The sequence below is a fragment of the Sciurus carolinensis genome, chromosome 15 (genome assembly GCF_902686445.1).
Source record: "Sciurus carolinensis chromosome 15, mSciCar1.2, whole genome shotgun sequence".
Taxonomy (NCBI): domain Eukaryota; kingdom Metazoa; phylum Chordata; class Mammalia; order Rodentia; family Sciuridae; genus Sciurus; species Sciurus carolinensis.
This window is the reverse complement of record NC_062227.1, coordinates 267385-339473: the sequence shown is the minus strand read 5'-3', so window position 1 is coordinate 339473 and position 72089 is coordinate 267385. Positions and strand designations below refer to the sequence as shown.

Here is a 72089-nt window from a genome sequence, read left to right as displayed (position 1 = left end):
AAATGCTCACATGTGAGACAATGCAAGAAAGTTTAGAGAAGAAATGATTGGGTTACAAGAGCTTTAACCCAATCAATGAATCAATCCTGATGGGATTAACTGAGTGGTTACTGGAGGTGGGTAAATTGTGACTGGAGGTGGGCCATTGTGGGTGTGGCTTTGAGGTATGTATGTGTATCTGGCAAATGGAGACCTCGCTCTCTCTCTGCTTCCTGACCACCACGTAAGCTGCTTTCCTCTGCCACACTCTTCTGCTTCCTGTCTCATCTCAAGCCCTGAGGAATGGAGCCTGCTGTCTATGGACTGAGACCTCTGAAACCATGAGCCCTCAAATAAACGTTTCCTCCTCTACAATTGTTCTGGTTGGGTCTTTTAATCACAGCAGTGAAAATGCTGTCCAAACCCTCTTCATTTCGTGATGAGCCATTCTTCTCTTGCCCTCGACTCTTAACTTGTGACTCCATCTCTGACTTGGACCCCTGGCATTCATTAATCTTTGGCTCACGTCCCAGGTGGGAGAAGGAAAGGGTTCCTGTCTGAGGGATGGGCTGACTGCAAAATAAAAGCTGTCACATTTATATGTAAGAAATAAAAGACAAAAGGAGAGCATATCTTACAAGGCAGCTTCCCCCGAAGCCACTGCCACAGACGCCAGAGGACTTTTCTCCAGGTGCTGCTGCTGGTGCTGGTGCTGTTGTCGTCACGGACCCCCAGGGTCTGCTCCCTTAACGCTGCCTCAGGTGCCTGGCTGCCATCTATACTGCTGCCACCAAAGCTGCTACCGCTCCCTGGAGGTCCCTGGGGGTCTCCTGGAGGTCTCCTGGAGGCCCCTGGAGGTCTCCTGGAGGTCCCCTGGAGGTTCCTGGAGGTCCTTCAAGGTCTCTTGGAGGTCTCCTGGAGGTCCCCTGGAGGTCCCTGGAGGTCTCCTGGAGGTCCTCTGGAGGTCTCCTGGAGGTCCCTGGAGGTCCTCTGGAGGTCCTCTGGAGGTCTCCTGGAGGTCCACTGGAGGTCCCCTGGAGGTCCCTGGAGGTCCCTGGAGGTCCCTGGAGGTCACCTGGAGGTCCCTGGAGGTCTCCTGGAGGTCTCCTGGAGGTCCCTGGGGGTCCCTGGGGGTCTCCTGGAGGTCTACTAGAGGTTCCTGGAGGTCTCCTAGAAGTCCCTGGAGGTCCCTGGAGGTCCCCTGGAGGTCTCCTGGAGTTCACCTGGAGGTCCCTGGAGGTCTCCTGGAGTTCACCTGGAGGTCCCTGGAGATCCCCTGGAGGTTCCTGGAGGTCCCTGGAGGTCTCTTGGAGGTCTCCTGGAGGTCCCCTGGAGGTCCCTGGAGGTCTCCTGGAGGTCCTCTGGAGGTCTCCTGGAGGTCCCTGGAGGTCCTCTGGAGGTCCTCTGGAGGTCTCCTGGAGGTCCACTGGAGGTCCCCTGGAGGTCCCTGGAGGTCCCTGGAGGTCCCTGGAGGTCACCTGGAGGTCCCTGGAGGTCCCCTGGAGGTCTCCTGGAGGTCCCTGGAGGTCCCTGGGGGTCTCCTGGAGGTCCCTGGAGGTCCCTGGAGGTCCCTGGACGTCCCTGGGGGTCCTCTGGAGGTCCCCTGGAGGTCTCCTGGTGGTCCCCTGGAGGTCTCCTGGAGGTCCCTGGAGGTTCCCTGGAGGTCCCTGGAGGTCCCTGGAGGTCCCTGGAGGTCTCCTGGAGGTCTCCTGGAGGTCCCTGGGGGTCCCTGGGGGTCTCCTGGAGGTCTACTAGAGGTTCCTGGAGGTCTCCTAGAAGTCCCTGGAGGTCCCTGGAGGTCCCCTGGAGGTCTCCTGGAGTTCACCTGGAGGTCCCTGGAGGTCTCCTGGAGTTCACCTGGAGGTCCCTGGAGATCCCCTGGAGGTTCCTGGAGGTCCCTGGAGGTCTCTTGGAGGTCTCCTGGAGGTCCCCTGGAGGTCCCTGGAGGTCTCCTGGAGGTCCTCTGGAGGTCTCCTGGAGGTCCCTGGAGGTCCTCTGGAGGTCCTCTGGAGGTCTCCTGGAGGTCCACTGGAGGTCCCCTGGAGGTCCCTGGAGGTCCCTGGAGGTCCCTGGAGGTCACCTGGAGGTCCCTGGAGGTCCCCTGGAGGTCTCCTGGAGGTCCCTGGAGGTCCCTGGGGGTCTCCTGGAGGTCCCTGGAGGTCCCTGGACGTCCCTGGGGGTCCTCTGGAGGTCCCCTGGAGGTCTCCTGGTGGTCCCCTGGAGGTCCCCTGGAGGTCTCCTGGAGTTCACCTGGAGGTCCCTGGAGGTCTCCTGGAGTTCACCTGGAGGTCCCCTGGAGGTCCCTGGAGGTCCCTGGAGGTTCCCTGGAGGTCCTCTGGAGGCCCCCTGGAGGTCCCTGGGGGTCTCCTGGAGGTCTCCGAGAGGTCCCTGGAGGTCCCTGGAGTCCCCTGGAGGTCCCCGGGAGGTTCCCTGGAGGTCCCTGGAGGTCCCCTGGAGGTTCCCTGGAGGTCTCCTGGAGGTCCCTGGAGTCACCTGGAGGTCCCCTGGAGGTCCTCTGGAGGTCCCCTGGAGGTCCCTGGGGGTCTCCTGGAGGTCTACTAGAGGTCCCTAGAGGTCTCCTAGAGGTCCCTGGAGGTCCCTGGAGTCCCCTGGAGGTCTCCTAGAGGTCCTCTGGAGGTCCCCTGGAGGTCCCTGGAGGTCCCTGGAGGTTCCCTGAAGGTCTCCTGGAGGTCCCTGAAGTCCCCTGGAGGTCTCCTGGAGGTCCCTGGAGGTCCCCTGGAGGTCTCCTAGAGGTCCTCTGGAGGTCCCTGGAGGTCCCTGGAGGTTCCCTGGAGGTCCCTGGAGGTCCCTGGTGGTCCCCTGAAGGTCTCCTAGAGGTCCTCTGGAGGTCCCTGGAGGTCCCTGGAGGTCCCTGGAGTCCCCTGGAGGTCCCCTGGAGGTCCCTGGAGGTCCCCTGGAGGTCTCCCTAGGTCCTCTGGAGGTCCCCTGGGGGTCTCCTACAGGTCCTATGGTGGTCCCTGGAGTCCCCTGGAGGTCCCCTGGAGGTCCCTGGAGGTCCCTGGAGGTTCCCTGGAGGTCTCCTAGAGGTCCTCTGGAGGTCCCCTGGAGGTCTCCTAGAGGCCCTCTGGAGGTCCCTGGAGTCCCCTGGAGGTCCCCTGGAGGTCCCTGGAGGTCCCCTAGAGGTCTCCCTAGGTCCTCTGGAGGTCCCCTGGAGGTCTCCTACAGGTCCTCTGGAGGTCCCTGGAGTCCCCTGGAGGTCCCTTGGAGGTCCCTGGAGGTCCCTGGAGGTCCCCTGGAGGTCCCTTGGAGGTCCCTGGAGGTCCCCTGGAGGTCTCCCTAGGTCCTCTGGAGGTCCCCTGGAGGTCTCCTACAGGTCCTCTGGAGGTCCCTGGAGTCCCCTGGAGGTCCCCTGGAGGTCCCTGGAGGTCCCTGGAGGTTCCCTGGAGGTCTCCTAGAGGTCCTCTGGAGGTCCCCTGGAGGTCTCCTAGAGGTCCTCTGGAGGTCCCGGAGTCCCCTGGAGGTCCCCTGGAGGTCCCTGGAGGTCCCTGGAGGTCCCCTGGAGGTCTCCTAGAGGTCCTCTGGAGGTCCCCTGGAGGTCTCCTAGAGGTCCTCTGGAGGTCCCTGGAGTCCCCTGGAGGTCCCCTGGAGGTCCCCTGGAGGTCCCTGGAGGTCCCTGGTGGTCCTCTGAAGGTCTCCTAGAGGTCCTCTGGAGGTCCCTGGAGGTCCCTGGAGGTCCCTGGAGTCCCCTGGAGTCCCCTGGAGGTCCCTGGAGGTCCCTGGAGGTCCCCTGGAGGTCTCCCTAGGTCCTCTGGAGGTCCCCTGGAGGTCTCCTACAGGTCCTATGGAGGTCCCTGGAGTCCCATGGAGGTCCCCAGGAGGTCCCTGGAGGTCCCTGGAGGTTCCCTGGAGGTCTCCTAGAGGTCCTCTGGAGGTCCCCTGGAGGTCTCCTAGAGGTCCTCTGGAGGTCCCTGGAGTCCCCTGGAGGTCCCTGGAGGTCCCTGGAAGTCCCCTGGAGGTCTCCCTAGGTCCTCTGGAGGTCCCCTGGAGGTCTCCTACAGGTCCTCTGGAGGTCCCTGGAGTCCCCTGGAGGTCCCCTGGAGGTCCCTGGAGGTCCTTGGAGGTTCCCTGGAGGTCTCCTAGAGGTCCTCTGGAGGTCCCCTGGAGGTCTCCTAGAGGTCCTCTGGAGGTCCCTGGAGTCCCCTGGAGGTCCCCTGGAGGTCCCTGGAGGTCCCTGGAGGTCCCCTGGACGTCCCCTAGAGGTCCTCTGGAGGTCCCTGGAGGTCCCTGGAGGTTCCCTGGAGGTCTCCTGGAGGTTCCTGGAGGTCCCCTGGAGGTCCCTGGAGGTCCCTGGAGTCCCCTGGAGGTCCCCTGGAGGTCCCTGGAGGTCGCTTGTGGTCCCCGGAGGTCCCTAGAGGTCCCCTGGAGGTCTTCTGGAGGTCCCTGGAGGTCCCCTGGAGGTCTCCTGGAGGTCCCTGGAGGTCTCTGGAGGTTCCCTGGAGGTCCCCTGGAGGTCCCTGGAGGTCCCTGGAGGTCCCCTGGAGGTCTCCTGGAGGTCCCTGGAGGTCTCCTGGAGGTCCCTGGAGGTCTCCTGGAGGTCCCTGGAGGTCCCTGGGGGTCTCCTGGAGGTCCCTGGATGTCCCTGGGGGTCCTTGGAGGTCCCCTGGAGGTCTCCTGGAGGTCTCTGGATGTCCCTGGAGGTCTCCTGGAGGTCCCTGGAGGTCCCTGGAGGTCTCCTGGAGGTCCCTCGAAGTCCCTGGAGGTCCCCTAGAGGTCTCCTGGAGGTCCCTGGTGGTCTCCTGGAGGTCCCTGGAGGTCCCTGGATGTCTCCTGGAGGTCCCTGGAGGTCCCTGGAGGTCTCCTGGAGGTCCCTGGAGGTCCCTGGAGGTCCCTGGACGTCCCTGGGGGTCCTCTGGAGGTCCCCTGGAGGTCTCCTGGTGGTCCCCTGGAGGTCTCCTGGAGGTCCCTGGAGGTTCCCTGGAGGTCCCTGGACGTCCCTGGGGGTCTCCTGGAGGTCCCCTGGACGTCTCCTGGAGGTCTCCTGGAGGTCCCTCCTGGTCGTCTCCTGGAGGTCTCCTGGAGGTCCCTCCTGGACGTCCCTGCTGAGCCCCTCCTGCTCCACTGTCCCTGCCACTAGTGCTTGCACCACTGCCCAGAGGGTCGCTGCCGGGGAGACTCCAGGTCTGGTTGCACGCGGCCACGTCCATTCTGAGATGTTCAGAGCCTGGGGTTTGTTTGGGGTGCTGGTGGGTTTGCTGCCACTGCCATCTTGGGGCTCAGCCACCCCTGTCAGGGGACACTGGCCAGGACCTGGAGGTTCAGTGTTGGGTGCCTGTGGGTTTGGCTGCCCCTGGGGTCTTCCTGGGAGTGGGGTTGCCCCTCTAGTTACCGTCTCTCAGGGTTGCTCTTCCCTGGTGGGCTCTCTCCAAGTCCCAATGGCCTTGAGATCTCGGGATTGCAACGCGGCCAAACCCAGGGCATCTGAGGCCCAGATGGTGAGAGAGTGACAGGGTCTGCAGGGCCTCTCTGGCCACACACTCTTGTGGGAAGTCAGAGTCAGGGTGGAGGGGCTTCCAGACGCTGCCAGAGACAATTGCTCAATTTTCCCCTGAGATTTATTTTGTTTTTATTTTTTCCTTCTCTGGCATCTCTCTCCACCATATTTGGAGCAGGGTGTTTCTGTGCATCGGTTTGTTGAATATGGTAAGATAGGCAAGGTGTTTTGCATTCTGCTGCATATGCTGCATATTCTTAAATTTTTAATTTTTTCCTTCTCTTTGTATGTATTCTTCCTCTCTCTTATCTGTCTTCCTGGATTCCCTTCCGACCTTTTCTCCACCTACCAGTCAATCTCTGTTGATTGTTCTTCCACTCTTCCTGTGCATTTTTGCTTCTGGTTTCTCTTTCTCCCTCATGAACACCTTGTCCTGCACTATTCCTGTTCTTTCTGTGTTCACTACTTGAGCTTGTAAATCAATTTGGCAAATTTTCTGTTTTTATTGTGAACAGTGATTGAACTCATCATTGCTGTTTATAGCAAGAGGACAGTGGATGCCGTGCTGGAAGCTGTAACAGTTGAGGCTGTGTATTGTTTGCACTTGGTGTTGTTCATATTGGTCTCCCTTTAAAAAAAAAAAAAAAACTTTATTTATTTATTGTTTTGTGGTGCTGAGGATTGAACTCAGTGCCTTGCGTGTGCTTACCACTGAGCTACAGCCCCAGCCCTTGGTCTCCCTCTTAAAGGTGGGATACTGGAAGTCTTCAGTGACAATATTGGTCTACAGGGTAGAATCTATATTGCCTCCGATTCATACGACTAGATGGGAAAACACACAAGCAACATGAAAAAAAACAAGAGAACAAAATACCACAAACAAATCAAGATTCCCCAATAAGAGAAGCCACTGACAACACAATAGAAGAAATGTCCAAAAAGGAGTTTAGAATGTACATAGTTAATCTGATCTGCAAAGTAAAGGATGGTGTAAAGAGTGAAAGCAAAGAGAAAATACAGAAAGTGAAAGATCATTTTAATAAAGAGTTAAAGATTGTGAAAAAAAGCAGAACTCTCAAAATGAAGGAATAATAAATCAAATTATAAATTCAATGGAAAGCATCACCAACAGACTAGATCATTTGGCAGACAGAACCTCAGACAATGAAGACAAAATATTTAATATTGAATATAAAATTGACCATGCAGAGAAGATGGTAAGAATTCATGAACAGGACTTCCCAAGAATTATGGGATAACATGAAAAGACCAAATTTAAGAGGTATTGGGATAGAAGAAGGAGCAGAGACAAAAGCCAAAGGAATTCACAATCTTTTCAATGACATAATATCAGGAAATTTCCCAAACCTAAAGAATGAAATGGAAAATCAAGTGCAGATGAATAGATAAAGAAAATGTGATTTTATATATCATAAAATATATATATATATTATATATATATGATGGAATATTACTCAGCTTTAAAGAAGAATGAAATTCTGGCATTTGCTGGTAAATGGATGGAGTTAGAGAATATCATGCTAAGTGAAATAAGCCAAATCCCCAAAACCAAAGGCTGAATGTTTTCTCTGATATGTGAAAGCTAACTAACTTACAATAAGGGTGGATAGGGAAGGATAGAGTTACTTTAGATTAGGTAGAGGGGAGTGAAGGGAGGGGAAGGTATGGGGGTAGGAGGGATAGTAGAGTGAAACGTTATTACCTCATGTACATGTATGACTGCATGGCTGATGTGATCCTGCAACATGTATAATCAGAAAAATGAGAAGTTACACTCCATTTATGTATGATTAATCAAAATGTATAAATGCATTCTACTGTCATGTACAACTAATTAAAACAAATAAAATAAGTTTTTTTAAAAAAGAATATCTTAAAAGCTGGGGCAGGACCAGTTGAGCCATTCAGAAGGGTCTGGCTCTAACAAAGCAATGGACCTGCACTTGCTTCATTTATATTGGTACACATCAAAAGGGACTGGTAGAAGTTCCTTTGAGAAAAACAAGGTAGGGATGGGGGTAAGCAGGTCATTTGGCTCTAGTCGGTCACTCCCATCTCCATTGCTTGTACTTGAACCTAGTGGTGAGTTAACCACGTGGCTCAGGTGTTCTTGAACAGTGGATATCTGACTGGGAGTTCCTGAGGCTAGGCATTTCTGGTTAATGGCTGGAACTTCACCTGGTTCTCAGTCATTGATGGTTTCCTGGATATCCCCCTTTTCTACTTTTTTTTTTTTTTTTTTTTTTTTTTTTTTTTTTTTTTCAGTGCTGGGGATTTGAACCCAGGACCTTGTGCTTGCAAGGCAAGCACTCAACCAACTGAGCTATATCCCCAGCCCTTTTTCTACTTTTAAATGCACATAATGGGCAGTTGCTTCTAGTTCCTGGATCCTTGTTCTGAGGATATGACAACCTATTATCACGATACAAAAAAGAATTAATAGCAAACACATCATTCCAATTATATACCATGCAGAATGTTTCAACATATTTCTAGGATTAAAACCATTCAATTCATGAAATATTTGATCAGCTAGAGATACAGGGTCTATGAGACTGATCCTGCTTTTCTTAATATCCTGGATATTATGATGTAACTCCATAATATCCAGGTTGTTATTATTGCTATGCCAAATACTCATTAGATGATTTTTAATTCAGTCTCAATTTTTCATCAATATTTATCTAATTGTACAGGGCTTTGGAAGAATCTTGAGCCAAATTTTTAAGAAAATGAGCTTTGTTAGATTAATTTCTTACAGGTTACATGATATTTATCATCTTTTTCCTCATGCTTACATTTCCAGTAATTAAGCATAAGGGAATTAAATACAGGCTCGCAGGCCAGGGCAGGAAATCTTCTTGTAGTTCCTGCCTATAAAGTTAAGTATGCGGCCACCTGTAAGATGCAGAAAATCTGAGGCAACAGTTAAATACCAGAGATTTTTTGAATATTATCTTCTCTGAAAGTTAGAATATTACCAATGAAACTTCCAGGGGTCGTAGAATCTTGCCCCCATATATAGTGAATGTGGGAACAGATAGAAGCCTGATACCTTAGAATATAGAGGGCCCAAATTATCATCAAATAAGAAATAGCTGCCAGAAGCCCAAATGCGACTTTCTGATCTTTCTAGTGCACCATCGGTCAGTTTGCTGGGCTCTGATTTGGTCTTCAATACGTGGTCACTAGTAGTGCAGTCAAATCCAAACACTAGGGAGGAGTCTGAATCATATGGAGTCTCAAAAAATCAGAAGGGTGGTATATCTAATCTTATTTTTGTATTCTGAAAATATTTCTAGATAGTTCAACTGTTTTCTAGTTTCTTAGATCTTCCACTATATTCAAATTCCAAGTCAAACGTTGTTGCCTGTAAACTCCTTTTAAGAAGTAAGCGAGACACGGCTAGTGCCGTGCTGCCACATTCAGCCTTCCTGGCTGGGAACCTTCTGGTGGAGGTGACGTTCTGATGTCTTCTATCAATTTTTGAAGATCCATCCAAAATACATCCACCACTTTTGGAGATTTCATGTTGTATTGGCGAGGCATTCGCACATTCCATCCATTTAGGAAAGGTGCCGAATTTTATTGTGGAACTATTAGGGTGATAAGCTATTGGAGAATGTTCCATGGAAATGACTGGCTTGTGAGGAGGTCCCATTTTAGTGACTCTCTGGATGTATGATCTCAAGTCCCTTGGGCCAGTGTGATTGGCTGATCTAGGTCCCTCACATGCTGTCTTTTCCTTGAAGGTTACGTTTAGACAGCCAGCATGTTTACCATGGGAACAGCATATAGGTAAGTTTCCGTGTAGCCAGTATAATTAAATCCAGTCAGATGGATGGGTGTAACGTCGGTATCTGTAAAGCCTCCCATCACGTGAGTATCATTGGTAAATACTGGCATGGATTCTCCAGTCCATACCACTGTGTGCACTAGGGGTGGATTTGGGAAGTAGGTCCAATAAGTTTCCCCATGAACTCCACTTACCTGACAGCACAATAGAGCTAGCATGGCCACTAACACTGTGCTTGGAGATTTAATACCTCTTTGTGGTTGAACCATCCTCTCAGCCTGTTGCATCAGATTCTTCAGTTGTCTCCATGATGGCAGATTAGTTTCTCTGGAAATACACAAGTCTAGCCTCTACTTTATGGTATTATTATTTATTTTATTATTATTATTTTTTTTGTGGTGCTGTGGATTGAACCCAGGGCTTCGTGCTTGCAAGGCAAGCACTCTAAGGACTGAGCTATCTCCCCAGCCCTCCTTGTGGTATTATTAAATCTGGTTTATTCTAATTGCTTCATGTGTTGCTCAGTAGTGATGAGACTTTTAAAATCACCATGTAAGAAACTTTAAAAAAATAGTTTTGTGAGATTTAGTGGGTTTATGTAGGGTTCTGTTTCCCCCTTTTTTACTTTTTAAAATCATAGAAAAATGTTGATATAAGCTGGAGCATCATTAGCCTTAAATTGTAGACATTGGCCTAGCATTGTACAAATCTTTAGACAGTAAGAGTGACTTAATAAATATTTTTACTTGGCCAGGAAATTAGTAAAAGTTATCTGTAAGGCAAGTGAGGATTGTTTTTTTTTTTTTTTTCTTTTTTTTTTTTCAAGTGAGGATTGTTAAAGTCAATGTTATTGATCTGAAGAGGGCATTACAGTTTAAAAAAGACCTAGTTTTTACCAAATGTATGGTTTGATTTTGTCTCTAGTAATGGACAAAATTATAAAATAGGGTCAGTATAGATATCGAAAGTCAGTTTTACTACTTGTTTGTCTTATATGTATTAGCCTTATTATCTTAAATCAACCTAAGTTGTTATATTAGAATTGGTACTTGTATAAGGCATTAACAAACAGTAGTTGTAAGATTTGTAAGGGAAATACAGTATAAAATTAGCAAGAATAAAAGCATATTTAATTTTTATAATAGTTATAATTAAAGAATATAATTTCATATAATTTTAAATCTTTAGTTACATATAGTGTTTTCTGTTTATATTAGGAATGTAGTAATTTGTATAGCAAAATTTTATCTTTTGAATTTAACTTTAAAGGAATTTTAATGATTATCTTAACCTGGAATGAGATGAGAGGCAGAGTTTTAAGAGAAGTGGCCTCTACAAAAGATACAGAAGTTATAAACAGACATTTTGTTTTAAATAAGAAATATATAAGTTTATTGAGCACAGGAAAAACATTTTCCATTTATTAATAATAACAAATGAAGTAAAAGAATGAGTAGCTTTTTACCTACCAAATTATGAAAAATTTCCATTATCAGCAAAATTTTGTATTGATTCAAGTATGGAGAATTCGTACTTTCATATGTTATTGGGTAGAAGGTGAACTAGCAGCATCTTTCAGGACAGTGATCCAGTAAGTTATTTAAAAGTCTTAACATTTTAAACATCATTGACCTGGCAATCATATTTTAAGGGATTTGTATTAAAAATAATTTTATGCATAAAAATACAGCTGTATGGATATTCTTAATAACTGTTTTTGATGTAGCAAAAATAATTTAAATGTCCAATATAGGGTTCTGGATGAATGAACTATGTGATAAAAAATCGGGCATCAAAAATAATATTGTAAAATAATATTAATTATGTGCAATTTAAAATAATTTTATGAGTTCAAAAAAGAACAATATGATTTTATATGTATAACATATGTATAAGTACAGTGTAGAAAACAGTTTAGAAATTTATGTACTGTTAATAGTAGTTATTTATGGATAGAATTTTAAGAGATTTTTATGTATTCTCAATTTTATTTTAAATGGGTCTCTTCACAAAACTTAGGTAAGGTGTTTTAATTTTGAAACTAATAGTTTCTTATTTGAATATTATTTCATAAAATTTTATATATAATTTTTTGGATTAACATAGATTAGTTAACATAATTTAACATTATATCTGAAACATGAAATAGACAAATTCAGAAAGCTTTTAACCCCCTCTTGAGGGAAGGTGTCAAGCATTTTTATATCTCATATTGTTAACCTTTAAATAAGCTAGTATCTCTTTATTGCCTTTTAGAAATATAGTTAAGTTTACTTCTCAGTGTAGAGAATAATGTAAAAATATTATAATAATGTATTAAATTATAAAATATTAAATGACAAATTTCCAATTAAAGTGTTATTATATAAGTTTGTAAGAGACAATTATTGTAGAAAACTTCAGTTTGGAGAGCATCAACTTAGTAAAATGTCCTTGTAAATCTCATACTTTAAAGACATATGGGAAATAAAAACACAATTAATATATAACAAGTTAGTAATAATTATCAGAGTTACATTGATGTTTTTATATTAACCAAGCTTAGCTTTTAAAGAAAATTTGAAATCTGGAACACAAGGTGGTACTTTAAAACAACAGTTATTGTTTAACCAAAATTGTATAAATCTTTATTTCTTTAAAATTAGCTTCTCTAAATAATAAAACTCAAGAAATTATTCGGGGCTGGGTTGTGGCTCAGTGATAGAGCGCTTGCCTAGCATGTGTGAGGCACTGAGTTCGATTCTCAGCAACATGTACAAATAAATAAAATAAAGGTTCATTGACAACTACAAAAATATTTTAAAAAAAGAAATCATTCTTTTGGAATGAGAGTAGATTAGTGTTTTAAGTATTTCCTTTTTTAAAAATCCTTTAGTTAGAAAGCTCAATTAACAGGGTTCCTGTAATCCCAGCTACTCAGGAGCTGGGAAGGACGACTACAAGAAAAGCCCTGGGTTCACCTCCCAGTACCAGGAAAGCATTTTTAATTAAATTAAATTAAAAATAATGACACATTGCATTTTTGTATATTCATCAAGTAGTACAACAATTATAACTATGAAATTTTAGAATTATTTTTTGATCACTTGTCTAAAAAGCTTCCTAGCCTTAGAAATGAATTTACATCTACTTTCTGGAACACTTTCTACCTACTCTGGAATTATATGAGTGACTCAGGTTTTTTTTTGTAATGTACAAATTTTTTTATAAGAGTATGCACATTTTTATTGTTTTTGAAGTTAATTTTTTGCATAAATGAAGTATTATTTCTCATTCTTCTGGTGGTATGTGATGTAGACTCACACTGGTCATGTGGTCATATGTGTACATAGGGGCCACAGTGTCTGATTCATTCTACTATCCTTCCTACTCCCATACCCCTCACCCCCTTCACTCCCTCCACCTATTCCAAAGTAACTATTCTTCCCTATCCTCCCCTTATTGTGGTGACTGATTGATTCACTTAGCATGTAGCAATATTTTATTCTTTTGGGGGGGTCATATATATATAATATTAAACTTATTCTTTTAATCTTTCTTTTTTCTTTTTCTTTTCTTTTTTTTTTTTTTTAGCAACTAGGGATTGAATCTAGGGTCACAATTACAGAGTTACATCCCCAGCCAATTGATATTTTTATTTTGTACCTGATATCTTTCACTTAGCACATATATATATATATATATATATATATATATATATATATATTTTTTTTTTTTTTTTTAAAGACTGAAACCTGTTTTAGCATGTATCATAACTTCTGTCCCATTAAGTCAAAAGGTATCCCATTGTATGGCGAGACCATGAAATGGCATCTTGCCAGCAGGTTGACTACTAGGAGAGACAAAGCTGTGGTGTAAGCACCAGGGAGCCAAGTTCTCAGAGACCAGCAGTGGTGGTGTGGGGAAGACGTCCACTGGGCTGTGCCATCATGCAAGGGACAGGAAGGTGAGGAAGCCACACGGGGGTGGGGGGTGGGGGGATGAAAGTAGAAATGCACCTGCCCTAGGAAAGGATCCTGGCCATGAGCCAGCAGAGAAGAGCCGGCCTGCAGGGACTTGTGCTCAGTACTTTCTCTCCACACACTAAGATTTGGGACCTCTCTGAGGACAGGTGTCTCTCCCCCAAAGGGACAATATAGTCATCTAGATCACTTCTCACTATCAAATTGGCAAAGATAGATGATATTCATAATTGCTTAAGACAGAGTGAAATGGACTCCCCCAGTGGAATTCAAACTCGACAGTGTCTATCAGGATCAAACAGACACTTAACCCAGGTCATCACACACTTAACCCAGAGTTCCAGGACCTCTCATAAAAGCTGCTGGTGCACAAGGATTCATGCAAAGGACTCTGGGGAGAAGCAGGGCTTGCTACCACTTCTACCACCTCCACCGCTCTCACCTCACTTGGCAGCCCTGCAGACCTGAGCCTCAGCCTGGGCCACCATGCAGACCCACACCACAGCACAGGAGGCCTGGCACATGGGCTTCCCCCTGGGGCAGTCTTAGCCATGTGTTTGTCCTACACAAGTGACACCTGTTACTTAAAATGATGTCAGGTTACCCACCCAGTCATTTCCCCTACTCCTGGCAGAGGACCTTGCTCCCTATTTCCTGGTGACCAGCCAGGGGAGGTGATCTGCAGTGTTCTTACCCATGCCCAAGCCACTGTGGCATCTCTGGCCAACGCTGAATCTCCACTGTCATTATGACGGCACATAAGGTTTGCCTTGTGTTGTTATGCAAAGAGGTTTATGTGCTTGTAAGAATTTTAATTCTTAATTTTTTTAAAAGAAAAGGTATGAAACTACAAAATGTTGTCATGGAGTGACAGTTGCATAAAATTCATCACAAGTTACCATCACAAGTCTTCAGCAGTTCTCATCACTTTGGCTTTCACTTTCAGCTGTGACTCCAGTTATCACTGTGGTCTTTCAAAATAAATACTAGATAGAGCATCACTAAGTGTATAGGGATTGGAGTGCCGCCGTCTGATGAAAGAAAACAAAAACACAGAAAATGGCAAGTTAACCCTAACACAGCACAAATAATATCAAATACATATAAACCTTCCAGATTTTTTAAAATGTGAAAAAACCCTCTTGGACTGTACAGTTCCCATAAACTTTGCATTAAACACCTTACTATTTTACGTCTAGTATTTAATCTGGAATCCCAAAGTGACATTAGGTAAATATGCATTGACTAGTGTGTCATGTTAAAAGAAGAGTCTCAGGAGAAGTGTCTGAGGAGTTCCCAGAGGGGAGGGGACTCAACTCAGGACCAGTGGGGTTCCTGGTATACATGATGGTACATGTATTTCAGCTCATGAATTTCAGCATGAGCCAAACAAAGGCACAGACGGAGGTTTATCTAGGAAGTAGATACACATTCAAGGGCAAATGTGTTCTATCTTGAATGAGAAGCTCCTCCTCAGTTAGGGATTCAATATTTATAAAGGGCTGTAGTTAGGGGCCAGACTGGAAGTGGAGCCAGGTTGGAACTGGCCTTTTGGCAAATCTTAGTTGAAGTGTTTTATTTTTAAAGCTGATCTTTTCTTCTTTTTAAAATATAACTTAACTAAATTCTCATGTGTTGTTTCCTGAGTCTATCTGAACATCAGTTATCATAACAAGACATTACATAGCATTGCATCTGAAATATGGCTCAAACAGATAAGCAAAGGGAGCTCTGATTTCCTTTTTGTGGAAACATGTTTTCAAGGTCCCCATTGTCCTTCTTTAAACAAATCAGGCTCTCCTTGTTACCTTTCCAAAAATACTTAACGCTCCCATCCCAGAGTAAAGCATAACAAAGTTTATCCACTTACACAACATAAAAAGACCTAAAGAGATCTTCAACTAAATTTGTTATTTTGATATGAATTTGAAACAACATTTTCAAATTCAAACAACATTAATTTGAGAGCAGTATCTTGGTAAAGTGCTCTCTTATGCTTTATGTTTTAAAAGACTTGTATACTTGGAGAACATGAATTAATGTAATATTCAAAGGAGTCAGTAATAATTAGTATCACCATTATGCAAATGTCCTGTATGTGTTATCTTAGCTTTTGCCTTTAAAATGAAATTTAGAACCTGTAATGTAGGTGTTTATTTAACCAGAGTCATAAAACAACCATTTAAAAAGCTTCAAAACAAGACAGGCATGAACACTAATTCTTAAGACTTAGTTTCTCTAAGTAACAAAACCTAGAAGATAAGAAATTATCTCAATAAGTAAGTAGATCTGTGTTTTAAGAAATCCTTGTTGTTTTAACACATACAGGTTTAGATTCTGGTTTATATCAGTGCATTAAAGGTTGACTTTAGAAAATCCCTTAAATAACTTTGTAATAATTATAGATGACACAATCACACACACATTTTTTAAAAATATACCTTCTATAACGTTTTTGATACTTAGACTTACCCATACAAAATATTTTTATCCAGAAACATTCTCTTTTCCTTTTAAATTTTCCTACCAAAACATGTTTCCATGCTTAAAACTTTTATATTTCCTTGTTTTTGGTTTTGATTTCTTAAATTTACATTCTGAAATATCCTTACCAAAATTGTGGATTCAGAAAAATTACTTCTTTTTAATATGATGAATTATTTTTTTATTTACAGATTTTCCCCATCAAAGCACAACTTATTTTTTTGTATTTTTCATATAGAACTGCACATGTTAATTAGAATTTTAACTTTTAGTAACCTTGCTCGTAGTGAAGAAGTAGAAACAAAGTAATCTTAAGCCATTTTTCTATAAATCAACTATTTATGAAAACATACTTATTAATAGACCCACATTATGGGGTTTAAGAAGCCAAGAGTATTTGGACTTATATTTAGTAGCTGATGTTTTAGCACCTTAACTTTGCAAACCTATCAGATATATTCTTTAGTACATTTATAAGTCCTATTTTCATCAAACCCCTTTTTAACAGCAAATTTTAGGTTATGCATAAAAACCATAGTATCTTATGAGCACGGTTAATTAAGTCATTTTTCTCTGTCAAAGAAAACTCCTAAAAACAATGGACATTATACATTAAACATTTTAGAAAACACACTCTTGACTGGCTAATTACCTAGAAAAATGTGTGATTATTTTAAAGACAACTTTACTCTTATTTTCATTTCTAAATCAATTTAAATTGACTTTTTGTTAAAGTTTTATTTAAGTCACATGAACAAGAAAGCACTTGAATCTGTCTTTAATTTTGTGAGTGCTCATTTATTTGTAATCCAATTTGGTACTATGTAGACACATAATAAACTACACACATGTACACAAATATACATAAAAATGTAGTCAGAAAACAAAGATTTTGTAGTTTTTATCTAGATTAACCATTTGCCAGGGTGGTATTTTTTTTCCAGCCATTTATGGGTCAGATATCCCTTTAATCAATAATCAAAAGGAAGTGTCCCTTGAGACAGGCAGAAGAGATAAGGACATGGCCTCCTTTTCTAGAGTTTCCAGAGGCCAGGTATTGGTTACACACAGGTGGGGATAGGAAAGTTAGCACTGGTCATTAAATAGAGAGGATTAGTTTGCACTAAGAAAACTGCCACACTATGAATTCCTTCTCATTCTGACTATGAGATTTCCCTCAAAATATTTAAATTTTTTATTTGAGACATTTCATATTTATGTAATGACTGGCACTGCAATAATGTGGCTAAGCATTCATAAATATACTTTAGATTAATAATTTTGGACCACCTCTAACAGTGGAGAAATACATTAATTTAAACCCTAAACCTCATTTTTATGATTAATAGTAAATGGTGAAATGCCACTTTCTTTTTTTCTTTTTGGGTGCTGGGAATCGAACCCAGGGCCTTGTGCTTACAAAGCAAGCACTCTACCAACCAAGCTATCTCCCCAGCCCCCTGAAATGCCACTTTCTAAGACTCAGTTATCTCAAATGTTGAAATACAAAAAAAAATTTTTAATTCGATTCAAATAATTTAAATGCATAGAGACTACATCTTGTACTGCAACCCATAGAACATAAATACATTGATTTGAAAAGCACCAAAATCTGAGTTCTGCATGTAAGTATAATGTGCTTTATTGACGCTGTTTACGACTTCCTTTCTGTGTCGGTGATGCATGTCCATGGCATCACCGTTAAATGATTCCATCCACTTCTCCCACAGATTACTGGACCATTCTTACGGGTTCTTATTTGATGGGTTTTAAAATTTTCAAATCAATCTCATGCTGACAGCACCTTCAGCGCGATCCCATAATTCCTGGTTATATCTCCTGAGATAGACCTGATAAAAACTGGTTGATTGTTCTGAGTTCTACACATCACAGTTGTCCCCGTGACTGATCTTAGTGGAGGTGAGGACAGATGGGTCCATGTGAGCTTCACCCAGTATGGGTCAGGCCAGGATCTGGGCTGGGGGAATCCCAGTTCTCCCAGGAAAGGAGAAGTCCGTCCTACCTGCAGGCTGTGACGCCATGCAACTTCCTGTGGATTCACATCTCTCCTAGGTCTCCAAGGACTGGACACCCTCAGATGGAACAGGTTCTGAGGGCAGTTCACTTACTCTGCCTCAGCGTGCAGCTGTGTGCAGACAGTGGCCTGTTGTGCTTCTTGCAAACCAGGCTGCATCCTCAGAAATCATCCCCATATTGCCATTGCTCCCACTTTGAAGTTATGGGAAGGGCTTTTCACCCTTTACCTTTTTTAGAGCATTTACTTCAGAAAATCTTAGTTGCGAGTTCTTTCTCTGAACTTTTCATTCATGTATGAGCACTTTTAAAAGTGAAATGAGTGTACCCCCAGTCGGGGGGAAGGGAAAAAATAACAGAATGAATCAAACGACAGTACCCTATGTAAATTTATGATCACACAAATGGTTTGCCTTTACTCCATGTACAAACAGAGAAACAACATGTATCCCTTTTGTTTACAATAAAAAAAAGTGAAATGAGACTTTTGTCATAGTTTTTACCTGGGAAAGTCTATTTTCAGCACCTGAGATCCATCTCTTTCAAATGTAAATTTCAAAGAAGATTGCACTGATCTCATAGTTTGAGTAGGAGGTAAATAATCCAGCTTCAGCAGGCAGCGACCTCAAAGACACAAAACTACCTCCTTTAATAGAATTGTGCATTTATTTTTCTGTTAAATAAAGCCAATAAGAAAATATAGGTGGCTTTGAAAACTACTGGTAAAATTTTGAATAATAGATGACAAATAATGTTGCCAAGTCTACTTACTTATAACCAGTTATAATTTACATTGAAAACATGCATGCAATGGTTTGAATGTGTTTGCTTATATAAAAGGGCAGTATTTTTTTGACTTTGGAATTCTTTTATGGATTTCCTGTAATCCACACCACATTTTTTTTAAATTGAGTAATAAAATTTTTTTCCTACTATTTTGTGGATTAGTTTTCTGTGTTGAATATTGATTGCATCTTAAAATGTATTTCCAAAACACTGTCCAGAATTAGCAGAACAATATAAAAACAAAAGTGCCCACCGGGCTTCATAAGAGAAGTGTCTTTGGTAGGTACCCGCCAGATTCCAACTATGAATCCCAGGTGACCCTCTCAGTCTGCATACAGAATTGTGTCTACCCCTCTTTTGGAACACACATCGATCAGATTTCCATGGAAGTAATTCATAAGGTTGCAATGAGCAGATCTGGCCCTCTATTTCAAAGTATCTTTATATGTGAAACTGATTCAGAGGTCATGGGGCCCAGAAGCCTAGTAAGATAAGCTGGAGCACATACTAACTTGGTCTGAGAATTCTGACTTCTGCCTCCTCTTGTGGGAAGCGTGGTAAGTCTGTGGCTGGTGCAAACTGCTTCCACATTTCTCCACTGAGCTAAATCACCAATTCTGAACCCAGGACCTGGAATATTTTTAGGATTCCCTAAAACAGCCTCCTTAGATGGAATCTTCTGCTTTCCACCATGTTGCTATAACCACAAAATATATATAGAAAAATATAGAGAATAATACAGAGTACCTAAAGTCCAGCCATCGTGCCTGGTCACTGCTGTAAATTTTTTAAAAAAGTATTCATATATTTTTAAGGGTGCTTTATTCTTATACATAACACTGGGATTTGGTTTTGCATTCTTGTTCAGGCACACAATATAACGATATCCACCACTGGCCTTCAGATCGGTGAGTTTTCCTGTAGATCAACTTAAACACTCCTCTACTGACCTGATGAGATGATTGATCGTCTGGTGCCCTTGAGGTGATTGAGGAGTGGGAGTTCCCCCAGCCATGACTTTTACAGTTGCAGCTGGTCCTCTTAGTTGACCTTTTCTGATCGATGGATCCCCAATCTTTATGGTAGAGATTCTCTCTCAGAGTTGAGGCTCCTCTTCACTTTCTCTCTCAAAAATCCTGACGTCAGGTTCACAACTCTCTCAGTTTTTGCTGCCTTCTCTTCTCCAGCCAGTTAGTCTGTGACCTTGGGATGCCTTGGACACTGACTTGGCCATTTCTCAGTCTCCAACATGGGATCCGGGTCCTCCATTCCGGCGGACTCACCCTTGGAATGTTTACTAGAAAATATTAAATCCCTTCACCTGATCCCTGACCTAGAGTCATCACAACTTACTTGCAGAAGACATGTTTGGGTAACCCTAGGATGGCGGCTGGCATTGAGCTAAGAGGTGTGGCGCATAATTAGTGTTAACAGGGTGTGATCTACTTTTGCCTAATTAGTTAATGTCTCCTTTGTGCTAGTGGTCACCAGATGTTCCTCATTCTTAATTGGTACCGTAGCGCATGCTCCAACCATGCTACTTGATCCTAAGCCGATTGGCTGCCTTAGGTATATAAGACACACACCTATAGTAAGCACCATCGTATAAGCAGCACCTCTGATACATCGCATAAGGCAGATCACAGATGGCAGTACGCGGGATGCACCATAGACACGCCTTTAGCATGCACTTCTAGCATGCACCTTTAGTTTGCAGGATGCAGGACTTGAAGATGAAGCAGCAGAGCTCTAGCCTCTACGATAAGCAAAGATTCTCTCTTAAGCAAAGACTCTCCTTTAAGCAAAGCCTTTTCTTCCTCTCTCTCTCTCTCTTTCTAAAACTTCCTCTGTAAACTAGCGAGTAAGCAAGAAAGCAGCCCACTGAAGAGAAAGATAGTAGAAGTAGTTCGTTTCCAGTCCACCTACCCGCGCAATTGTTGCTGCAGGCGGTAACAATATCCGCGCGACTGTTGCTGCGGGCGGCGTCACTTACTTACTTGTGTAATGATATTTGGCCACAGCATCCTTCAGATAATCAATCTAGTTAGTGACACTTCGGATTCTAATGTTTTGAGGGGTTTGTACAACTTCTGTGAACGAGTGGGCAAGTGGAAAGAAATTCTTTACATTGAAGCTTTCTCTTTCTTGCACATTAAACCTGATTTTTGCTCTTCCTGCAAACCTGGACACCTCCTTTTGGCTTCTTCTCCCCCTTCTAATTCAACCTCCTTCTGCAACTTCGACCCAGCTAATGAACCACCCCCATCCTGATCTCCTGCGGCAGAGGCCTTTCTTGCCCCTGCTGCTCCATCTTCTTTGCCCTGCTCTGTTCTGCTGCCGCCCCCACCCAGCCTGCCTAGTCCTCCCACCACGCAGTCCCAAGCACATGTTCTAGCCCCCCATAGGAGGTGGCTGGTGTGTTGGGAGTGATTTCAGCCCATGCTCCTTTTTCTCTTTTCAATCTTTCCCAGATAGAGAAACAGCTAGGCTCCTTCGCTTCCAACTCTGCAGACTTCATTAAGGAATTTCACTGTTCACTCAGGAGAGCCTTGGAACAGGTGCACAATTATGCAGATGAGGTTCACATATCCACCCGACCCACCCCATTGGGGATGAAGCCATACCAGATAGGGAGCCCATGGGACTATAATACAGGAATGGGGTGTCTGCAGCGGGACAAGTTCCATACTTGCATCCTTTCAGGTCTCTGAAAGGCCACCATTAAGCCCATTGATTATGATGAACTTCAGGAAGTAATGCAGGACAAAACTGAAAACCCATCTGCCTTTCAGAGTCACCCACAGAGGCCATGCTCAAGTGTACTAACCAGGACCCTGAAACTCCAGAGGGACAACAGCTACTCATGACATTATTTTTCCCAAAGCTACCTGGACATAAGGGCTAAACTGAGGTGGTTGAACAGGGGACCCCTCCCCACAGCCAGAGGTTCTAGTGGTGGCATTCAGGGTGTATAAAGGAAGGGAAGAAAAAAACCCCCAAACTAAAATAGCAAATGTTGACTTGCAAAGCCTTTCAGCCAGCTAGACCTGCCCAGCTGGCCACCACTAGGGGCACCCCAGCTCCCAGAAGCCCTCCAGGCCTATGCCTCAAGTGTGGACAAGAGAGCCACTGGGCACGAGCATACCCGACCCCAGAAGCCCCCAGGTCCTTGTCCAAAATGCCACCAACTGGGACATTGGGCAGAGAAAGGCACATGCCCTGGTGCTCAGAGAAGTGCCAGGTCACCCTCGCCCCCTTCCCCAGTGATTTACTGGGATTGGCAATGGACCACTGAGGGGCCCAGGACTTCTACACCTGAGGACCATCACCACTCAGGAGCCCCGGGTGACTCCTATGGTGGCAGGCAGGCAGCTCCCCTTCCTTATAGATACTGGAGCCACCTTCTCAGTGCTGCAGGGGTTTTGGGGACCCACTTCCCCTGCCAGATCCTCTATTGTCAGGGTAGAGGGGAAATCATGCCACCCCCTACAAACCCCTCCAATAAGTTGCCATATTGGACAAATCTGCTTCACTCATTCCTTTTTGATAATTCCTATGTGTCCCATTTCCCTCCTGGGAAGGGACATCCTAGCCAATTGGCTGCCTCTATTTCCTTCTCACTCACCATGTGCCTCCATCAGGACTCCTCTGCTGTTCCTCTCCTCATGACCTTGGAGGAATATACAACTCACCTGAGTCTTCACATCCCTTCCTCCCTCCCTTGTTGACCCCAAGGCCTGGAACGCCCACCCTCTGTAGCCACATGCTCACCTGTACTCATTCAACCCAGCCCAGGCCCAATATCTCCTTCTCCAAAGGAGTCTCTCAGGGCTTCAACCAGTCACCCAGGATTTCAGGCAGAAGGGCTCCCTGCACCCCTCCAGCCCACCTTATAACACCCCCATCCTGGCCGTTAGGAAGCCTAATGGATCTTACCGTTGGGTGCAAGATCCCCGCATCATCAGCTCGGCAGTTGGCCCCATCTTCCCCCTTGTGCCCTATTCCTACACCTTGCTTCCTCTATCTCCTCCTCCACCATGTGCATCTCTGCGTTGGATTTGAAGGACGCCTTTTTCACTATCCCACTTCATCCTGACTCGCAGGATCTCTTTGCCTTCACCTGGACTGACCCTCTCACTCGAGTTTCTTCTCAGCTACCTGGACAGTTCTCCCACAGGGATTTCAGGACAGTCCTCACCTGTTTGACCAAACGCCGTCTCAGGATCTCACCTCTCCTAATTTCGTTTCCTCCTCCCTCTTACAGTATGTTGATGATCTTCTCTGTGGTCCCTCTCTAGAGGACTCCCAAGGAGACACTGTTAAGTTTATAGATTTTCTGGCTGACAGAGGGTATAGGGTCTCTCCAGCAAAGGTACAGTTTTCCCAACCTCAGGTTATTTACTTAGGAGTCAGCCTCTCACCTGGGTTTAAGGCCATCACTGTAGAGAGAAAAGTATCATCGCCAAACATGCCCACTCTATCTACCAAGGAAGAAATACTTTTCTTTCTAGGGCTAGCAAGATATTTACAATTCTGGATCCCAATTTTTCCCATCCTGGTGGCCCCCTTGTATGAGGCTTCAAAGGGCATGTCCACTGAACCTCTCCTCAACCTGGTGGAAGCCCCTTTCCAGACTCTAAGGAAAGCCCTTCTTCAAGCTCCAGCCCTACACCTCCCTGACAACATTCAGACCCTTCTACCTGTTTGTCTCTGAGAAAAGTGGGTTTGCTCTGGGGTCTTAGGACACATGTTTGGTCCCACCTTTGGCCCAGTGGCATATCTATCAAAAAGTCTAGACCCCACCGTAAGATGCTGGGCACCATGTCTTAGGGTATTGGCTGCAGCATTTGTCTTAACCCAGGAATCAAAAAAATTTTCCATTCATGTAATCACACATGTACATAGGGTAATGATGTCTGTCTCATTCCACCATTTTTCATACCCCCCCTCCCTCTCATTTTCTTCTACATAATCTAAATGTCCTCCATTATTCTCTCACTCCCCATCCCCCCAACCCCCATTATATATCATTCTCCACTTATCAGAGAAAACATTCAGCCTTTGGTTTTTCGGGATTTTGGTTTATTTCACTTAGCATGGTATTCTCCAATTCCATCCACTTATTTGAAAATGCCATAATATTATCCTTCTTTATGGCTGAGTAATATTCCATTGTGTATATATACCACAGTTTCTTTATCCATTCATCTGTTGAAGGGCATCTAGGTTTGCCACAGAAACGAAATGATGTACCCCATTTGTGTACAATGAATCAAAATTCAGTCTGTAAAAAATTAAAAAATAAATAATTAAAAAAGGAATAAATCCAAGTAAATATACATAGGAATAGCATACAGGAAACTACAAAATGTTGATGAAAAAACTGAAAATCTATTAAATTGATAAAAATATTCATCTGAAAAAAAAAAAAAAAACCTTTCTTTTCGGGCTCCCACTGAAGTGCTCTCACCTCATCATCTGTCTGAGCTTCTTACTTATAAGGGTCTACAAACTCTACCGCCCTGTCAGGTGTTAGCCTTCCAAACTGCTCTCATTGCGGACTCTTCCATTTCCTTTAAGACATGCCCTCCTTTAAATCCCTCTTACCCCTGCCTTCTAACACACATGCTTCAGGAACCCACAGCTGCCTTGAGACCCTGGAGGAGTTCCTCCCTCCCCTCCAATGTTCAGGAGGGGGCCTCACACAACCCTACATTCATATGGCTCACTGATGGGAGCTCTTCTCTCCATGAAGGGACCCAATGGGCTGGATGTGCCATTGCCTCCCTGGAAAAGGCTGTAGAGTCAGGACCACTACCTAACAACACCACCATCCAACAGGTGGAACTAATCACCCTCAACTGCACATTCACCCTCGCAAAGGGAGAATCCCTCACAATCTACAGACTCCAAATATGCTTTTCACATTATCCTCTCCCCTGCTGCTATTTGGGAAGAGAGGGGCCTTCTTACCACAAAAGGGAACTCCATCACCAACTCTAGCTACATCCTAAACCTCCTTGAGGCTGTTCGCCTCCCAGCAACCATAGGCCTTGGGCATTGCCAAGCCCATCAGACAGGCCAACCATTCATCTCTTCAGGCAACAACAAGGCAGATGAGGAGGCTAAAAGGGCTGCCCTGTCGTCCACGCCAGCCCCCATTATGACTCTCCATGATCTCTTACCTCCACCGCCTCCCAACAGGGAGATACTTTCCTACCTCCACCGTCTATTCCACCCCAACCTTTCTTTGCTCTCACAATTTGCTAAGAGTCATTTTTAACTATCCTCCTCTGATATTTCATTTCTGAAAGAACTCTCCTCCACATGCGAAGTTTGTCTACAACCAATTCCATAGTCGTTAGACCCCCCAAATTTTCCAACTCACCAGGCCCTCAGCGCCATTCCAGGGGTAGGCTGGCAACTTGATTTCACTTATATGCCCACAGTCAGAAAATCTAAATACCTTTTGTTTATGGTAGACACTTTCTCGGTGTGTGGGGTCGACATTTGACTCCATGGAAATGTTACAGGCCAGGGTATATGGGCAATGACTAAGCAGACTCTGTGTTACTGAGACTTCATGTTATGTAGGAAACATTTCTCCCGTGGGAACGCCCCACCTCTGTGCCTGTCAACAGTTGCTTAGCATGACTTGTTTCATGATACAAATGATGAAATGGCAATTCTTGTATAAAGAAAAAGTGTTCTCTTTTTGATTCCTAGTTTCCTAAACCATGTACTATGTTAACCGTGATGTCAACAGTGATTGTCTAGATGTTAGTAACCATTCTTTAGTTTGTACCTAAGTAAGGTCATTTTGACCCACTTCCCCTCTGCTAATGATTTCAGATGTCATGATGTTAGTTTGTAATTTTGAATCGTAGCAACAGACATGTATGATTGATGTACTAAATTATGGTATAAAACCCCCTGCAACCCTGTGGTCAGGGCTGTTCTCCCAATAGCCATTTTTTGGGGCATCGTGTGAGACAGTTAGCCGGCCAGCTTAATAAAGACTCTCAAATTTGAACTTCTCAGTGTTGATCGGTCTGTTCTTAAGTTGTGCCCCACAGCATTCAGGATGGATTGAAACCATCTCCACCTCCAACATCCCCATCTCCACCTTCATCCTTCATGAAATCATTCCTTGCTTTGGAGTGCCTCCCTCCTTCCAGTCAGCCAATGGACCTGGATCCATCTCCCAAGTTTCCCAACAACTTGCCAAGGCTCTTGGAGACCCTTGGCATTTCCACACTCCCTTTCACCCAAGGTCATTGGGTAAAGTAGAATGAACAAACTGAACTCTTAAGAATGTTTTAATCAAACTTTCTTTAGAACTTTACCTTGATTGCTTTAAACTCCTGCCTCTTGCTCTTCTGTGTCTTTGCTCGCTCCCAAAGAAACCTACCAATATCTCCCCTTTTGAGCTGATGTACAGTCGTCCAGTCCTTCCCCTGTGGTTATTGTCCCTTCCTTCCCCTCTTCCTTCTCATATATTCGTGTCTCTCCTAAGCCACACTTGGGCATTCCCATGTGGTCATGCCGACTCCTCCCTGCATAGACCCTTATCTGGCCTCCTGGCTCAACCTCTTCAAATAGGAGACCAAGTTCTTATTTCTCCTCCTCAGGAGGTCACAGCCCCTCTGCCTCCCAAATGGAAGGGACCCCATTTGGTGATCTTGACTATGCCAACGTTTGTCAAGGTGCAAGACTTACCAGGATGGCTACACGTTTCTCGGGTTAAACTCCACTCTAATCCACAAACTCCTTTTCAGCTTCTAACACTCAGGCTTCTTCCAACCAATACTTGACCACCCCAGTGGGACCTCTCCACCTCAGGCTGAAGGCCATCAGGCCCTCCACCCTTCTTCCCATTCTGGAGACCGAGGACCAGAACACTGAGGCACCAGGAAACCACACCCTGCCCTGAGGACCGGGCTGCCAGCTGCATCCTTGCCTCCCTTGCCATTCACCGTGTCTGCCATTTTTCTAACTATTAGGTTTTCCTTAGTAGATCTGTCCCGTTTGTATTACAGGACTATCAGGACCTGATAAAGGATGAACCGGAGCCTGGCTATGAGTGCACTCCCTAGAGGAGCTATCCAGTCCCCAATCCCCGCCTACTGCCATGACATCTCCTTCTCCTGGATCAGTTCTATGCCCGTGTCCAGCAGGAAGCAGTCATTGAAGAGGCATCTGCCCAAATGCTCAAAGGGATCTTCTCATAAAAACAAAAATGGGGAATGTCAGGAACAAGCCTGCAGCTATTTCTCCCCTGCCCCATCTCCACATGCCATTTTGTAATCTAGATTGTTAACTTTCTTGTCAGTTATTGGTCCAATTATCCCATGGGCTTTCACTATTTAATGGTAATTCCCCTGCTATCTGCTCTCTCTTTTCTCTCTCTCAATTTCACTCTCTCACTCACTCTCACTCACTTGTTCTTTCTCTCTCTTTCACCCTTAAAAGCAGACTCTCTGTTTGTCTGCTAATAAAGTTTCTTGTGTGAGCTCCTGCATCCGGAGTGGTTTCTGGATGTTTTCAACTTTGACATTTCTTTTTCTTAATCCCTGAAATTTGTAATGTTCAACTCTAATTCTATGCATTTTTTCTTAAACCAACCAAACTGAAAAATAAACTGTACCCAAACATCAAATCCTCAAAGGAATTATTAAACACTGTGAGCAAACACAGGTATTGTGTCCGTTAATTCACAGCAGACGAGCTTCCCCATATAGTACACCACAATGCACTCTCAACACACGTTTATTGGTTATGTATACATGTTGTTGTGAAAAAGACTTATCCATAAGGAATTTCTACCTCTTGTATTTGGTAAAATTTAAAGAGGCAACAAAGAGTGTGACCGTGAGTGGCAGATTTCTAGGACTCACTGAGGCCAACAGTGTGGGTGTTGAGCCCGATACCTGCAGTAAGGAAGGCCGTGTTGTGCCTTCTTTCTCTAGCTTCATGGCTTGGTGATGAGAATAAGGGTGGTGATGTCAACTCTAACAGACAACTGGTTAAAGATGCCAATGCATGAGCATCCCTCAAAAGAGCCCGATCACAACTCCTGTATCAGCATCGAGCACACCAAATAATTTACGTGCACAAGGGCACCTGAGGGTGAGGCTTACTACATGGTGTTGGGCTCAGTCTGCCCACTGACCTCTCAGGGTCGGTTTTAGGAAATGCCATCACCTGTGACTTACCCCACAGATCCTCCTGGTCTGGGAGGCAGCATCGGTTATTAACAGAGGGCCTCAGATCACATCTTGAGTCTGGCAGGAGGCCACACTCAAGCACAAAGGGCTGCTGGATATATTCAGGAGAGTCGTGTTTAGACTGTTCTTCACAGGAAGGTACCGGGGCCTGCTCTGCATGGCTGTGGAAGGAGCTGGTCAGTGCAGCCATCCTCACTCTGGCTGAAATCACTGTTTGTGTCGGGGGAGGGAGCCTGAAAACGGAGGGTAGAAGCTAACTGTCCAGGTCAGAGCTCATCATGCCTCAATCTCTCCTGCAACACGGGACAGGAAATTTGGTCTTCTCTGCATCACGAGGCCCTTCTGCCTTTGGATACAGAGGTACAGGTGAAAGGATTGTGCTGGGACCTTTAAAGGCATATTATGACATGAACATACAGAGGTGACTTGTAGCAATAACAGTCCCTGAGAAAGAAGCCCAGAGAAGCAAAAGGAAGAGAAAGAGGATGAGATGGGTGGCAGGTAAACATGTCCCAGGTGAAGGTCTGTGTGTCCACTTTTCCTCCTGAGGATGCTATCCGTCCATACGCCTTGGAAACCTTTACTCCCAGGTCTGTGGTGTTCTTCCCTAATGTTTTTATTCATAACTACATTTTTAAAAATTTTTCTTATCAGGATAGTGAAGGGGATTTTGTAGTTGCTACTGGGGATTGAATCCAGGGGCACTTATCCGCTGAGTCACATCCCCAGCCCTATTTTGTATTTTATTTAGAGACAGAGTCTCACTGAGTTGCTCAGGGTCTGGCTAAGTTGCTGAGGCTGGCTTTGAACTCAGAATCCTCCTGCCTCAGCCTCCTAAGCCACTGAGATCACAGGCATGTGCCACCACACCTGGCTCGTCAGACCTCTTTTAACTTTGGCTCAGTTATTGAGTCCTCTTAAAATCCTTCTGGATCCTCCACATGCAGCATCTACCACTCGCAGGACATTTTAGGAGGCGGGATGAAAGGTAGCCCAGGTCTTTTCTTCCCACATCGCTGGCCCTTGTTCATTGTATTACCCGACACAAAGGAGGCCTAGGAGGAAGCCCTTAGCTGCACTTGGGAAGGAGTTGGTAGGTGAATCCTAATGACCCAGCGGGTTCTGTGATTCCGAGGCTGCACTGAAGTAGAGGATGTCTGGAGAGGAGGGAGAAACCCGCGTGGAAGCAGGAGGGAGGAGGAGGCACCAGTGAACTCAGCCTGGCTGTGCTGAGTCGCGTGGCAGTTTGCACTCAGACGCTGAGTCGCTGAAGCCTGTGTATCTCGCAGGTGACGTGAAGCTAAGGTGACCAGATCCAGAACTGTGGTGAGGACGGGTTGAAGAAATGCAGAGGCGTGAGCTGGATGAAGTCCAGCTATAGGAACTTCTGGTCATGAAAGGACATTGGTGGTGTGACCCAGGACATGTGGCAAATCCGATGACCGCTGCTGGTGGAGAGGTGTTCTTCAAGAGGTGTCCAGCTCGTATCCACTCCATGCCCACAGCCAGAAGGACATGCTCAGCATGTGGCCCTTGTGCCCCAGCCCTGCAGCCTCTAGTGCCCAGTGAGCAAGCCCACTGCAGGGAGGGAGATTCCCTGTCCAGCTCTGTCCAGATCCAAGCAGCTCTCCACATCCTCAAGATGAGAACTGACCAGGTGCAGAGCTAGTCCTGGCTAGATGGGGCCTTGGGTGTTTTCATGGAAGGGAGTGAAGCTTTGCTTGTGGTTGTGGTTGTTTCCTATCTTATCCTTAAACTGTGGGTCCCGGGCAGCCTCCCGTTCAGCTCAGAATCCATCTGGGAGCAGACCAAAGTGAGTCAGCCCCTAGAGGCCGACATGTGGTATACTAAGGGTGACTGAGGGACCCAGAGAGAACCAGAGAGCCATGTCCCTCTGTCACAGAAGGCCACCAACCGCTTTCTCTATCCTTCCCATGCTCAGATAATGTGCCACGGTTGGCCCAGTCCATGCCCCAGGGACAGGAGCAGCCAGGCCTCCTCCAGGACGCTGGGGTAGCCTCACACAAGCCATTCCAATGACATTCCCTGCTGCCGTGGCAACTCTCTCAACTCTGCCTAAAGTCAGGAAAAGGATTTTGTTTCTGAATCTAATCTTATGGCCAAGGACTTCCCAGTCAAAATGCCTGATGCAGAGCTTTCTCCTTCCATTGGTTTGCCCAAGGAAATCATAAAGAAGACGGATCCTTGCAGCTGCTGCTTCTTCCATCTTCCCTCTTCCATCTCGTCCCTGTGCCTAAGAAGATGAACCAACTCTCAGGACTTCCGTTGCTCTTCCAGGCAAGGGAAAAAAATGTAGAGGCATAAAAGGCTCATGCCAGCTCCCCTGCTCTGGGTGTCAGAAACAATAGCTGAGTATAGCAGCATTGGCCCTGCAGGGTCCACGTGTCCTTTCTCAGAATAATTGTATTTGTTCCTTCATTGCAACCAAGTGGATGTTTTGAGAAGAAGGAGTAAAACCCTAAAGGCGGGAGATTCTGGGTAGAGTTTTTTAAATGGTGGTTGATTGCAATTTCATCATAAACTTCTTTATTGCCATATCATCATTCAAAAGTTTCGATATTTTTAAAACAAATTTTATGGTTAATTCACTATTAAATACATTTTATTTGATTCTCATTAAAAAAAAAAAAAGATGCTGAGTCTTGGCACTTCCCTGTATTTCTGTATTCTTCTCAGCTGGATCCCTTTGCCCCTAGATGCTAAGTATGTGATTCACATGAGTGAAACTGCAGGACCTCCTGGTAAATGAAATAAACCAGGCGCAGAAGGACAGTGTCTCACTCATATGTGAATCTAATAAAATCGGCCTCAAAGAAAAAAATAAATAACTTTCCCAGAAGTTCCCCCAGCTGACTCCAGGTAAATTTCTCTGCCAGAACACTTTTACACAGCCACCTCCACCTGCCAGACTGTCTGGAACATTAGAGTTGGACCACTGTATCTGTGAGCTCTGCGTCCATGGACTCACCACACTGGCTGGGAACATGGGGGAGACTGTCCCTGTACCGGAGGAGCAGACTTCTTTCTTGCTGTGATTCCCCATGTGACACTGTATGGCCACCATCCGCACGGCACTTTCGTTGCCTTAGATGTATGTCATCCAGAGGTCCTTTAAAGTGTGCAGAAGGAAATGTGTGCAGTTGAGGACTGATGGGAGGTCCTGTTGGTCGGAGACAGACATGAGCGGTGGGAGCACCAGGTTAAGGGACTGATCTACAAAGTGGGCACTGGGCGGACCCCACATGCTTTCTTTTCCATGAAGCAATTTCCCTGACCCCCTGCCTGGCCTAAGTGGACAGGCTATTTCACATTCCTCAACAAACTACCTGTTACTGGCAGGAAAAATGCAGGCCTGAACTAAGGTCAATAAGAGGAACCCAAGTGACCCTAAAGAGGGAGACTTTTGTGCCCTTTCCAAAGGCCAGATCTTGAAACTCAAGGGGTTAAGGATAATTCCTCCTAACCATAAAATCTGTAAGAATTTATGGTTAAGAATCCAATGAGAACCAGACAGAATGGGCCAAAGTGACTTAGAGTTGTCATGGCAGTGGGGACTTGACTATCTGAGGTCCTTCAGTTGTCAGTCAAAAGACAAGAGGTGGACCTGGCAGGACTCTCTGGAAACTTCTCTGGGATCTCCAATAAGACCGGAGTGCAGGAGAACCACCCTGTCTCTCTCCTGTCTGAGAGGACTCACTCTCTCTCTTAAGAGTGTCCCCTTTCCCTTGTCCTATCCCTTCAACAAATGTTTGCCTATTACTCTGAGTTATGTGTCTTAAGACATTCTGACTTGATCGCAAGAATCCGGGTCTGACGGGAGGGTCTGCATGCTGCCTCAGTTTCCCAGAAGGCACCAGCCGCGTAACAGTAAAGATCTGAAAGTTTCCCATGATCTGCATAGCTCTTGCTCCAGCTGTACTTTCAAGTTTTCTGGGATCTCAGTCTCCAGGTCTTTCAGGAAAAGCCAAGGGGAGAAAGTGTAAGACAGAGCTAAACACCAGGACTGCCCTTCCCCTTCTCACACTCTAGCTGGTAGGTCCACCAGGGGGTGAAGTTGGACCCCTTTCCTGAGCATCGAAGGCCCTTGGTCCCCACTGCAGCAGTCCCATGGTCAAGAGGCCAGGGCACTCATCACCCTCAGTCTCCAGGTCAGGTTTTAGAGGTCGCCTCTATGTCCAGATGCTGCACATGGACTAAACTTCACCTTTCTCATAAAGTCATATGGAGTCGCTGTGTCTTCCAGGGGTCAGGCTGTGGCCTGGGCCCTTTTCTTTCACAGAGGGCCCCTCTTCTCCCTGCTGCTCAGCCCTAGTCCACAACTGAGCCTGTGAGCACTCATTGCCTGGGATGCAGGTGACAGTCAGAGAACCAGGGAGAGCACTCTGTTGGCCTTGGTTGGTGCAAGGCTGCCACCTTGTGGCCATCGCCGGTATTTCGGTTTTACTGCTCGGTTTTACACTGGCACAGAGTGGTTTTACTCTTGCGTGATCATCACGGCTTCCTGCCTCCAGCCAGAACGCCGGCTCAAGACATGGACTAAAGGCAGTTGGAGGGAAATCAGGTCCTCATGGTGTCATCCAGGTCGAGTCTTCTCCAGGGCACCTGCCAGGCCTGCTGTAAGCCTCCACCCAAGTGGGAGCGAGGCACTCACTACTTCCCAAGGGATGGAAAGGCCACTTCTGTGTACAATCTTGTGTAGATAAGATGACAAGTCAGCCCCCACAGGACACTTTAGGGAGGTCTTAGTATAGGAAGAGGCCCAGGTAAGGAAACGGAAGAAGCGACCTCGATTTCTTAGCATTAGCACCCGACAGAATCAGAACTCTGGTAACCAGGCACACGCATTCTAGAGAGTCCCTCATTCAGCTCGCGTGAAGGGAGATGCACAAGAGCTAGATGTTTCCTTGATGTGTCCAGCCTTCCAAGGTTCTAGGCACAAAAAGGTCCAGAGCGGGAGCCTTGTCAGGTGCTGACTCGGCTGCATATCAGGAGGCACCCACCGGTAAAAGGGCTGCACAGAGAAGACCAAGCAGGCAAGTCCACCTCTGTGGTCACACCTGGGAAGTCCTCACCTTCCCCTTCTCCGTGCATGTGTGTGTGTGGTGGGGGGGACTGCAGAGGACCTGCGAGGACAGGAGTAGGTTACTTCATGTCGAAACTGGCAGAACTTTCAGGTTTGTATCCTGGACGTGGCTGGCAGGGTGGATATTTAAGTTTTGGATCCCAGTTTTGCTATTCAAATATTTATCCAAAGACCTTATTCTGTAACCCAGTGCCACCACTGTGTGCAGGCCTATGTATATATCCACATACCTGATCTGGGTATAAAAAGTTTCAGTGAAGTGTCCCCTGTGGGGTCAGCCAGGGTGGCCAATGTAAATTATTGTCCTCCGTGTAAGACAGTCTCTGCTGAGTTCCCAGCAGATGTCATGGAGCTTCTTGTTAAATCTGTCTCCCTGGGGACAGAGCAAGTGCCCCCCGCCAGCAACAGTGATCTCTGGTCTGAGGTTAGATGAGCCTACTGGAGAAGGGTCTCCACGGGCAGGAACCAGAGACGGCTAGGATGGGGCAGGACAAAGAGCGAGTATGGGGCTCCCCTAACCTGAGGACTGGACCTCTTGAATGACCTGCATCCCCTTCCCCCAAGAAATCCAGACTGGATCCCTCCCCCTGGCAACTGAATGGGTGTGAGCCTCCAGACCACATGCTTGTTGAAGTAACAGAGAAAACGTCTTCGCATCACTTTCAATGTTTACTGAGCACTGACTATTGCTTCTCCGTGCTACTGTTTTAGCTACCTGCCCGGAGTAGCCCACGCACCCGTCTCTCCACTGCACTTACGCTCCTCGCACAAGACTTGAACCTAGCACCTTTACCTGGAAAGTACTGTGACCAGGAGGAGTGCGGGACACACAATCAAGAGAGGCAGAAGTAGTCTAGGTGTTCCCGGGACTGTGCCAGGCCACAAGACAAGCTCCACGGCCCCGTCAGGTGAGGAGCTGTGTCCTCACCTGCCGCCCTCACAGTACTCCAGTCGGAAATCTCCTTCCTTGCAGCAGTTGAGCGTGTAATTTTATTAGTTTTCTGTGTGCTTTCACAAAGGCTATAAATCAAGGCACTGGCTGCAATGATTTCCTTTGAGACCTACTCTTTGACATGGAGACTGACATCTTCTGTCTACGTTAGCAGGACATTTTCAACCCTGATTACCTGGAGCACATTTCAATATTGGTCTATATTTTGTTGTGTAAAGGTGGATTGAGATTAATTGTAGTTCATGTTTGCCTTTGATGTAAACTGAGCCAGGATTCTCTGGATCCTGGAATGAGAGTCCTAAGATGACTCAGATATATGAGAAGGTTCTGTTTGTGTTATAAAATGCAATACATAGTATTATATTTTATATATATATGCAAATATATATATCTCACAAATTCTGAGTTTTTTGAATAATTGTCACTTTTCAAGTCTGAAGGGGATAAGAAATGTTGCATGAGTCTTGTGGTCTGCTGGTGGAGTTTGGAATGAGACATAGCTCATCAGGAGTCCCAGTCTAGTTGCTTATTAGTTGTGGACCTTTGACCACAGGAGGAAACAGATATCACAGCCTGGCCATTAGGTCTAAGGCCAAATCGCCAAATGAGAAGTTTGCATTTAATGTGTTTAAACCACAGAGTCAAGGCTGTGGACAGATTGTGGAGTATGTGTCCCCCACCTTCTGGGCCACCACCTTCCTTTGTGTGCTGTCTGGTACCTACAATGGGAGAGAACCTGTGACCAGCATCAAGAGGGAAATGAAGGGTTATAGAAAACAATATTCCTATAAGACAGCTCCCCAAGAAAAATAGAGGAATGGTGTGGCTTGGAAGGAGGGAGGAGAAAATTTGCCAAACATTGAACCTCTCCCAGAGCATTCTTTCCTGATAACAATGGACCCCAGGGAGAGGGGCAGATACCGAATGCTGGGACCTAAACCTTGATCTTCCTCCATGGGAAATTAGTCCTAAATAATAATAGACAAGATTTGAGTACTCATCCCAAGGGGTCTGGGCTCTTATCTCCCCAGACAACAATGAGTTTCAAAATTTTAACCTGTTCAACTAGCCCCTAACGGTCAAAGGTGCAGGTACACAGCTTCCAATGATTACATCATTGTACCCTATAAAACCAAAATCCCCTCTGTAACTCACAGCCATTTTCTCCATCTGGAAAATGGGCCTCAACGGCACCAAGTCCGCTAAGGAATAAAGACTTCTCTGAATCTGTTGAGGTCTACTTCCCATCCTTGTGTGCTTACAGGAAAGAGTGAAGTACTTTTGGACACTTCCTGGTTGGAGCTTCCTGCTCTCACTCAGGGCATTGCTCTTTGGGGCTCAGAAATACTAGTAAGGAACTGTACCCCTCAACTATAGCATAGAAAAGATTTAATCAGGCCACTGGCCTCCCTGATGTACAGAAACCCATCCCATAGCTCTAGAATCATGAACGTGGTTGCTGTGAATTGAGATACGCTGAAACAAGTCAGATTTGAGGGTGTCGTTCCAAATACTTCCTTAGAAGTATTTCATTAGTCACATAAATATTTTGGATATATTGGGTTATGTTATTAGAGTCAATTTCAACTGTTTTTCTTTTTTAATTGTGAATACTAGAAAATTTACGTTACTTTTATGCTCCCACATGGTTTTCATTGGACATTGTTGCTTTAGGGGGTTGCCTCCCAATTTAAAGTTTAATCTGTCTCCTCACAAGGCCAGAGAGCAGAAAAGTTAAATGAAATTTTACAATAACTGTCACTATTTTCATTCATGGATAATATGGCAACATATGCAATTCATAAATTGATATGACCTCAAATGCAAGCATAAATGCAAATGTTCTGAAGGTTGGGCGAGACTCCACTTCTTGGGAGGAAATTTTCTCTTAAAATCGCTGCAGCCTGGAACTCTGGGGTGTAATTTCCAGACCTTCCAGAAAAAAGAAATAGCTGCCGCCTGTCCCTCTGACTCATGCAGCCGGATTGGTTCTCACCTTCAGCCACTCATAATGAAGCTCACGGGCTGAGGCTCAGGGGGCGTGGCCTGGGGCCGTGACCGGATTGGTTCTCACCTTCTGTCATTCAGAAGGAAGCTCACTGGGCTGAGGCTCAGGGGGCGCGGCCTAGAGCCGTGGCCAATGAGGAGCCGCAGTGAGAACCGTCCAATCCCCGCAGGGCCGCCCGGATCTGGCCGGGCGCTCGGCTCCGAGTCCGCCATTGCCGCCCTCCGGCTCCAGGCTTCAGGCGGACGCTCAGGGGCCCCTCGGCTCCGCCTGCTGGCGCGACGCTCCTGGGGAGCCGGCTTGGCTCCCAAGTGCCCGGAAATAGTGAGTGCGCAGCGGCATCTGGAGCCCGGGGCGGGCGGCCCGGGCGCGCGGACGGGCTGCGCGGAGCCGAGCTGCGACGGGGCCCCGCGGTCTCTGGGCTGCAGGCCCGAGGCCTCCTCCGGCGGAGCCCCTGCGCCCGCCGCCGGCCGCTGCAGACCCGCAGGGCCCGGCGCCCCCGGCTCTGGCCTCGGGCCCTGCCTGGTGGTGCGCGCGCAGCCCAGCGTCTTCCCAGGCGGCGTGATTGACAGGAGCTCGGACTGCCCCCCACGAGGGGTGTCCTGCCGGACAGGAGCGCTGGTCTGGAGGGACCTCGCTGGCCCGGGCCCCCAGCTTGCTTCCCGGTGCTGGAGGTGGATTGCAGGGCCGCTTCACCTCTGGCTGCAGCCTGGCCCTTCTTATTTCTTATTTCGAGACTGGGACTCGCTAAGTAGCTGAGGTTGGCCTTGTTGTGGTTCATTTATAAGGACTTTTCCATTGAGTGAGGAATGTGATTTTTACATACACGTGGATTCGTGTGTGGATGTTGTTTATATTCTCATTCCTTGATCATTATATTTTTTAGTATCATTTCTAATATACATGTGTCAGGAAATGTTAGCTACTTGTTTTGCTCCTACAATTCAGAAGTTTCTGGCTAACAGCACGTATTTAACTGTGGGTGAATTTTAGAACTCTTTTATTAAAAGCAAAGCAAGCTGAATTTTTTAGTAGTGCATTACAGTCATACGTACTATCGGGGTTTATTTTGACAGAGTTCAACAAGTGTGAAATATAATTTGCTCCATTTAAGGCCCCAGTATTTCCCCTTTCCTCCTGCCTTCCCCATTTGCCTTCTCCTGGTCTTCCTTCTATTTATTTATAGAGTTTTAAATTCCTAATTTATAGATTCAGAGAAAGTGAAATTCACTATGATATATTCATAGATGCACATAGGAATTTTGATGGGAAAATAGTGCAAATTAATTTTGGGGAAAATTGTCATCTTTGTAATGAGTTTTGTCACATCTATACGTGGGATGTGTAATTGAGTCTTTTATGTGCTTTTGTTTATTGTTATTTTACGTAACTTCTACATATTTTCTTTTTAAACATGTATACATGCGAAGTTCCACATGGGTGATACCTATGTAAAACTTAAGCATGGAGCTTTGTACCGTTTTTAAACTGGATATATGAGCAAGAATGTGTCCGGCCCCTGGAGACCATCTTCCCCACGGTTCTCCGTGTTTGGATGGAGCTGCCTGTTCTCACATGCTGTCATGGTCACTGTGCTGTGATGCCCCTCAGTCTCTGTTTCTGGTGGGGAGTATCAAGTATCTTCAATAGAAAAACAGTTTCCACAAATAGATAACAAACTCCTTCAGTTTATGAGAATTCATGTCTTTCACATCTTCACCCATACTGTTTAATTTTGTCTGTGATGGGGCTTTATTTTACATTTCTCTGATTTCTAAAGATGTTGATTTTTGCGTCATTATTGAACACAGATATCTCCTGTATCAATTTGTCAGTTCAAGGCTTTTACCTGTATTTCTTCTGTGGTTTCTGAATTCAAAGATAAGAAAATATATCCAAAGAGGCAGGATAGAGTTGGATTTCAGGGAGGAAATGATTTTGCTTGTAATCATTAAAAATGTTTATTTGCCTGGTTTCTTCTCCTGAGTGTGTGTTGTTAGTTTCTTGTCTGTTCCATTTTTTGGGGCTATTTCAAATGGAATTCTATGGCTTATCTTTGGAAATTCTAACAGGAAAAATAGGGAAAATCTCTCATCCCCATGGCTGCAGAAAAATGAATATATTTCCTCAAAATCACCTGGTAAATAAATTGGTGAGTGACATTCCCTAAAACATCTTCTAGTTTGGAGATGTTGCCATCCATTTTTCCATAGAAATTGACAGTGGGGAAATGTAACTGTTGTCTATTTGCTGCTCTGTCTCTGCAAATTATTTTTAAAATGGACATGTATTTATCTGCCCTTGAGTGCACACCCACCATAGAAATGAAGTAATCCCAACTTTGGGGATGGTACCATAAGGTCTCAGAAATGCCTGTCTCCCAAATTAACAAGGGAATTACAACTCCAACTGAGAACATGTGGAGGGTAGCCTTTGACTCGCCTCTTTAAAAGCCCCCTGTTCCTGCTGATGAGGAGAATCACAGTCTCGGGGACAGAGTCCCCTGTGTTTCTCCTTTGCTATCAAAGCAATAAACCTTTTTCCTGTTCCTCAAAAATAAAATAAAATAAAACATCTTCTCTCTCTTGAGGGTTTTATTTTGTTTTATCCTGAATGTTTCTGACAACCATGCATCATATTATCTGGATTTTGGAGTTTAGTACAAAATCATATGAGATACACTTTGGCAAGTCCTGTAACCTTCACACATGATTCATTGTTTACTGAATCATTTATTGTGAAGATTACAATTAAATGAGTTTTTTATTTTCAGAAATAGTTTCATGATTTTTTCAATTTCTTATAAGCCTTTTAGATTTTTTTCTTCCAAGACAGGCTCTGGGCCTATCATGTGCTTTTTTGCACCTCATAATTGCCAAGCATTTGCCCTTTTAAGAGGAATCTGGGTTGATGACTCTTTCTGAAGACTTCCCTTAACGTGAAGGAAGGAAAAATAGTTGTGTTGCTCCTGGGATGTCTTCTCTAGGCACTCTCTTCAAAATAGGAAGGAAATAGTGTTTCTCCAGACGAACATCTCCTGCATCAGGAGCAAACCACTCTTTGAGGAGCTCAGAAGGAATTTCAGACAGTTCTCTCTCTGGGTAGTTGTCTGTGCTGCTGGGTTGCCATCTGATGTCCAGAAACTGTGTTTTCTCCTCTCTACGCTGGGAATGATTTTAGAGGACGTGGGTGGATTACGCTTATTCTGGAGGCTACTAACACACGTATGTGCTGTGGCCTGCAGCCAGCAAAGCACCTGGAAGACACCTGCAGATACTCATTGTTTAGCCATTGTCTGCCACTCGCATGAATTTTCTTTCTAAATCTTGTAGTGCCCTTTTCACCGTAGACTCCCATGTCATCCACATGCCCAGATATCCAGATTCCAGTTCCAGGAATTGGAATTGATTACGTGTTTCTCTCCCTGCTCCTTTTACTCTGTGTCCCCAGTAAAGGAATTCTCTGCTCCATGCCTCTACAGCCCATGTCCACCTACGGTTAGAAAAGTATGTAGAAAGCTGGGTCATCTTCTGATTTGTAAAGGAGGAGTGAGATAACTTCTGACTGGTGTCTGTCCTTGTTATAAACTGAACCAGGAGGTCCCTGGGTCCGGTAATGGGAACTCCGTGGCCATTTAGATTTTAGATATATGAGAATTTTTCTTTGTGTCATATTGTTATATATACATATATGTTATATATGTAATATATTAATTATACACATAACATTATGTGTATATATAATACATAGGTATGTATGCATGTATTATACATATATATTAAAATTTTTTTTTTGAAGTTGTAGATGCACAGAATGCCTGCATTTTATTTGTTTATTTTTATGCAGTGCTGGGGATCAAACCCAGTGCCTCACATGTGCCAGGCAACTGCTCTGCCACTAAGTTACAGCCCCAACCCCTGTATGTATATATTATATGTGTTATGTATATATTATATGTGTATACATATATACATGCAAGTAACATACATATCACATGTACATTATATGTAATGATCATACATACTATATATTACATATCTATGATATAGCTATATATATATATACTTATACATCATACATTAATACATGTATTATATTCCTGTACTATTTGTATAATGTAATATGTGTATATATCTACATTACATGTGTAATGTAATACATATGTAATAATATATATCACAATTCTGCTTTTTTGAGTAGGTTACTAAATAAGTCCTAAAATAATAAGAATACTTGTATGAGTCATGTGGTGTGGAGGTATTTGGGCTTTCAAGTTATACACAATTCATCTTGATTCCAAGCCCAATTGCTTATTAATTGTGGGACTTTGATCATAGGAGGAAAACAATATTATAGCCTGACCATTAGGTTTAAGACCAAATTGCAAAATAAGTTTTTCTCTAATGCATTTAAAGAACAGAATCAAAGCTGTGGGTATATCTGAAGATATGGGCCTCACCTCCTGGAACTTCAGGAGTTTATTTTGTTATGTTTATTTTTTAATGTGAATGCTTGTGCCACACATATTATCATTCAACATGGCTGCTTTTGGAGGAGGGTGCTTCCCAGTTAAAAGTTCAATCTGTCTCTTCACAGGAGCACAGAACAGAAAAGTGACGTGAAATTTTACGGTAATTGTCATTATACTGTTTCCATTCATGAATAATATACAGACGTATATGACCCATAGGTTAAAAGGAGCTTATGTGCAATGTTAAATGCAAATGTCCTGGCGGGGCTGGATCCCTCTCCTATGAGGAAACTTACCTTAAATCAGCTGAGGGCTGAGGCTCTAGATTTCACTTCCAGCACCTCAAAAGAAGAAAGATCACTGCAGCCAAGAACCTGTCATTCTGACCTCATTGATTCCTGCTTCCGATGTCATCTGTCACCCAGATGGAGGGCTCAGTGTGAGGCGGTGAACCCGTGAACCCTGTCACTCAGGAGCCCCTCGGTAAGCCTCGTTCAGTCCAGCACACAGCCAGTGAGGAGGCGCAGGCTCTGACCATCCCTGGTGGCTCCTGTCTCTGCAGCCTCAGTGTTGGTATCCTTCTCTAGGCTTCCACTGTGCTCAGGAGGCTTGTTTGCTCTGCTGTGCAGGTGCTGGATCTACAGGGAGAAGACTGGGCCACTCAAAAGCCAGTAAATGGTGAGTGTGCGGTGTCCTCCTGAGAGAGAGACCAAGGCTGCTGGAAACTGGCTGCACTGACTGTCCTGGAAACGGGGTGTCCTGGACTTGAGTCCCTGTGGTAGTGTATGTAGTCTGTAGGGCTGGGTCTGCTCTGGGGCAGGTCAACCCTGAGTCCCAACTGGACAGTCAAGTGGGGCACATGTCAGCAGTGGGGATCCTGGGAGTCCTGCCCCATCCATGCAGAGTATCTTCAGCCCCTACCTGAAGTCCTGTCTGGGCAGGTATGTGCCAGCATTCTAGCACCTTGCCAGATGGTGTGGGGATCAAGGAGTGGGATGATCATCAGAATCACAATTAGGTATGTGTTGCTTTCCTGCACGAGGAGAGCTGTAGTCTGTAGGGTCCTCAGTTCCTCCTTCCTCTTGAGATTGCTTTTCTTCACCCCCTTATTTTAATTTTGGAGGGTGTGTGTGACTTGGGATTGAACCCAGTGGTACTTTACAATAGAGCTACATTCCCAGTACATTTTTTTTTTTTTTTTTTTTGAGACAGTGTCTCACCTAGTTGCTCAGGTTGGCCTTGAAAAGTCTTCTGAGTTGCTGGGATTATAGATATGCCTCCCTGCCTGGATCCTCCTGAATATTCTAAATGCATAGAAAGCAAATGTCAAATCCAGAATACTGTCTCCCAGCCTAAACCCTTATCCATCTGTCAATAAGTTCCTGAAATTCCAGCTTCTTTTCCACCTTCCCAATGATAATTAACCCTCTCCACAATATTATTAGCTATTTGTTTCTCATACTACATTTCAGTGGGCACAGTACTTTTAAATTGTTTTACCAAGAACTTTTCAAAGGATTTGTTTTCTAGCTAGGTGTGGTGGCATATGCCTATAATCCCAAAGATCAGAAGGCTGAAGCAGGAAGATTACAATTTCAAGGTCAACCTCAGGAATTTAGGTAACCTTCAGCAACTTAGCAAGACATGTCTTAAAATTTTAAAACAAGGGCTGATTATGTAGCTCAGGTTTAATGTGCCCTGTGTTAAATACCCATCAAAACAAAGAGAAGAGAAATGCTTCTTATGACCCTAAGGTGAGCAATGCCAGCAGTCACTAGGAGGTAGAACGATTCTATAGTTTGTGAAATGAGCATGACTCTGCTAACACTGTGTCATTAATCCTTTGTCAGGGTGCTTAAAACATTCATAACTGTAAAAGAACAAATTCCTATTATTTTTAGCAATTATCTTGTGAAGATTTCTTTCATCATAGGCAAGTTTCTTTTCTGCAGTTTAAATTAACCATGTGGCCGAATGCTAATGTGGTTGATGTTAAAGCTCAGTAGTAGTTGTCAAAACTGTGCAGATCTTTTGCAAAATATGTTTGAAGGTTACAACTGATTGTCAGAAACAGCAACACTTTGGTCAGACAACTTCTTCAATCTGAAGTGTTAATATTTTCTGCTTCCTTCCTTAATTGCAGCTTCTTGGGAATGTGAATTCTGGGTTGTGCCCTGAGGAAACTTTCCCTCTTTGCTTTAAGCTACATCTCAGAATTTATACCTATGAAATCTTCTAAAGCTAATGGTGACATTTTTAAATTTGCAGTGAACAACCCTGATCTACATAAGGGGAGGTCTGAGGCTGACATGATTTCCTGATAATACTTGTTTTTAGTTTTAGAGCTTAGTGGATTTTTTTCCTGATTCTCTCTTGTAGGTGGGGAACAGGAAGGTTTCCTGGCTAGTGTTTCTATCACTTCTGGTGCCTGGAAATGTGTTTGTGGCAGCTTGTGGTTTTGTTCTCTTGGTTTCTGATTCATAAGGACTAGAATTTGATGGAGATTCTCACTAGTAACTTTGCCTTTGTCAAAGTAAAGTGTATTGTAACTTGTTTGTGTCTCTTGCTGTCTCAGTTTTGTGTTTTTTTTTTTTTTTTTTTTTTTTTTTTTTCCCAAATGAGGTGTGAGATGGAAGTTTTTTTTTTTTTTTTTTTCAAGGTGCTGGGGATTGAACCCAGGGCCTTGTGCATGAAAGGCAAGTGCTCTACCAACTGAGCTATATTCCCCCCGCCAGAAGTATTTTTAAAGTGGATATTTTCAAGGTAGGAATTCACTAAAAAGACTTAGAATCTACAAGTGAGCTCAGAAAAGTAACCACATTCATGTTCAATCAGTTGTTTATATACATAAGAAAATAAATATTCAAACATGAAATCAAGAACAATTCTAGTGACAGTAATGTCAAAATAAAATGTGTAGGAATAACTTAGAAAAGTGTGGAAACCTGAATGTTGAAAACTAGAATACACAGCTGTGTTTTAGAAGATCTAGCATTATCTCCAAGTCCCTTCCTTGTTTGTGAGGACTTTAACTTCACAGAAAGAGGACAGGAATTGTATTTTATCTTTGTGGGAATGAGAATAGGACTGAGGTATGTTTCATCAGTGAACCATAGCACCATCTCCTTTTATTTTATCTTGAGCCAGGGTCTTGCTGAGTTACTGAGGCTGGACTGAAAGTTGTGATACTCCAGACTCAACCTCCCAAGCAGCTGGGATTGCACGTGTGCCACAATCCTTGGTAGAGATTGCATTCTTTTTTTTTTTTTTTGTGGTGCTGGGGATTGAACCCAGGGCCATTTGCATGTGAGGCAAGCACTCTACCAACTGAGCTATATCCCCAGCCTGCGATTGCATTCTTGACTTTGATATTATTATGGGTTGGCTCAGGATGAGACTAGAGTTGCAAGTCTGTATTACTGTATTCATTTCTACCAGTAGAAGATGGAGGTCACAAAGAGAGAGAATGGCTTTACGCATCCTAAGAAGTAAAACAAGTACTGATTCACTTCTCAGTTATTCTGTATTTAAAGGTTCCACAGATGTTATAAAAGCAGGTGTTTGAAAGAGATAAGGGAAAGACGAAGGTATTTCAAAGGGCGAGGAAGAGCACTGAGAAAAGTCAGTGCTGAGCTGTCTGGATGGGAATTGTCCCTGCTCCCTGTAGGATGGTAGAAGATACATAAGAATGTAAGCAATGCAGTGGGTGTGTTTTAAAAAGGTGAGCATGGGTAGGACTTGGTCCAGAGTCCTACCACAGCCCATCCACATACCCAGACACCACTCCCTGAACCTCACAACCTCACCACTCAGGCACATCACCTGCTCAAGTTGCACCTGCTCATCATGGGTAGGACGTGGTCCAAAGTCCTTCCACGGAACATACAGATACCCAGACACCACTGCCCTGAACCTCACCTCCTCACCACTCAGCACATCACCTGCTCAAGGTGCACCTGCTCATCATGGTAGGACTTGGTCCAAAGTCCTTCCACAGCCCATCCACATACCAGACACCACTGCCCTGAACCTCACCTCCCCACCACTCAGCACATCACCTGCTCAAGGTGCACCTGCTCATCATGGGTAGGACTTGGTCCAAAGTCCTTCCACAGCCCATCCACATACCCAGAGACCACTGCCCTGAACCTCACCTCCTCACCACTCAGCTCATCACCTGCTCATCATGGTAGGACTTGGTCCAAAGTCCTTCCACAGCCCATCCACATACCCAGAGACCACTGCCCTGAACCTCACCTCCTCACCACTCAGCTCATCACCTGCTCATCATGGTAGGACTTGGTCCAAAGTCCTTCCACAGCCCATCCACATACCCAGACACCACTGCCCTGAACCTCACCTCCTCACCACTCAGGCACATCACCTGCTCAAGGTGCATCTGCTCATCATGGGTAGGACATGGTCCAAAGTCCTTCCACAGCCCATTCTATCGGGGATTCCCCTGCCTGCAGGAAAGAACGCCCCGACAACATGGAGCTTTCCAAGATTCTTTATTGTTCTACCCTCAGGGGAGCACACAAAGAATATATATATATAAAGGCAACCAATCAGAAAGCTATACAGACAAGGCACGAGCTACATGCATGATCCCAATGTGTAAGTGTATGGGGCACGAGCAGATCACACGCTGCACACGAGAAACAGGAGCTAATAGTTAAGTACTTCCTCATAGGGCGTCAGCGCAACTCCTGCTTATTGCGTCATAAGTATGTGCCATGGACAGTACGTTGGCAAACTGCCAGCCACCATCCTGCTTAGCCTGGGGCTAGGGGTCCCGGGTACCCCGACACATTCACATACTAGACACCACTGCCCTGAACCTCACCTCCTCACCACTCAGCACATCACCTGCTCAAGGTGCACCTGCTCATCATGGTAGGACTTGGTCCAAAGTCCTTCCACAGCCCATCCACATACCAGACACCACTGCCCTGAACCTCACTCCTCACCACTCAGGCACATCACCTGCTCAAGGTGCACCTGCTCATCATGGTAGGACGTGGTCCAAAGTCCTTCCACGCCCATCCACATACCCAGAGACCACTGCCCTGAACCTCACCTCCTCACCACTCAGGCACATCACCTGCTCATCATGGGTAGGACTTGGTCCAAAGTCCTTCCACAGCCCATCCACATACCCAGAGACCACTGCCCTGAACCTCACCTCCTCACCACTCAGCTCATCACCTGCTCGAGGTGCACCTGCTTGAGGAGGAGTGCTATGTCAGTGTCACTCCGTTTGTCCCTAAGGCAGAACTGCTTGCCTGGCTGAGGCAGAAATGAGCAAATGAGTGACAGCCCATCTCTGTCTGTGTGTCTCTGTCAAACAAATAAGTAAAGACTTCAGTTGTAGATAAATTGATGGGTGAAGTGAACTTGGGAGCAGTGTGCCAAATAATTGAACACTGGAAGGATACAAGTGCTGAAAGACTGAATCACACATCTATCACCCTAACGTTTTATCTCATTGTTTACATGAGAGCAGTGTCTCTGTGTGTGTGTGTGTGTGATATGATCTATTGAACAATTCCAAGTTAGTGTGTGAGAGGTTCAAGGAGAATTAGGATATTGCTATTAGTAGTGCCTTTTTTGTTAACAAATTTAAAGTAAAATGGATACATGGATCTTCTTCCATGCTTTGGGTTGCTTCTTTTCAGTTTGATAAAATCAGGCCAAGGAGCACAGTTTCCCTTATTCTTTTTTGTTGTTTCTTTCCTTTCTTGTATAAGTGTAAGTTGCAAAACAGTATGTTTAGCAATGCATATAAAGTGAAAAAATCAGTAATATAAATAAGCACTTTAGCATCTCCATCAGAAAGTATGTTACATATTCATAATGGTATGTTACCCAACCTAAATGAAACTAAAACCCTGTAATGTTAAGCAAAATAGGTGGAATTGGATGATGTAATGCTGAGTGAAGAAAAACACACAGAGTATCACATCTCATATATGATAACTTAAATAAAATTTATGTGAAGGTAGAATATTGATTACTATGCCTGGGGAGGTTGCTGGGGCATAAAGGGTGGAAGAAGGGTATTTGAATATTATCATACATGTGTTTGCATATATGAAAATGTCACACTGCATCACATTATTATTTACAATTGACTTGTGTTAGTAAGACCTATAATCTCACATAATTACTTCATTCTGTAGTAAGAACACCTAAAATCCTACTGTCCTTGTGAACTTCCAGTGTATGGTACAATATTATTAACTATAGTCCTCAAATAACCACCACTCTTTCTTTCTATTCACCCCCCCATTCCACACGTAGAGTATGCAATAAATTTCTTCCTGTGTACTAGGAATGAACTCCTCCAGCTTCATCCATGTTATTGCAAATGGCAAAATATTCTTTTATTGCTGGGGATTGACTCCCGGCTTGCTTTACCAGTGAGATATATCCTGAGTCATTTTTACTTTTAAGACAGCATCTTGCTAAATTATTAAGACTGGCCTTCAACTTTTGCCACTACTCCCAATTACAGTATCTGTATCTTTTTTTTTAAAAGCTGATTGATGAATCAGGTGTGGTGGCACATGCCTTTTGTATTTCCAGGGACTTGTAAGACTAAAGGAGGAAGATCACAAGTTTGAAGCCAGCCTCAGCATCTTAGTGAGACCTCTGCATCTTAAAAGACCCTGCCTCAAAGTAATTTTAAAAAACTGAAAAACATTATATATGTATGTTTATATAAAAAATATACCCTAGTTTTCTCATTTGGTTATTTTTTTTTTTTTTTTTTTTTTTTTTGCGGTGCTGGGGATCGAACCCAGGGCCTTGTGCTTGTGAGGCAAGCACTCTACTGACTGAGCTATCTCCCCATCCCCTGGTTATTCTTTGATGGACATTTAGGTTGTTTTCATGAAATGGCTGTTGTGGATAGTGTTGAACTTGAAAGTGTAGCTATTCTTAAAGTTGGACTTCATTTTCTTCATTGCAATGGTTAGTTTGGGCTGTCAATATGAGTGGATTGAGGTTTGCCTAAAAATTGGTCTAGATTCCCTGTGGGTGTGTCTGTGAGTCTGTTTCCAGATGATTGAGAAAGCAGTGGGGGAAGACCTGTCATGAGAGTGTGTGTGTGTGTGTGTGTGTGTGTGTGTGTGTGAGTGTATGCATGCATGCACAACAGGTTGGGTTTGGAAAAAAGCAGACCTGTCACTGGCTTGAATTCCAAGCTTCTTGAATGGGCGTTTTACTTTGAGTGGGTGTCACCTGTGGACATCTGACTTTAGATTCTCCAGCCTTTGTGGTCTTGCAACATTGGCTCTATGGGGGTCTTTCCAGCCCCCAGTGTTGAACTGTAGATGCTTCATTGACTGCAATTTATGAGACTTCCAGCATCTTGGAATGAACATTACCAGTTTCCCAGTTTTGCCAACCTTCAGGTAATAGTTTTGGAACTGTTCATCCTATGATCATGTGAATCAATCTGATAAGTCCCTTTCTATAAGTACATGTAGAGATTTTACTGATTCCATTCTTCTGAAGGACCCTGAGTAATACAGGCATATGCTCAGGAAAATATCTGGGTCGTGTGGTATTTCTAGTTTTACTTTTTCAGAAAGCCCACATAGTATTTTCCATGATGTCCATACCAATTTAACTTCCTGGCAAGAGAGTCCAAGTGTTTCCTTTTCTGCACATCCTCTGCAGTATACGTTACCTAGTATTTTGATAACAGCCATCCTAACAAGCATGTGGTGATATCTCATTGTGATGTAACCTGAAGCCATAAACTTCCAGAAGAAAACAGGAAAAGTTCTTTGACATTGGTGTTGGTAGTGGTTTTGGATTGGATGAAGAATGTTTAATAAGAGAAACAAAAATAAACAAGTGAGACCATATAAAGCTAAAAATGCTTTTATACAGCAAAGGAATCAATCAATCAGTGAAATATAAAAGTAGACCATGGATTGGAGAAAATATTTGCCAACTACATAGCTGAGAAAAGTTTAATGTTTAAAACCTATGAAAATTCTACAACTTATCAAAAAAGAAAGAAAAAAGAGTAAAAAACTAATAACCAAATTTAAATATGGCAAAATGCCTAAATAAACATTTCCCTAAAAATTTAGCAGATGTGTAAAGGTGTAGAAAAGTTGTTCATCATCATTAATTATCAGAAAAATGACAATCAAAATTATAATTTGCTTTAGTGCCTCTCATTTATCTCCCAGAGGTATGAGTGCTAAATTGTGCATATTCTCCATCCTACACTGGGTATCCTGAGACATGGGCCAATTCACAAATTGCTGGGCCCTCAGTTTCCACATTATTCATCCTCATTCTATCTTAATTGCCAGGAAATTCTAGAAACTGGAAAATAACTCCTATGGATAAATTCCTAGATAGCCAGGGATTTTAAAAATTACTTCAAGAATAAATAGGATACATTCATAGACCTAGAGATGACAATAGAAAACAGACCTACAATATAAAATTTAACTTAATTACATATTCCTATAAGAGGCCAACAGCTGGTCCTGGGAATGCATGCCAGAGGTCCCCGCTACTTGTGAGGCTTAAGCAGAACCATGATTCGAACCTGGGCTCAAAGCAAAAACCTAGCTCCAAAAGGAAACCCACAGACAAAACACTAAAGAACTACATAAAAGCTGGGCACGGTGGCACATGCCTGTAATCCCAGCAGCTTGGGAGGCTGAGGCAGGAGGATGGCAAATTCAAAGCCAGTCTCAGCAACAGCAAGGCACTGAGTAACTCAGTGAGACCCTGTCCCCAAATAAAATATAAAATAAGGCTGGAGATGTGGCTCAAGTGCCCCTGAGTTCAGTCCCTGGTACAAAAGAAAAAAACGACATAAAGGGAAAAAAAGTGTTTTTCATGGTGATTTCTGCCAAACTTTTAATAAGGAAGCTCTAGCAATAATTTGTGATCACTTCTTAAAGTAGAAGAAAAACTTACCAATTCTTTTATAAGAGCAGGTTTACCAGCTCACACATCACAAGAATGGAAATTGCATGCCCTCTTCCATCATGGATATTGACAAAGATACTCAAAACCACTAACAAACTGAAGGTAGTGACATAAAAAGAAAGACTAGACAAGAGGGACACCTCTCAAATACAATAATACGTCATAGTAGGGTTCCAAAAATTATGTTCGTAGAGAAAAAGCTTCTGACAAACCACAGGCCAATTTATATTAAAACCTATGGCAAATTAGGACTATAGGAAAACTTTTTTTTTCAATCCATTGAAGGACAACTTTGAACTACCTATAATTACCATATTTAGTGGTGAAAACCTAAGTTCTTCACTCCTGCGTCAGCCTCCTGAGTTGCTGGGATTACAGCATTCACCACTATAGCCAGCTTGACTTTATTTGTACTGAAATGTTTCTCAGTAAAATCCTTTGCCACAGGTATCAACCCCAGTGACCCCTCCACACTACTCAGGTGTTGGGTGAAATTGTAGGTGGAGAAAATGTCTTGCTTCCACATTAAGGTTTTTTTCAGTGAGTCTAGGTTAAAAAATGATGAATAGCCTGCAAATACCAATAAGAAATAAAGACATTGCAGATTTATGGAATGCAGCAAACACACTTTCAGATTTAACAAAAAGAAATAAAAATATCATTGAGATTTTATTTCTTAAACATAGCTCTAAGCTATTTATTCATAGTATTCCATATTTTTCAAAACCATTTTGTTCCTAATAATAAGTACTCGGGGGATGTCAATCTAAAAGGAGTCTTGCATTTATTACACAAGTTTCTCCTCACTTCCTAGAGAATCTTCATGATTAGGGTGGTTGAGCAAAGGCATTTGAGTTTTGGAGTCAGGCAGTAGTAATTCTGAGTTCCATCACAGACTAGCCTTTTAGTAGTAGACTTGGTGTTTGGAGAGTTTTTTTAATTTGGAAAAGTCATATAAACTTCATCTGAAAGAAAAGGCAGAATGAAAGATGGCAAAAATGACTAGTCCTGAGTGCTCCCAGTTTCCATGCCGTTGGCACTGTGCTTTTCACAGTTCCCACTTACTGCAGAATCTCCTTCCCAAGCTTTGGATCTGACTCTGCCAGTAGAATGCAGAGAACAGGACAGTGTACCAGCTTCATGCCAGGCCAACATGTCTTGAAAGCTGTGCTTTTCCTTTCCAAGCCCCACCCACTCCGCGAAGCCTTGCGGAGGGTAAGATGCCACGTAGAGGAGTAAAAGTGCCCCAGGGGACAGCCCACTCGCTCCCAAAAGCAGAGGTACAAAGTCAGTGAAGAGAAGATGTTCCTGATGGAGCCCAGCTGAGACTAGGAGAATAGCATAGGTAAACTGGCAAATAACCAGCCTACATTGGTCTTAATCTAGATCTAACAGTTTCAGTCATAAACTGTTAAGCTTGGGGGTGGCTCGTCATGCTTGATAGCTGTCCAACAGACCACTCATTGCAAACAGGATGCCAGGAGCAATGGCATGCCTATTTCAAACCAACTGCAAAGCCGTAGGCATGTGATAGGCACCGAGTTCCTCTTCCTCCGGGTTAATGTTTACTGTCTTGTGAGATGATATTGAGTCACATGGAAATGCATGTGGACATGAAGACATGTTAACAGTGCATGAACTCAGTACTGCATGCCAAAGGATGAAACAGACAACCACAAGAATAGGGCCGAGACTGAAATGCAAAATAAGAGGTGTGTCTTTAGTCTGTTCCCTTCACATCTAAACTCTGGAGTTCAAGGTGAGGACAGATCTGAGGTCCACACGGGATTCATTCCTTTGGGGACCATGTCATGCATTATTCACTGTCTGATGTCCCCAAGGGGATGTGCCTCTGCCAAACAGCAGTTGGGGAGTGGTGTTTTACCATTGGGGACTTAATTATCTCAGGGCACCTTCTTAACCCCAAATGGGCCCAAGGATAATTTTCAGGAGGAAAGTCATATTTCCTCACCTCTGATGGAAAAGGGGCTTCAGGTCATTCACGTGAGGTCTAGGGCATCTGAACCCTCAGATCTGCACTTGCAGCTTGCTACCTGGAGATGTGACACACCTGGAATGTGGGTGGTCTGTATTGAGGAGTGCTAGAAATTTAAAAACAGAGGTAGTTTTGAAGGTTTAGTATCAAAAATATGTATCATAAATAATTTTACATTGGCTACCTATTAACATGGAAATGTTTCAGATACACTGGGCTAAATAAATAAATTTATTACAGTTTACTTCACTTGTTTCTTTTCATTTATTATGTGATCACTGAAATCTCAAAGTTACACATGTGGCTCATATTTAATTTTCATGGATAGTGGTGCTGTAGTGGAGTGTCTCTTTTGCAGAGATCAGACTGCCTCTTCAAATTATGAGAAGATGAGCTGGGTGTGGTGGTTCATGCCTAGAATCCCAGCCCCTTGGATTCCTAAGGCAGGAGGATCACAAGTTTTAGGTCAGCCTCAGCAACTTAGACTCTGTCTCAAAATAAATCTTAATAAGGACTGGGGGTGAAGCTCAGTGACACAGCACCCCTGGATTCAAATATGCGTGTGCATGCACACACACACACACACACACACACAAAACTGGACATGAAGGTTATAAAATTTGAAAATTTAAAGTAATTCTCACAGTATTATTTACATTTTTGAATATACATTATTGATATTGGCAAATTGATATAACCATGCATTCCAGGTGAAATTCAAATTTCCCCTTTGCAAGGTTGGCTGTTCTTCAAGGTAGGAAACTCTGAAAAGGAGCGTGGCCAGGAACCTGTCAATTTTGTGTTCTTCAGCCAGACTTTGAATTTCTTCACCTGCCACTCAGGGCTAGAGGATTCTGAGCGTGTAACTTTGTCTACTCTGGGTTGATGGGGTTAAAATTATTCAGTTAGAGGCACAGACAGATAACAGGGGCAGACTTCCTAATCTGGAAGATTTTTTTCTCAGCTCAAGCAAAGCTCTGAATCCAGCTCTGGTTTCCTGATGTCTGGTTGCCCTGTCAGTCTGACTTCCAGGTGCTGGAGCGTTTGTAGAGAGGTTGCTGGACACAGCAGAGGTCAGGAAATGATAAGTCTGCAGGGTTAGGTATGGTGTAATGAGACAAGGGTTGGTTGGAAGCAGCCAGAACTGACTGTGGGGACCCGGGCTTTTCTAAGGTCAGGTATTAAATTTGTGAATTCCATTCCAGCACAGGTTCAGCTTAACATATGTCCTTTCTGGTCCACATGATGAGAGTGGAGTGGTTACTTTGCCCTGTGCCTGATTGGTTACCTTTGAGACATCTGGAACCCTCTTTGTGCAACTCCTTACTTATACCTTACACTGACCCAGAATGGATGGTCATTGTGGGGGAATCCTGACTTATGTGAAAGAATCATATTGGGAGCAGCCGTGGTCTGTAGCATTCTTTGTCACTCTTTCCTACCCAGAGGTCTCTTACATTTTCCGAATCTATGCAAAGCTTGGTCTTTCTAAATGCTGTATTCCTCCTTCCAGTTCACTACATTATTAAATGTGTACTCATGCTACGTTTCATATAGCAAAATGTTTTAATTTGTTTCACTGTTATTCATGGCATTTTTCACATGATTATTTTTGTTTATGATTAGCCACATGACAGGAATGCAGGGAATAATCACCTGACACTCAGATGTAAAATATCTTTGTGTCTCTTCTCCATTTATGTTTCTGAGGCACAGATACCGTTTCAGAAAGTCTGATCGAGTCTCCCCTTAGGAAACCTGATGGAGCGATATGTCCTCAGTCCTGCCATGCCTTGTCGCTGTTCTGATTTAAGACCTGCGTGAGACTGACACAAGGTCCCACGGCTGCCGTGTCTCTTAGCGGTCCTAGAGGATATCAGCCGCTGTGCAGTCACCCTCCTACAGCGCAGCTTGGGTTTGGGGGATGGAGGCTCTTGTACTAGCAACTGAGTACAACCCCGGGGAGCACAGGACGTCCTGGACAGGTTTCATTTAAGGAGATCATGGATTGGACATTAGGATTTTCTTCCCCCAACTCTAGTTTCTATTCCTTGCAGACACTTTGTTGGTCAGTTAACAAATTTCTCTTCAGTACTAGAAACTAGTATCAAAGGTGATCCTTGTTCTCTCAGTCCTCAGAGTTGTGACAGGAGATTAAACTATTCCAAAGAGCTGAGAAGATCATCCCACTGAATTCTGAGGGGTGTTTCCAAGGCACAACTCACTTCATGCAGGTACAAGGGACAGCACAGTGCCTCATGGCGGGGAAGGTCTTCCAGTCAAGTGAGCAGGTCGTTCATGGGAGAATTCCCGTTTGGTAAAATGACCTGACCTGACTCTTGAGTCAGACATGTCTGTGTTCCATTCAGCAGTGCCCCTCTCTGGGGTCGTCAATTTAAAAAACATGTTCACCAATTTCATCCTCATTTTTTATAAACTATGTATTTTATCAGTACTATTTTAAAGACACAAAAATGTTTTCTAGGAGGAAAGATACAGGTGGATTTTACCAAAAAAAAAAAAAAAAAAAAAAAAAAAGTCATAAACTGAGGCCAGTCTTTGAGCCTATACAATGATATTGTTGACGGCCCCGCTCTTTCTGGGGACTTCCTCTGCTGCTGTCACATTCTGCTCCCATCAGGCATGGAAGGGTCTTTTGCATTGAGAGAAGCACAGAACACTGGGAGACTGGGGATCCAGAGGTAGATGTGTGTCTAACTTTGGTGGAATGGGGAATTTTATGACCTTTCTGAGGGTATGATTTTTGGTGTTATGGGGCTGTTTCTATACTGTCAAATGTGCCAAAGTCAGATTTGGGTAAGAGTAAATTTATTTTAAAGATGCAGTGAATTACTGGGAAAGGAAGCATCTCAAAAGTTAGGCAGAGAATGACTTGCTTTTTGTCCTTGTCCCCAATGCTGATCCAGTAATGAGGACAAGGTTTTGAGAAAAATCATAAAAGAAGTTTTATTGCTTTGCTAGCACAGGAGAAACACAGAGGACTCCTTTTTTCTGGAGACTGTGATTCTGAATGCCCTGGGGAACAATGGGCCTTTCATGAAGTGATTCTAAGACTACACCGTAGCTGTGCCCTGTTTGGAGTTGTAATTTACTTGTACCCTTGAGGGACAGCCATTTCTGAGATTTTCTGTGGCCAGCCCGAACTTTCGTTTTTTCATCAGTTCTTTTTAGGTATGCATGACAGTAGGATTCATGTTGATATTATCGTACTAGCGTGGAACATATTTTAGTTAGGACACTATTATGGATGTACATGTTGGTGGGATTCACTATGGTGTATTTATATAAGCACATAAGAAAATTATTTTGATTCATTTCACTGTCTTTCCTTTCCCTATCCCCATTCTCTCCCTTCAGCCCTGAAGTCTTGATTTCTTCATTCATGTGGTGCAGGAGCTGAAGGAGAGATGATTAACCAGGAACAGGAAGGTGAATCTTGCTTTCCCGTGGTTAGGAAGGGGGCGGGAGAGACAGAAAAGAAGGAAAAAAAAGAAAAGTCAGTTTTACAGTAAGATAGAGTGGCAGAGCTCAAGGGTTATATGTTCAAATCAGATGACCCATTACATTTCCGCCACTGTCAATTTTTATAGACAAATGGGTGACTATCTTTCTACGTTGCTTTGGGCTTAAACTGGGTGATGAAGGGGTTTCTAGAATTGAAGGGTTTTCCCTGTTGTAACTTTGGGATTTTTTGTAGAAGGAATGGAGAGGAAATTCCAGCCTTGGTGGTGACCTGGAAGAAGCAGACTCCTGTACAGCAGTTAATGTTTGACCATTTTTCATATTGTTTTAACCTAGTTTTTTTTTTTTTTTTTCTGAATTTTTATTTCACTGTTGCCAAGTTTCCACCTCTCCCACCATGGTACTAGAAAGGGTCTCTGTAACACACTATTTCTTTGTGGGCTCAATTTAATCCTTGTTCTGCAGATACCATTTTAAGGAGAGCATTTGGCAAACACCTTATCCCACAGCAGGTGGGTTTCTTGGCATACTTCAGCCAGCATCTTTTTAAAGTTATGTTTGATAATTACTGTGTCCTGTGGGTTCGGGCCCCCAGAATACATATCACTTCCGTTAGCTCCCCAGTGTTTTGCTCACTCGTGGGATCACTTCTGCAATGAAAGATAGTCACGTTACTTTGCATTGAGGGGAGCCCCTATCTTGGGATCAGCTCCTTAAAGAGGACTCTAATTGTCTGAAGTCTTTTCTGTTCTGGTAGAAGAAGCCAGATTCACACAGAGGAGGTGTTGACAGTATTTTCAAGGCCCCTTACTGTCCTTGTTCTTAGCTGCGAGGAGTCCTCTTTCTTTCCAGATAACTCCATGTGCGTGTACTGTGTTGAAGGCATATTTTAAGTCAGTGTAAATGCCTACCTTCTTTCCTTTGGCCAGAAACAGCTCTTGTGAGAGAAATTAGCTTGGCTTTCTGGGCTGGTGTTGTTGGCAGAATCTCAGCTTTTAAAATCTGCTGTGCCATGGCTGCAGAGTATCCAGCTGTCCTCTGGCCATTGCTGTGTCCTGCCCCCATTGGTGAAGGCGTTTCAGCCTGGCTCAGTGATAGGCTGACCAAGCAAATCCCACCTGCCAGAGAGTCTCCAGGCTCTCTGAGCCGTCGTGTTGTACTGGTCCGTTGTCATCTGCTGGCAGCAGGTTTCCTTGATTTAAGGTCCTGGTTCCTGTTGAGGTTGACGTTTGGATGGTCAGATGGGATCACCTGGAATCTCCCTGCCCTCCCAGCAGTCAGCTGACACCCGTCCTTCTGCTTTAGTAGGACAGGACTTGATGAGCAACCAACCCAGTAATGGATTGGTCCAGAGTGGGTTTCTCAACCTCTTGTGGTAAGTCAGCAGTGTCACTCACACCCCAAAGGCAGGAGGACCCTCCTTTTACTGGGTGGTCAAGCTGTTCTCACCCAGAGGCTACGGTCACAGTGTGCCTGCAGTGTGTGTAAGAGAACTGCAAGTTCCGTGCCTTGTTTCTCTTTTATCTAGAGTCTTAAGACCTTTATGAGTCAGACAGGCCTGGGGCAGGGGCTGTCACGAGCCTTTGTCTAACTTCTCAAGGGCAGCGTGGCATTCTGGTGTACAAGTGAAGTGTTTTACTTGTTCCGTTGAAGGCCTCATGCAGGAGTTTACCTGTTAGCCCAAAATTGGAGACCCAAATATGGCAGCATGCCGACTCCTTTAGTCAGCTTTTTCAGTGCTTGCCCAAAATTCCCAGCAAGAACAATTTTAGAGGAGGAGACCTTTATTTGGGGTTCCCAGCTTCAGAGGTCTCAGTCCTTAGGTGGTGACTCCATTCCTCAGGCCTCAGTGAGGCAGAACATCATGGCAGAAGACTGGAAACATGGTGCCAGGAAGTAGACAGAACTCTGCTCAGCGCAGACAAAATTAAACCCCAAAGGCTTGTCCCCAGGGACCCACCTCCTCCAGCCACACCCTACCTGCCTGCAGTTACCAAGCAACCCCTGTCAGGGGTTAATGCACTCAGTAGGTTAGACTCTCATAACCCAATCACTTCCTGTCTAAACCTTGCATAGTCTCACTTGTGAGGTTTTGGGGGACACAATATCTAAATCAGAACACTGACGTTTCCAAGAACCCGTGTACCTGGCTCTAGGTCCTGAATTCTTTAAGGCTCAAGTTAGCCTGCTTTCTGTCTGACATCAAGATTCAGGTCATTGGCTAATCTGGAATCCCAGGTGGGTGACTTGCTTACAAAATAAGCCACGTTAGTGGACACTTCATATCCACATGAGCTGCAGTGGTTTAGCACAACAATAGTATTTGACAATCAGAATTCATAGTTGGGGTTGGCTGTAAGCAGATCATCCTCACATCATGAAAGGATTCCTTTATCCAGCTGTAAACCTCACAGCTTACACTTTTGGTAGACTTTCATTAAACGGAGTACAAAAGATTTTAAATCCCTGAGGTGAGACACTCTAGCAGTACTGGATGGTTACTTTTCTATTGAAGTCCTGTCATTCAAAGTAAGTAGTGACTAGGAATTCCTTTTCAGAGGGTTGCACAAGAACTCATCTTTAAATCTAGCACTTTGAACTAACCACAGTTAAGTGTCATTGCCATTAGGTACTGTGGGCTGGATATCTGAAACAAATATCAGATTTTTACCAAATTAGTACTCACCAGTGTGTTTTTTCTTTGTTAAACAGGCAGGATTGGTGTATTACAGCGTATTTGATAAAGCCAACCAAATTATCTTTTAAGAAGTGGTGCACAAGAGACTTTATAGCCCTATCAATGCTTCTCTTTTGAGGGGATATTGTTTCATTTGGGGGCAGGTTACCACCTCCTTAAACAAAATCTAGTTTGTGATAACATTGATTATTATTCTCAGGGTTCCTTTGACCCCTACAGAGTTATTTACTTTTTTTGCTTTGGTACCAGTGATTGAATCCAGGGTTGCTTAACCACTGAGCAACTTCCCCTGTCCCCTTTTTAAACTTTGAGAGAGGGTCTCACTATGTTGCTTAGGGCCTCTAAATTGCTGGGCCTGGCTTTGAATGTGCAATCCTCCTGCCTCAGCCTTCTTTGCCTCTGGGATTACAGGTGTGTGCCACTGCACTTGGGCCAATAGTGTGATTTATTTAAAAAAAAAAAAAATCTCTATTCCAAATTGATGTATAAGTTTCAAAAAATTGAATGTATTTCTTTTCATTTACATGAAAATTTGCTGTTTTAATATGTAAAAAGTTGTCATGTTTATGTCGGCTTTACATAAGACATAAATATCAATTAATCAATTTGTTGTCTTAACACGTTTCCATTACTGTTCTCATTTATAATAACTTTCCTGGTCTGAAAATTCTTTTAACATTTATATTTTCTTTTGACCTGAATGTTCCTTCTGAATTCCAGGTCAGATAAGCTTGGATAAAAATCAAGCACTACCATTTACCAGATGCTTCATAAAATATCATGAAAGATGAATACTCTTACTGCTATCATATTATTTTCATTTTTGTGAATTAAGATATGAAAAACCTCTTAGAGTGATATGTACACATTTGAAATGATTAAAAATGCTTCTTGTTGCTATTTGCTATTTTACTTTTTTTTTTTTGGGGGGGGGTGCTGGGGATTGAATCCAGGGCCTTGTGCTTGCAAGGCAAGCACTCTACCAACTGAGGTATATCCTAATACTATTTTAATAACATGCATAAATCCCATAAAATATTTGAACTCAGACTCATCAATGAATATTTCCTTTAGTGGTCTGTCTCCTTGCAATTCAGAAGTTTCTCTTGTACCACTGTTGGAATGACTAGAGAGCTTGCTGCAAATTTAGAAAACCAGGCTGCATCCCAGAACTACTGAATCAGTCTCCTTTGTAGTAAATCTCTGATTCATGGTTGTAGAATTAAAATTTGAGAATTACCCTCCTAAATCACCATAACTCTTCCATGTGAGGAATATACACAATTTATCTTATGATATATAAAATAGCAATAAAAATGTATGTACTTGTGTTGATACCTTTATATCTTATTTCACAAGTGGAGTGTTGTCAGGGGCGGGCTCTGAGGGCCCCAGAGCCGCACCCTGGCCTGATCTCTAAGATGGCGCCTGGCAGCTTGCCAGAATAAGCCGTACTCATAAGTAACTCTGATTGGCTGCTGTAGACTGATCCTTGATAGGCTAATATCTCAGAACTCTGATTGGCTGCTGTGTATGAGGTGATTCTTGTAACTGCCTAGAGACTGGTCCTTGATAGGCTAATATCTCAGAACTCTGATTGGCTGCTGTATATGAGGTGATTCTTGTAACTGCCCGGAGACTTATCCTTGATAGGCTAATATCTCAGACTGACTCTGATTGGCTTATGCTTGCTATATAACCCAGACACTTCCTCGAATAAAGGTCATTGTTTGTTGTTCGTTGTTCGTTGGTCTTTGTCTTTTGGGCTTTTTTGTTCCTGTGAAAAAGAAGCATACGCGTTATCATTGCCTCCGCGGGCGGTGGGCGATCATAAGTGGTGCCGAAACCCGGGAATGAAAACTTCACAAGGATAAGTAAGAAAACAAGGTAAGATATTCTAAAATTTTAACAAGTTAAACCGGTTATAAAAAGGTCAAAAATAAACAAGTGAAAGGCAGCCTTGACGTTCGCGGTACGCGACTATCCGGACTAAGCGGAAAGCGGTCCAAAAAGGAAAGTAAAACAGTGGACTAAGCGAAAGGCGGTCCACATTGAAGGTATTAAAGTGAAAGTAGTTAGCGAAAGGCGGCTACACCCCGGACTAAGCGGAAAGCGGTCCAAAAAGGAAAGTAAAACAGTGGACTAAGCGGAAAGCGGTCCAAAACAGTGAACTAAGCAAAGGCGGTTCAAGGACTAGGTAAGCACGCGGAACGCGGCTTACATTGTACAAGATGGGGTCTGAAATATCAAAAGTTCGTATGCAACAACCCTTACGGGAACTGCTTAAGGCCAGTGGTACACCTTTAAAAACCAAAACTGCTAGAACATTCTTAGATACAATAGAGAAGGTAGCTCCTTGGTTTTTAGATGAAGGATTATTAAATATTCCACAGTGGGAACATCTTGGAGAGGATCTTCAGATCGACAAGATCCACTGCCTGTTGGAACTATGGCTATATGGTCTTTAGTGAGAGGGTGTCTAGACACAAATAAGGACAAATTTGTTGAAATAACTTTCCCTCCATGTAACCCTAAATATAGCACACCTCCCATATGGACAGGCTGTCAACATGCTGGACCAGCTTCTCCTGTTCAACAAGGGTTCTTCTTCACTCCCAATTTAATGATAATTTTACAAATAATGATGTTCATTTAGGCATGAGACATGTCAATCCTTCTGACAGCTGGCTACTCTTCACTTCAACCTCAGGATATACTAACTTACAACCTTTCTTTGCTCTCTTAGGAGGATCATTTAGGCTATGTACTTGGAGTTCCCCTAGAAATTCTCTGGCGCTGCATCGAGCACCCACTGTACCAGAAATATTACGTTTCCACCTATGCCAGTTTGTGTTTTTTCCCCCTTTTATGTTTCTGCTAACAAACAAAAAAGATGTTTCTCTCAATTGTACTGTAGTTTCGTGCTATCTCTCTCAATGTTGGAATGCTTCTAGGTTCCCGCTGGCAGTCTTAATGCGTATTCCTACCTTCCTACCAGTCCCAGTCTCTGTTACAGATGCGGAATTGCCAGTGTTACTATCAAGAAACAGGAGAGATTTTGGCATCACAGCGGCTGTGGTCGCCACGGTAGCAGCTGCAACCGCAGCATTGACACAACCATACAGACAGCAACAACAATCACTTGACCGAAAATACAGCTGCAGCCTTACAGACTAAAGAGACCCTAAACCAACATCTAACAGCAGGCATACTCCTTGTAAATCAAAGAGTGGACTTACTACAAGAACAAGTGGATATCTTGCAAGAACTTTTGGGACTGGGATGTGTTTATCCTTTAAGAGCAGTGTGTGTCACCCCTATTGCTTATAATAACCTTAGCTCTGTGGTTATGTTATCTAAAAATCTCTCTGTCTACCTTACTGGTAATTGGTCATCTACGTTTGATACTCAGAGTCAATGCTACCAGGGTTCAAGTTGCATCGGTATCCGAGATGTTCTCTTTGTTAACAGTGGGCTGGAACAGTACCTGTTCTGATTATTATCTGCTTAGGGATATGTTATATGCAGCCAAATCAGAGCTCGCCAAGATGCCCGACGTCATCGACGAGCTATAGTACAGGCTTTGACAACCATTGAGACAGGCACATCCCCCCAGGTATGGCTAAGCATGCTGGACCAGTAGTCAAAGACGGGTAAGATCCGTAGAAATGCATACCAACCTAAGACAGGGTTCTGACGCCTGGAGGTCAGAATTCCAATGACGGGTAAGGATGTAATTTGCCATGGACAACCTAAGACAGGCATGGTCCCAAGTCATCTTTTCTTTATTTAAAGAATAAGGGGGAGATGTCAGGGGCGGGCTCTGAGGGCCCCAGAGCCGCACCCTGGCCTGATCTCTAAGATGGCGCCTGGCAGCTTGCCAGAATAAGCCGTACTCATAAGTAACTCTGATTGGCTGCTGTAGACTGATCCTTGATAGGCTAATATCTCAGAACTCTGATTGGCTGCTGTATATGAGGTGATTCTTGTAACTGACTAGAGACTGATCCTTGATAGGCTAATATCTCAGAACTCTGATTGGCTGCTGTATATGAGGTGATTCTTGTAACTGCCCGGAGACTTATCCTTGATAGGCTAATATCTCAGACTGACTCTGATTGGCTTATGCTTGCTATATAACCCAGACACTTCCTCGAATAAAGGTCATTGTTCATTGGTCGTTGGTCATTGTTCGTTGTTCGTTGGTCTTTGTCTTTTGGGCTTTTTTGTTCCTGTGAAAAAGAAGCGTACGCGTTATCATTGCCTCCGCGGGCGGTGGGCGATGATAGAGTGTATGCATTCCTTTTGGACTTAAGTCACTTTCTCCTCCGAGTTAGATCACAGAGCATCACTGTGTTCACAGTCCCTCACTTATGTGAGAGCCATCTCTATTAATTCCCATTCACCTTCAGTGAATTAAAAACTGTGTGAGTGATCATGTGGTCAATGTGCTGTTCATACACGGATTCTCATTCCAGGGCCTGTTGACATTCAGGGATGTGGCCATTGATTTCTCTGAGGAGGAGTGGGAGTGCCTGGACCCTGCCCAGCAGAATTTATACAGAGACGTCATGTTAGAGAACTACAGGAACCTGGTCTTCCTGGGTGAGGATGGCGTCCCTTCAGAATTCCTGATTGATTATCAATATGTATTTCCTTCCCTTGCAGACTGTCTTTTGGGAACTTCTCTGCAGTGAGTTTCAGACTTGTGCTTTCTAGAAAGAAGAATACTAGTTACATTTCTTTTAGTCTTTAATCTCCCCCTTTCTTGGTGTGATATACATCCGTCGCTCTAGATAAGTGGTACCTAGAGTATTCAGTGATGTGAAATACTGTGGCCTACAGGTAGCAGAGGAGGCAGCTGGGAGGCCCAGAGATCAAGGAGGAAGCCATACTTCAGAATGTTGGTTGAGAAGTTATCCCAGCAGAAAAGATATCTCAGCAGCTTAGGTTTCTGCCTGTTGCTGTCATGGGAGAACACACACTGCCCATGTCTGTCATGGAAGAACACACACTGCCCCTGTCAGTCATGGAAGAACACACACTGCCCCTGTCATGGAAGAACACACACTGCCCCTGTCTATCATGGAAGAACACACACTGCCCCCTGTCTGTCATGGAGGAACACACACTGCCCCCTGTCTATCATGGAAGGACACACACTGCCCCCTGTCTGTCATGGGAGAACACACACTACCCCTGTCTGTCGTGGAAGGACACACACTGCCCCTGTCTGTCATGGAAGAACACACACTGCCCCCTGTCTGTCGTGGAAGAACACACACTGCCCCCTGTCTGTTATGGAAGAACACACACTGCCCCCTGTCTATCATGGAAGAACACACACTGCCCCGTCTGTCATGCTTTCATATTTGGTGACTCTCCTACTTTTCCTGCAGTGATGCCCCAGCTCATTCCCAGTAACCATAACACTTCCCTTTGCTTGTGAGGGTCAGTGTGATCTGACAGCTCTTCCATTATTCATGGGTCTCTAGGAAAGCTGTCCAGATCAAACCATTGTAGTATGTTAATGTCACGAAGCAGTTTCTCTGACATTATATATTTATTCATTAAAATCGCCTTATCGGAGCTCTTTCTGAATACTTATAATGGATATTCTGTGATTTGTTCTCTCTGAATACTTAAAATGGATGGATTCTCTGTGAAATTTTCTGTCATGTAATGAACATCAAGGTTCACAGTGACTGCTCTTTTGGGTTTACAGTCACAGGATAAATAGTAGTTATACAAAAGGGTTTGTAAAGTAGTGCATATATGGTTATTTACAATTTTTTGGTTAAATTTTCTTTTTTATTTTATAGAGGAGCTTTTATATTGAAGAGTAGGTTTCCTCACATTAGGTAATACCATTTTATTTTGTGTTCTGGTAGCAATTTCCATTACTTTACAAATTACGATAATGTTAAGTTGAAACTAAGATATGCATGAACCTTGTTTCTGTTGCCAATAAAATTATATGTACTTTTACTTCCTTAGATAAATATTTTTAAAAAAGACTTTTATATTTTATCCAGATGTTTTTCATCCTGCCTATGTACATAGTAATGGAAATTTATTTAATTTTTTAAAAAAACTTTAGTTGTAGATGGACACAATACCTTTATTTTTATGTGGTGCTGGGGATCGAACCCAATGCCTCACACATGCTAGGTGACTGCTCAAACACTGAATCACAACCCCAACCCCAGAAATTTTCTATACATAAATGTAATGGGGAATTGAATTCAAGGGTGTGCTAATAATGAGCTACATCCCCAGCCCCTTTTAATTTATATTTGGAGAGAGTTTCTCAGTAAGTATTGAGAATGGCTTTGAATTTACAGTCTTTCTGCCTCAGAATTGCTAGTAGCTGGATTACATGCATTCCCATCATTTATATATTGATGAGTTTTTTCTTATTTATAGGATAAAGATCATAGCATTTAAATGGTTACTTTCAAAAATTTGCAATTCTGTTTATGTGCTGTTTGAAATTTTAATTTTGATCAAAAGCACAAAATAAAACTTGCTTTCTACAACATTTCAGGTTTACTGTTCAGTAATGTTAATTGAAACTCTTACACAATACATCTTTAGAAAGTTTACATCTCAGAAAGCAAAAATTAATTTCCATCTAAACAAGGCCTCATTTCTGTCTCCATCACAAACTCCAATCTCATTTTTTTCAGAAAGGGTTTTTTTTGGTTTGTTTGTTTTGTAGTTTAGATATCTCATATTGGTATATTTCTGCAACATTTGTCTTTTTGTTAGTGACTTATTTCAGTTAACATAATGTACTAAAGGTTTATCATTATAGATTTATAAATTTAAAAAAAGTTTTTTCTTACCATTTTTGACTTAAAAATATTCTATAATTTCTATATTCTGAATTACCTCATCCACTCATTTCAAGGGAGGTTGGTTTACTTCCTCACATTGGCTTTGTTGAATAACATGTAGTAAACATTGGTGTGCAAATGTCTTCATTTGCATATAGGGGAAGACTTATTACCATGCTCACTCAGAATCCATGTGCCTATTTGTTAACTTGATATTGGTATTAACAATCGAATATGGAAGGTTTTAATATGTTTTTAAGTCAGGAAACAACAGTCTTCCAGTTTTGTGTGTGATGCTGTAGTTTTTGGAGTAGCCTTTTCTGTTCCTGCAAAAAATAACAGTGGGAGTTTGATACATGGACTCTCCAGATAACTTTGAGTTATACAAACATCTTTTAATTTTATCTTTCAATTCTTGAAGAAGACCATGTTTGAGAGTATTCAATCCACTGTCACATATTTTTGAATTTCCTTCCATCTTTTATTTCTGATTTTATTCTATGATGTATACAAAATAGTTTTAGTGTCCTCATATCTATTAACCTTTTTTTTATTCCCTATGAGTTGGTCTATCCAGTAAAATGGTTCATTTGCTAGTGAGAACATTGAATATATATGTCAAATTGGTTTAAAATATTTTTCAAAGTCTTCTATTGTGTGATTATCATTTTGTTGGACTTTACAGAAAGTGGGGATTTGTGCTTTCTATTTCTTAATTCACTTCTCTCAATCTTACCTTTTTCTATCTGGGAGGTATGATGTGAGTTCAAAGTGTTATCTATTCTTACTGCAGTATCCTAAGGAAAACTCCCTTTTAATCTTTTCAAGGTTTTTTAAGTTGAAATCTATTTTATCTCATCTAACTATTTGTTTAGAACTGTTTTGCATACCATCGCTTTGTGGTCCAGCTTTCTTTTGGTCACTTCTGTAACACTTTTATTTTCTTTGACTTTCTGTCTACTTGTGTCCTAGATTTAGTCTCCTGTAGATCACAGACCATTGTATCTTTGTAGTTTTAATTCTGTTACTCAAGCATTTGTTTTGATTGGGGTTTGGTAATGTATTTGTAATCAATTAAATTTCTAAAAATCTAGAACTCACACTACTTTGTAAGCTGTTTTCTTGCACTTGCTTTTCCTGCTTTTCTTAATGGTTTAATTTGTGGTTCATTACTTTTCATAGTGACATGCTTTCATTCCTCTCCCACTTCTGTTTACAGTCTGTGGAAATTTATTTTGTCACTTACATTGAAACTTTATAAAGATCACTGTAAGTTTACATTTTAAACTGGTAACAAATTAACTTCAATTCATTATAAAAATTCAGCATATTTATATATCCTTTCAAAATTAATTATTGCAGATTTTATATCAGATTCCCATTAACAGGTTTATGTCAATTTTTATGCTCTTGTCCTTGAAATTCTACTGCAAACTAATTCTTTTATAACCCATCATTACATAAAATAGAATTATATGGGACTTTTTTTTGCCAATAAAATCTTACAGTTTCATATGATTTGTATAATGTAGATTTACTTTTCAGCATGAGGAATTCCCTGTAGTATTTTTTTTGGAGGACAGGTGATAAACTTTTGGGTATTTACATATCTTTAAAATATTTTTCTTCACTTTTGAAATATAGCATATATGCATATGGTATTCTTGGTTGGTAATTTTATTCTTTTACCCCTTTGGCCATAATTCCCATTTCTTTGTATATTGTTAGACGTGCCTTTTCTCTTGGCACTCTTGATTCTCTCTGAATTTTTAAAACTTTGATTAAATAATTTCTTGAATCTTTTGTTTTTCCTACTTGGAGATAATTGAGCTTCTTGGATCTTGATATATGTTTTATTTATAATATTTATAATTCCTTAGACTTTTTTACTGGTACCAGGGATGGAACTTAGGGGTGCATTACCTCTTAATCACATCCTCAGCTGTTTTCATTTTGTGAAATTTTGACAGGATCTCAGTATGTTGCTTAGGCTGGCCTCCTGGCCCAACCTCCCAGGTTGCTGGAATCACAGCCGTGCACAATCACTCCTGACTCTCAGACACTTTTTAAAAGGAATTCTTTACATGTACAGTTTCTGCTTATTTCTCTTAATAAGTTTTGTCTGAATTATATTCACTTTTCTGTGTTCTGAATTAGCTCACTAAACCTCTTTCAAATGATTGTTTAGTATTCTTCTAGTAATTAATATCTCCCACTTTCCTGATGTTCAATTCCTAATGTTTTGTTTTGTTGTTTTGATGAAGCCATGTTTTCTTTGTGTGTTGTACTCTTTTAGTTGGTTTGTCTGTTAAAAAACCAGGCAACAGTAGATTATATGCTCAATTTTGAAATATATGGAAGTTTGTAAATAAATAAAAGGGAGGCAAGCACAGTGCTGCATGCTTTAATCCCAGATATTTGGAAGGCCATGCTAGAGGATTTCAACTTTGAGCACATCACAGCAACTTAGTGGCACCATGTCTCAAAATGAACACTTTAAAAAAGGCTTGCATTGTAGCTCAGTGATGCAGCACTTGTGGCCTTATTCCCAAGCCTTACACATAAAAGATTAAAAGTAGAATGACCCTGTGATCCAGAAATGCAAGTACTAAATATGTATTCACAAGAGATTAAATCTGCATGTTGAGGAGATAGTTCCACTACCATATTCAGTGCAAGTACTGTGCACAATAGTCAAATATGGACATACCTATGTACCCATCAATGACTGGGAGAAAAACTGTGATATTTCTACATGATTACTTATTAAGCTATAAAAAAGAACATACCTTGTCATTTAAGGTGACCTGGGATGAATATACAGGATTTTGCATTAAGTTAAATAAGACAGACACAGAAAGTCAGCTGAAGGAGCATCTGACTCACAGGTGGAAATCAGAAATGCAGAGTAAAATTGTGTTCACCAAGTACTGGGGTTTGTGGAGTATTAGTGTTGGTCAAAGTCTACATTTTTTTTTTAATTGGGCATAAAGTCAGTAGTTGTAATTTATCGCATGGTGGGCATAATGTATTGTACTCTTGATAAATGCTGATAGAATGAATATAATACTTTCTAAGCACACACTGATAATTATATGAATTAATGCTTGCATTAATTCACTAGATTTAGTCATTTCACCATGTATTTGTTCTTTAAAAACCATTGTACATTTAGTAAATATACAAAATTTAATTTGTCAATGAAATAAGTCTACAAATAACAAAAATTTTAAGAGATAAGATACAAGTCTTGATCACCATGTGTTGACTTCATCCAGGTGATATGGTCCTAGCCATGCCAGGGTTTTATTCCCTCTCAAGGTTTTTTTTTTTGTTATGGTGGATCTGTTTGAAGCATATGCATGTGTTCAATGTAACATCTTGTCTATATGTCTTCTTCAGAGTCCATTGACTTTACCCCTGATGAACATCTCTGTAATTATCATCCAAGATCTACCTCTTATTTCCAGGTCTTGTGTCTTGGCAGATAGAAACCAGTATTCAGACAGTCCTCACGAAAGCCACAAGTGTTTGTATATGCTTCACGTTTCCTTTATATTACTGAGAGAGAAGGGAGTTGGTAGATCTTTTTTCTAATTGCACAGTGCTATGTTATGGAGGAGGGTAAGGTGTGTTTGATAAAAGGAACACAATTTCCTACCTTCTTCTATATCACTCTCCTCAGTAATATATTCATCTTGGATCCTATGTTGTCTAAGATGGTCTGAGCAATTCTCACAAAGCAATTTTGTTCTGTACATTTTTATTTAGTCTATATATTTCTGGAGTAATGATGGTCTTGGATTTACTGCTGGTGTCCTGACATGGGTATAATTTTAAATGTTATGTTTGAAAATATATTAATTCACCCCAGCCCAGTAAGTAAAATAATTGTTCTTTTCATTTATTTCAGCCACAACTTATCATCATACCCTTGAGTCTCCACCAGAGCAGGGAATAAAATATTTATTTCAAAAAATGATGAAGGGAAGGTATGGAAATTGGAACCTTGACTATTTACAACTAAGAAAAATACAGGAAATTTTAAGTGTGAGTGAAGGTTAAAAATCATATTACAGGGACAAAACCAATTAGCAGTGACTATTCATAATGAAAACTTCATTGCCAGCAGACATGAAGACCATTTAATTCTCAGAAAAGAATTCAATTTATGCCACTTACTTTTGAGGAGCTATGTATGTCTTTAAGAATCTATCCACAGCACTTTTTGAAGCATATCCTCTGAAAGGAAATGTTGAAAATTTGAAAAGAGATCTAGTCCATGTTTCAATTTTTAACTTGACCAATTTCAAATGTAGCATTCATTGAGTTAAACTTCTGGTCAAAAATTTGTATAGATAAGACATTTAAAAGTAAAGGACAAGTTTCTAAAAGTGCTCCATTTGAGAGTGTCTTAACAAAATGTCCATTATTCTTCAATTAAAAAAAAAAAATTTCTCCTTGTGCCCAAACATAAAATTTTAATGATTGTGGGGAGGTTCTTACCCACTATTGCTTAATAAATATTTGGATATAGGTTTCTGGGAAGTATGCTACATGTGTAATTAAACATCTCTAGCTAGGTCTCTTCCCTGATTAGTTACCAGTGTGTTTATATTGGTGGTAAAAATATGAATATAGGGAAACTCATAAAAACCTTGGTATTGTTTGCAATGCCAGAAATCATCAATATGCTCATTTTTCAAAGGACCCTTACAAAGATGAACAATGGGGGAAGTGTTATTTTAATGCTCTAAGCTTAACTACCATCCAAATAATTAACAGGCAAAACAAGCCTTGCAAGTATAAAGTATGTAAAGGAGCACTTAATCAAATTGCAAAACGTACTCAATAGAAGAGAATTCATACTGGAAGGGAGCCTTATGAATTAAAAAATGTATTAAAGCATTTCATTGTTCAAACCTTTCTAAACACCATAGATACCATGACAGTGATAAGCCCTACGAATCTGAAGAATGTGGCAGAATTTTTAAACATCGATCACCCCTGTTAAGCATCAGAGGATTTGTGTTGGGGTAAAGCTTTGCAAGTGTAAAGAATGTGGGAAAACCATTAACAATTGCTCAACCCTTTCTAAACATCTCAGGTGGCATAGCAGTGAGGAAAAAAAAAGCACACGTGATACTCAACACCAGATACTTTGTACTGGAGACAGATCCTACAGACGTACACAATGTGCCAAAGCCTTAAAGAATTTTTCAGTCCTTACTCAACACCAGAGTACTCATGCTGGAAAGAAGAAGTACAACTGTGAAGAATGTGGCAAAGATTTTCATATAAGATCACTGCCTACTGGACACCAGAGAATTCGTACAGGAGAGCGGCCCTACAAATGTGAAGAATGTGGCAAAAGTTTTTTTCAAAGCTCAAAGCTTACTCTGCATGAGAGAATTCATACTGGAGAGAACCCCTACAACTGTGAAGCATGTGGCAAAGGTTTTCGTTACAGATCAAACCTTTTGATACACAAGAGATTTCATACTGGAGAAAAACCCTACAAATGCGAAGAATGTGGCAAAGCTTTTGGTGAAAGATCAGGCCTTACTGTACACCAGAGAATTCATACTGGAGAGAAGCCCTACATATGTGAGGAGTGTGGCAAGGGTTTTAACCAAAGATCATCTTTTAAGGAACACCAGAAGGTTCATACTGGAGAAAGGCTCTACACATGTGAAGAATGTGGCAAAGGTTTTAAATGTAGATCATACATTAAGAAACACCAGAGAATTCATACTGGAGAGAAGCCCTACAACTGTGAAGCATGTGGCAAAGGTTTCCGTTACAGATCAAACCTTTTGATACACAAGAGATTTCACACTGGAGAAAAACCCTACAAATGCGAAGAATGTGGCAAGGGTTTTAAGCAAGGAGCACATCTTAAAGAACACCAGAAAATTCATTCTAGAGAGAAGTCCTACAAATGTAAAGAATGTAACACAACTTTTAATGAAACGCAAAAACCTATTCATACTGGAGAGAAGCCCTACCAGTGTGGAGGATGTGGCAAAGCTTTTAATCAAGAATCCTACCTTATTTACTACCAGGGAATTCATACAGGAAACAGTCCCTACACATGTGGAGAATGTGGCAAAGGCTTTCATTACAGATCAAACCTTACTGTACACCAGAGAATTCATACTGGAGAGAAGCCCTACAAATGTGGAGAATGTGGCAAAGGTTTTTGTCGAAATGCAAACCGTAATAGCCACCAAAGAATTCATACTGGAGAGAAGCCTTACAGATGTAAAGAATGTGGTAAATGTTTTTCTCAAACATCACAACTTAAAAGTACATCAGAGAACTCATACTGCAGAGAAGCCATAGAACTGTAATGAATGTGGCAAAGCTTTTAGTCAAAGATCAAAGCTTGCTGAACACCAGAGGATTCATACTGGAGGCTGGCCCTCCACATGTGAAGAATGTGGCAAAGGTTTTTCTTACAGATCAAACTTTATTCAACACCAGAAAAATCATACTGGAGAGAAGCCCTAGCAATGTGAAGAATGTGGCAAAGGTTTGAAGTAAAGAGCACATCTTAAAGATCACCAGAAAATTCATACTGGAGAGAAGCCCTGCATATGTGAGGAATGTGGCAAAGGTTTTAAAGGTCATATTTAAGAAACTAAGAGAATTCATGCTGGAGAGCAGCCCTACAAATGTGAAGAATGTGACAAAGCTTTTGCAGTAGATCAGTACTTGCTCAACACCAGAAAGTTCATACTGGAGAGAAACCCTACAAATGTGAAGAATGTGGCAAAGGTTTTATCCAAAGATTATACTTTATTGATCACCAGAGAATTCATACTGGAGAGAAGTCATAGCATTGTAAAGAAAATGGCAAAGGTTTTGATTGAAGATCATGCCTTACTCTACATCACAAAATTCATACTGGAGAAGACCTTTGTAAATGAAACATTGTGCCAGTGACTCTTAAGGATGTTTAAACCCTTATTCCACACCAGAGGAATCACAGCAAATAGAAATAGAAATGTTAAAAAGAGTGACAAAGTTCCCAACAGTTGTTTATTCACACCTTATTCCACCCCTGAAAATTCATACTTTGAAAGTATAAGTGGAAAAATTATCACAAAACTTTTAGTCATCATTCAAACATTACTAAGAACTGAAGAATTCATAGTGCATAGAAACCCTAAAATTGTAAGTAATGTGTCCAAGCCATTAATCAAATTTCAAGCATTCTTCAAAATATGAAATTTCATTCCTGTAGTGAATGTGGAATAACATTTGTCCAAAATATATACCATTGATAACAAGATACTTAAAATAAAAATCCTTTTCAAACATAAAAAGTATACTAAAGTCCTTATCTATACTACGTACTTTTTTTTTTTTGCAGTGCTGGGGATTGAACCCAGGGTCTTGTGCTTATGAGGCAAACACTCATCCCTAGTCTCTATACCACATATCTTGATGAGTATGAGGATTATTGAGAGGAATTACATTATTAAGGAAAATGGGTAATTGACTTTAAGTTTTGCTTAAAATTTATTAAACATCATTGGCTGATGTGGTAGAAATAATGAAATCAGCACAAATTATATAGTGCAGATAGGGTATTTAATAAATCAAATATTTTAAATCAGACATTACCAAATACACTCACTTGAAATTGGGAGAAAACATAATTACCATAGTTGTTTATATTAGAAATCTAATTTGGGGGGAGATTTGCAGATGTGGAATAGAGGACGTCACTTTTCTGACTGCGCTGTGGCTTGAAACTGAGGAGGGCAGCTTCTCTGCAAGGTGTATGAAAAATAGGGAAGTTACTGGGGGTTCATACTGGACATC

The 72089-nt window shown here is 42.8% G+C and overlaps 1 protein-coding gene across 1 annotated transcript; it reads left to right on the top strand.

The window, feature by feature from the left end:
• The first annotated feature begins 28248 nt into the window (after positions 1-28248).
• On the top strand, positions 28249-69598 carry LOC124965731 (zinc finger protein 28 homolog). The gene is made up of 4 exons (XM_047526883.1): positions 28249-28331; positions 35886-36126; positions 61896-62022; positions 69364-69598. The coding sequence occupies exons 1-4, from the start codon at positions 28249-28251 to the stop codon at positions 69465-69467; spliced, it is 555 nt and encodes a 184-aa protein (XP_047382839.1). The 3' UTR covers positions 69468-69598.
• Positions 69599-72089: the final 2491 nt, after the last annotated feature.

Bases quoted from the DNA above. Each gene is read 5' to 3' on its own strand.
- LOC124965731 (XM_047526883.1), top strand. From the start codon at position 28,249: ATGTCCCAGGTGAAGGTCTGTGTGTCCACTTTTCCTCCTGAGGATGCT. The intron at 28,332-35,885 runs GTCTGTGGTGTT...TCTGTCATTCAG, and splicing joins TTGGAAACCTTTACTCCCAG to AAGGAAGCTCACTGGGCTGA. The intron at 62,023-69,363 runs GTGAGGATGGCG...TAAACATCTCAG, and splicing joins CAGGAACCTGGTCTTCCTGG to GTGGCATAGCAGTGAGGAAA.